The following is a 72,089-nucleotide window of genomic DNA, read 5'->3' on the forward strand; positions in this document are numbered from 1 at the left end:
AGAGCGGGGCTGAACCCGCTTCCAATGAGAGGCGCCCGCGCGCTCATTGCGTCATGGCCCGCCAGAATGGGCGTGGCTATGGTGTATATAACAGTCTCTCCCAGGCTTATATGTTGATTCATTTCATCTTCAGCAAGCTGCACGCTTCTGCTGTCCTGAGAAAAGTCGTCGCCGTCGAGAAGGCGTCACTCTAGCGAGCTCCCGGACCCTGAAGAAGCTGGCCGTCTTCGCCACCTTCAGCCGCCCTGCAAGCTAGCGCCATCCGACGACTGTATCCTTCTCTTTTCTCTATATATATCTAAAAGAGCCGAGCGTCTTTTTAAAGATGTCTCGTTTTTCCTGCGGCTCTTGCCGCGCTCCTCTCGAGGACGGAGACCGCCATGTCATCTGCGCTCTCTGCCTGGGACTCGAGCACGCAGAACTCGCCCTCGCGGATGGAGGATGCGACTTCTGTGAGAGCCTGCCGTTGTCGTCCCTGCGGGCACGACTTCTGGCAGCAAAATCCGCTCCCGCGCCGCCTCCCTCTTCGCCGCGTAAGAAGAAACGCCGCTCCCAGAGGCCGCCGGAGCCCCCTGCGGAACCATGCGGGCCGCCGCCGCTTCCCGCTTCCCGCTCTCCCTCCCCGCCCCTGCCGGACATACAGTTGCCGCCGAGTGGCCGCTCTGTCGCTTCCGATGACGCCGCGGAGGAGAAGGATTCCTGTTCACTGCTCGCATCAGACAGTGAAGAATGGTCATCTCTCGGATCCACGAGAGAGTCGGCGGGGATCCGCGCCGGGATAGAGGAGGAACTAATGCGCCTCCTCTCACAGGCCGTCGAACGCCTCAGTCTCGAGTGGTCTCCTCCACCCGAGCAGGCCCCGAACCGGATGGACGGCAGCTTTTTCATCGGCGCTCGACCCCCGCGTGCAACCGGGCCGCCCCATTCCTGCCTGAACTTCACACAGAGCTGACGAAGTCCTGGAATGCCCCGCTCTCGGCTAGAAACCGCTCCGATATATACGCCTCGCTGCGCTCGGTGGACGGAGCCGCCGAAAAAGGTTACTCAGCCATGCCGCCCGTTGAGGACTTGGTCGCCGCACACCTCTGCCCGCCCTCTGCTAGATGGCGCTCTTCCCCCACGCTTCCTTCGAAAGCTTGCAGAGCGACCTCGAGCTTTCATGCTCGCGCCTACGCCGCCGCCGGTCAGGCCGCCGCAGCGCTGCATTCTATGTCTGTCCTCTAAGTATTACAGAGCGATATTCTCCGTGAGTGGGCCGAAAGCGGTAGAAACCCCTCCCCCGCTGTCACGGATCTGAGAAGTGCTACGGACCTCGCCCTTCGCGCCACTAAAGCCGCCGCACAAGCTCTGGGGAGATGCATGGCCAGCCTTTGTGTAGCCGAGAGACACTTATGGCTCACGCTCGCCGACATGGGAGATTCTGAGCGCGCCGCGTTTCTTAACGCGCCCCTCTCCCCGACGGGCCTTTTTGGATCTGCTGTCACGGGAATCGTCGATCGCTTTTCCGAGGTCCAGAAAGCTACTCAGGCGATGAATTTGTTTCTGCCCCGCCCGCCGCGCTAGCTCTTCCGCGGGCTGCTCTCGCGAGCCTCCTGCCAGAGCTCCACCACAGCGCCCCCTCCGCAGACTCAAACAGCCCAGCGCAGACTCGCTCTCGCTCTGACAGCCGCCGCAGACCGCCGCCCCCACGGGGCCCGCGACCTAAGATCACACTGAAGCCTGATCATCAGAAGTCTGCCTAGCAAAGTTAAGAAAACGACGGTGCTCTCCCGCTGCGGCCGGACCGCCGTCAAAGCTTCGCCCTCTGCCAGTCCCCGTTGTTTCGCCGACTGCTGTAGTGTTGGCCGCCACAAACAAGCCGGTGTCCCAGCCCGCTTGCGAGCGACAAAAAGCCTTTTTACGGCTACCCAGAGAAATCTCTAAAAGAGAAAATTTGCCAGTTGTGTAGAAAATGTGCCCACAATCATGTGCTCACCCATACACACAAGCATAACAAATCCCGTGTCTCTATCAGAGCCCCATCACATGAAACGGGCACAGCCCGCTCTAATATCAGAGAACATAAACACGCCCACGAGCTCGTGCGCGTGTCCCCTCTCTGCTCGCTCTGTTTCACGGCCCATAGACTCCTCTCTGAGTGCAAATCCCGTTGCCACACACATTCAAAGCGCGCCCACACACTGTGTCCAGCCCGCTATGTGCAGCAATCAGGGCGATATAGCCATTCGGCCACTAGCCGCATGCTCCAAAGCGTGGGAAGCCATTCCAGGCATTTCCCCGTGGGTGCTAAGCATTATAAAGAACGGCTATCTGCTACAGTTTCGCCGCCGCCCGCCTCGTGCGCGCGCGCGGCTCGAATCTACTGTCAGCCCGCTGGCCGCCGGCACGCTCCGCTCAGAAATTGCGACGCTGTTGCAAAAGGGCGCCATAGAGAGAGTCCCACCATCTATGACCGAGTCGGGGTTTTACGGCCGTTATTTTCTGGTTCCCAAGAAAGACGGCGGCCTCAGACCGATTTTAGATCTCAGGTCTTTGAACAAAGTGCTCATGAAGAGACCGTTCAAGATGCTCACTACCAGGAAACTCCTCGCGCAGGTGCGCCAAGGGGACTTGTTCATCTCTCTAGACCTGAAAGACGCCTATTTTCAGATCCAGATAAATCCCCGTCACAGGCCATTCTTACGTTTCGCCTTCGAGGGTCATGTTTATCAATACGCCGTTCTCCCGTTCGGCTTATCCCTGGCGCCCCGCACATTCACGAAGTGCATGGATACGGCGCTCGCCCCCCTGCGGAGCCAGGGGCTGCGCATATTGAATTATCTGGACGACTGGCTGATTTTGGCCCAATCACAGACGGAGCTTCTGTCGCACCGCGCAGTTCTCCTCGACCATCTGAAAACGCTGGGCCTCTCTGTCAACTGGACAAAGAGCTCCCTTCAACCCAGTCAATCGATTTCCTTTCTAGGAATAGATTTGAACTCGGTCACGATGACGGCTCGCCTGTCTACACAGCGCGCGCGCAGTGTACAGCGACTGGCCGCCTCGTTTCAGATGGGCACCCGCACACCTCTGAAAACTTTTCAGAGGATGCTGGGTTACATGGCCTCAGCCTCCGCTGTGCTTCAGCTGGGCCTTCTGCACATGCGTCCGCTTCAGCTTTGGTTAAACAGCCGTGTACCCCACCGCGCGTGGAACACGGGCCGCCAGCTGATCAGAGTTACGCAGACATGTCTCACGGCGCTGCAGCCATGGACAGTAGCAGAATGGTTTCGACAGGGCGTCACGATGGGGACCTTTTCCCGCCGAAAAGTCATCTCGACAGATGCATCCAACACGGGTTGGGGTGCAGTCTGCGAGGGCTCACCGGCCTTCGGCCATTGGTCGACACAGGAAAGCCCCTTACACATAAACTGTCTGGAAATGCTTGCGGTCGAGAACGCGCTTTCGCGCTTCCTCCCGCTCATTCGGGGACACCACGTCCTGATCCGTTTGGACAACATGGCTGTGGTCTCCTATCTCAACCGTCAGGGCGGTGTCAGGTCCAGGAATCTCTTCCTACTGACACACCGCATTTTAGTTTGGTCTCAGAGCCGCCTGCTCTCGCTCAGAGCGACGCATGTGCCGGGCCATCTGAACGACGGTCCAGACATACTGTCCAGGAACCTCATCTCCTCAGGAGAATGGTCCCTGAACACACAAACGGTCCAAATACTGTGGCGGCTATTCGGCAGAGCAGAGGTGGACCTCTTCGCGTCAGAAGAGAACGCTCACTGCCCAATATTTTTCTCAAGGAGCGAGGACGCGCTAGCCCAGGAATGGCCTCGCCGCCCGCTCTATGCATTCCCTCCGATCGCTCTGCTACCACAGGTAATTCAGAGGATCAGGGACACACGCCACTCGGTGCTCCTCATAGCCCCGCGTTGGGAGAGTCAGAATTGGGTTCCGGAGCTCACTCAGCTGTCACAGACAGCCCCGTGGCCCATCCCAGTCAGAGCAGATCTCCTCTCTCAAGCTCGCGGCACGATCTGGCAATATGGCGGGCTCTGTAGCGTTTCCCCACTGCGTATAGCTACGCAATACGAAGTGACCGTTCGAAAGGGAACTTCAGTTTACTGCAGCCTTGTAGAATTATTATTTTTTTCAAATTAAATTTAAAACTTTTGAAAGTTTAATAAAAAAAACCATATCCTTTTTTAATAAAAAAAACCATATCCTTTTTCTAAAAGCAATTCTAGTGTGTTCACCGTCGTGTCACACTCCTCTAAAAGAGCATATTTCCTAAGGCATTGTTTCAAAAGCCTCGCTCTTCGTGTGCACTGTGCCGAGGCCCTCTGTTCGGAGGAGATCGTCACATCCTTTGCACTTTCGGTCTAGGCCTTGACCAACACGGAAGCGGCACTCGCTAAGGGCGGCTGCCTTGAGTGTGAGGAATTGGATCTCCCCACCCTGCGGCCTCGACTGACTGTTTTCGCCGAGGACGACCCCGTGTTTCACGCCACCCCCCACACCCCCCACCACCCCCCCTGCTGGAGCCACGCAAAAAGAAGCACCGTGCACAAAGGGTGCCAGAGCGGGTGGACACGAGCGAGCACACGCCAGATCATTCCCCGCGTGCCTCGCTCTCTCCAAGAGAAACCCCCTCGCCGGTCCTGTTTACATAGACGGACCAGCGCCCCTCTATGCGAACGGCCGGTCTCATCTCCTTTGGGGCATCGGACGAGGATGACGAATAAGATCGCCAGGGTGGCCTCAGGTCCAACAACCTGTACACCATGGCCAGGAGCCTCATTGTATGGGCTCAGCGCAGCCTGCGCTCACAGTCTCCGTGCGGCCAGAACGTGCTTTTAGCGTACCGGTACGCTCATTTGCACATCTGTTTTAACTCTTTGGCTGCGCTGCCGCTTTTCAGAGCGCCCTTCACAATGCACGCTTCCTAATTCGTCCTACCGAGAGCAGAGAGAGAATCCATTGCCCATACACTCTTGAGTTTTACAAGTGAAAAGCGCATGTGTCGCTTTTGCCGCTGTCAGTGTCAGCCATAGACTGTAAAGGTGTCAACTCAACATGGTCCGGAGAGGGTGTGTGAAATGCGCAACCATATCTGCTGCTTTTAAAATCGTTAAAATACAAATACAATGAACACTTAATATGCTCTCCTGGCTTCAGACTCTGAGTAGTAAAAGAACAAGGTCAGAATCAGTAAAGAAATGAACCATCTTCTAGACTCATGTTTATGTTCTACTGTTCTATGGTTATATGTTATTATGTTTTATAATTTACTTTATGCACATTTTGTTAAAAAAAATTTCAATACCCTTTTGCACATTTTATTTATGTTCAGTAGCTCTTTCTAGCTCAAGAAAATCCACAAACTAATAAAAGGATTTATTATTTTTTATAAGGTCGTCTGTTGACTGCTGTATATAAAACCCCTTCAATATAGTTGTTACCTCAGGGGAGGAGGGGAGTCAGCAAAAAAAATAAAATAATAATAATAATAATAATAGAGTACCGGCACCTCTTTTGGGCCACTTAAAGCACTGACCTCAGGTGATGTGAGATCCTCACTTCACTTAATAAATAAATTCTTGCTGTTTAAACAATTAATTTTAAGATAATACGTAGCTATCACTGCAGAGTTACAAGAGAAAGAGAAAATGTAAATGAACAATTTCTCCTGCAAAGTCTAAACAAGCCTAAGGCACATTATGACGTCGATAACAGCGGGCTCATTTAGAGTAGGCTATCTATTATCTGGATTTGTTTTACAATAGCCACGAATGTAAATGTGACATTTACTATAATTTGTTTGTTATAAGTTTAAATTAAAAGTTGCTAAAAGACTGGCAATGATCTGTGATTGCTATTGATAAATGCAATAACAAAAATGTGATAATTAATTACTATGTTAAAATTACGTCTTTCAAATAGCCTATCATGTTAAATGGTTACCTGTGTCATTCCCAGATTTCCAACAAACTTTCCATTCAAAAGAGATAGGACTATCGGTGGGATCTGTCAATACTGGCCTTGGCTACCTATCCGATAAAACAGGTAAGTGCAGTATCTTCCTTAATCTTATACACTACACGTCATCCACCCCACGCCCCAATTTAAAGAAAGGGTTTAAATTTAATGAAATTGTGTTTGGCAACTTGCTGTAGGCCTATAATACACAGTCGATGCTACATTGTGCCCAGTTCAATATGAATTAGCCTAAATAATAAAGTAAGATTGCTCAGCACTGCAACTGTACCTAAAATGTATAGCCTACTAATTCTGTGCTTTGTGATTCTGTAGCCTACTGTCTTTGTCCAGTATTTGCTATATCACCAAATAAAGATGGTTAAAAAAAAAAACTAAAAAACTTTTGAACATGTAATCAAAATGAATGCCTATATTGCCAATTCAATCCATTTGTCTTGACCCATGTTTATAAGTCAATGATTCACTGATAATCTCATCTTCATCAGTGGTGAAACATCACCCCCTTTCTGAAAACTAACCATCTTCATTGGTTCAAAACGCCAACTTTACGTTTTGTCAGCAACCAAGAGTGATGTAGCCTAGTTTAATAAACAGCATACATTAAAAAAAATCCAGCGATAATCAGTGTTCATAAGCATTTATTTACATTAGTATTCAAAAACATATGCCTAACAACATTCAACAAATGAAAATATACATGTCATGATTTACTAAAAATTTAAATTATATTTTTGCATATCAGATTAAGCTAAAACTGATATGAATAAAGCCATTGTGATCAAGTAACAGTTGTTCTTTGAGTTTTTATAGGAATTAAAGGTATTGAATATTAATAGCTGAATATCATGCTTTTGCTGGCTGCAATAATTATTTGAGGTTTTGTTCTCTCTGTATTCCAGCTTGCAGAACAGTAAGGAACAGAGGTTCTTATTTTAAAACACTTTTTTTTATCAAAATAAGTCTGACATTCAACATTTATTTAGTCCTTAAAGGTGCAGTAAGCGATTTCTGAGAAACACTGTTGACATTTGAAATCAACCCAAACAAACACACCCCTCCCTTCATTGCTCTGCCCCCAAAATGCACAAACACACAATGCAAGAGTGGATGTGTCTTTATCAAAGCTAAGGCTGAAGATGACAAACAAACGAACGACAGTAACAAAAATGAACATACAGTACACAAGAGTATATACAAGCAAGTTTGTTGTTAGACAAACAATGACACTCAAAACTGTCCTGTTACTGTAGCTAATATTACAACACCAGCATATCTTGGTTCTGTGAAACCAAAACCAATGTTACTCATATGGAGCAGAAACAACACAACCTCTGCATCCGTATTCAGGCCTTCCCTCTTCGGTCTCTCCAGCGCTGGAAAGCTTTTCTAATATTAACGCAGATCCTAAATCTCTTTTCTGATCATAACCCTTCTTTGGATATTCTTCTGACATTTTCTCTTTTGTAACATCTCTCAGCTATCTCTCTTTCTACTGTCTTTCTTCAAATTAGTGATGGGTAGATCATGAACAATTTGTTTATTTTGAACAAATCCTTAAAAAGACTGAGTGATTCGTTCATTTTGTGTTGACCGCGCATGGGCAACATCCAATGTTCTCTACAGGAAACAGAAATGATCAGTTCAGCTCCCGAGTCTTCGGCTCTGTTCATTGTTAAGTGACAGCTATATTGGATACAATTCCCAACCTTCCTTACAAACAAGCGCTTTTTAAAAAAGTTTATTCTTACAGTTATGTGATGCGTTTCTGATCTCAAATTGTAGCTTTTTTATTTCTTACCATTTATAAATTTGTGAATTTCTGTCATGGTGGTTCTTTTCCATAACATTGAATGTGGTAATAAATGCTTTAAAATGTATCCGTATGATTGGGAAAATCCTTTTGATAAAGCAAAGATACCTAAATAAAATACAACATATAGTCAATAATACTAATGTAATGTTATATTTGTTGTAAGATACTGAGCCGGGAAGCGGTGACACGACACCAGAATACACCAGAAAACACAATAACAATTCCGAAAACATGAGGTGAATTAACAGACTGCACAGCCTGAAGACCCAGCTAAGCAATTTATTAATAATTTCTGCTTGTCACAATTTGCCTTGGCTGTTTTCTCTCATTCGAAATGTGATTAACGTTGAGTAAGTAGATGTGTTGGGGAATTTGGCTATGAACATGTAACATTTTAATTATACTCTGCTGAAACGAGCGAAATAACTTGAAAAAAGATTAGAACGAGATTAAAAGATCAGAGACAAGATAAAATAGGTCTAATTCAAATCTTCCTCTTGCTCTCTCTCTCTCCTCTCCATCATGAGTGGACACGCGTGGACACTGCTGATTGGCTACAAGTGTGTTGTGGCGCTTGGTCCGATACACTTTCAACAGCGTTTCTCAGATATCGCGTACTGCACCTTTAAAATAAAAAGCTGTTTACATTCATTGCACAGAGAAAAAAAAAATCGTTGACTCCAAAAGTCAGTTAAATTGTTGAAGTTAATGAGTAAGATTAAGTCACTTCCTGTATTAATTTGATGTATGATGGTTTTAAAGGTTTGTTCTTTTGACAATTTCGCCGTATAGATTATTTTTTCAATTCACAAAAGGCTTTATTCTTGAATTCAATACACCCAACCACATAAACCAATATTTCTGCAAGTTTCGATTTGCTACACTCTGAACAGATCCTAATAGGCTAAATGTGATAAAGGCGAATCTTTTTAACTGACTAATTACTTGACATTACAACTTAGATCATCAAAAGAGATGATTTCAATAAATGGTGAACAATGAGGTAAAATATTACTTAATATTTCTAAAGATAATATGACTGCATTTTTCACCTGTATCACTTGTCGATCTGCATGCCAGCTCTGAAGATTGTATTTTTTGAATGTTGTTGCAGCCACATCATGCATGCCATCAGCGGTTGCATACAGAGATATGAAAGGCTCTCAAAGGTACAGTATATATCGTTATGGAGGAGTGATTTAGGTTGTTACATGTGACAAGTGCAACTCTTTTACGCAGTCCTTGCACCATACTTTCGGAAGAAATGCTCTGATTCAGCAGGGCTGAGGAATTGTTATATATAACATATAACAATTCTAATATAGTACAACAGAAAAATGTCAGGGCCTTCCTAGAATCTATGTAAAACAACACAGATGCATGATGTTCTTATTTTACTATGAACCTGATAATTCCATATTACGTTTGCTTCCCAGACCTCTCTTGTTACAAAACCCACTAATTGTATTGCCCAGAAAAATGTCCAACTGCCAAAGGAGGGGTTGCTGCTGAGCAGACGTGCCTCAATAACTGTGTCCACAACAGCACTCAAAGGCTCAGATCAATGATGATATGCTCATAGATCTGTGTGTTGCCCTTAAAACTGGAGGCAAATACGAAGTCCCTCCGGTCAGTGGAGACCACGGTGAAGGAACGTGGAGCCTGGATGTAGACTTCCTTGAAACGCTCAAAAACCTTCTTCTCAGCATCCCACAGGTAGATCCGCGAGAAGGTGTAGTCGCTTCCCAGAGCCAGGTAGTTCCTCTCTTTGAAGGAAAAAGGCTGCAGGATCATGGAGCCTCTCGAAGGAAGGGCCTGAACCTCAGAAAACTCTTTAGCAGTCCAACGCAAGACTTTGGAGTCACCGATGTACCGGGTCATGGCCAGATAAAGCTCCTCTTTGATCCAAAAGGCCTTGACAGCAACTACATCTTCCATGTTAGGGATCTCACCCTGCAAAGCAAATTTCTGAGTGCTCCTGCTCCACTGATAGATGACCGGAACTTGGGAACGACTTGCAAGGATAAGATGGGCCTTACCATCTAAATTGACAAACTCTGCATCTGTATCACGAAACCATTCATGAAGGGACTGGTAGGAGTAGAAGCCCTTGTCGTTCCATTTGTAGAGAGTGGACAGACCAGCCTTAGAGCTGTCAGCGATGATGAAGAACCAGTCGTTACCAATCTGAAAGGCCTCAATGTCATTCGGTTTGGAAATCTTAGATACCTCAATGTCCTGAAACTTTGTGAACTTGCTTTGGTCTTCATCAAACTTATAGATGTGGGAACCACCAAAGAGTTGAGCAACAATGACAAAGACCTGGTTCTGGATAATCACAGACTTGCAACCAACAATGGACTGACCTGAGATGAAAGAAAACACACTGCATGAGTTTTGTTGCATCATTAACAATCCTTATTATCATGACTTTACCATGAATGCACCTGTGATGTTGTCATAACTCCTGAAGTTCATCTCGATGTGGTCCCATTGGAGCATCATGCAGCTCTCTGCGTTAGGAGCAGCGATGGCCACGTACACGTCGTTCTTGTGGGAGAAGGTGTCCACAGACAAAGACTCCGTAGGCACAGAGTGGAGAGGAATGAAATCTGTCCAACATATGGTAAAATGACATCTCAGGCTATGTCCACATTAATCCGGATATATTTGAAAATACCATTTTCATTTCAAAACACTCTTCGTCCACACTAGCGTTTTGAAGTGTTTTCCAAAAGTGGCTTAAATCACCATGCTGAGCATGTGTTAAATAATAAAGCTCCCTGAGGTGATACCAAGAGACCAGACATAATACAGTTCTCACGCTATTCTTCTAAAATATCCAACTACTTACTGGTGCTTCCCGGTCCCACTGGATCGCCATTTCATGTATGGTCTAAAAGGGCAATTGCCCTTGTGTTTTGCAGCAGGACAGCAATTGTGAGTACATTTTATGTTATCTTTGCAGGAATGTGAAGTAACACTTATCTTTAGCAACACTATGAAAGTGAATAGCAGGCATAACAATGCAGTTATAACCATAGATCTATAAATAAATACAGTATATGGTGCAATATGCGTCACATGACTAAACATGCATCATCGTTTTCAGTCCACACTACAATGCAAAAAATGGCATTTTCAAATGTATCCACTTGGGAGAGCATCTTCAAAAAGCTCAGTTTTCATTGGGAAAAAAACATCATCTCAGTGTGGATGAAAGGCCAAAACATGGAGGTAAAGCATTTTCAAAAATGATTTTATCCGGATTAATCTGGACGTAGCCTTAGTAACTTTACTACTTAGTAGTAGGTTTTGTATCTCATGATTAGCTACTCGAAACCCCTGAAGACATACCCAAGGAAAGTATTAGTTGTAAGACATGAAACCTGTCAATGAAATACGACCCCATTTCCTGAAATGTTGGGCCATTTTGTAAAATGCAATACAATTCAGAAACTATCATTTGTTAATTTTCTTAAACCTTCATTTAACAGACAAAAGTATAAAGAAAAGATTTACAATGTTTTCACAGACCAACTTAATTTTATTTAGTAAATGTAAACAAATTTTGGCTAAATAAAAGAAAAGTGAAAAAAATGAAAGAATATCCAAGTTAAAGTGTTTTGAAACAGTCCACAATCAGCAGGTGAATTGATGAGGGTATCATTATTGGGTATAAAGCAAACCCATTTTGTGCCAAATATCATGAGAGAATTGTCAAACAATTCAAAAATCATTTTTCTCAATGCAAGATGGCAAAGAATTTAGGTCTTTCAGGATACATAATATTGTGAAAACGTTCAGGGAATCTAGAGAAATCTGTCTGTGTAGGGCTAGGGAGGAGACCTCCCTTGTATGTGCGTGACCTTTGAGCCCTCAGATGTCACTGCATGAGAAACCATCATGCTACTCTGTTAAATACAGCCACATGTGCTCAGGAGTACTTTAAAAGACCATTGTCACTTAACAGTCTCTCGCTGCATCAAGAAAAAAATCTACTTGAAACTCATACAGAGAAAGCTATACATCGATTCTATGTGGAGATGCCGCCGAGTTCTCTGTGCCCGAGCTCATCTCAGATGCTCCGAAAGACAGTGGAAATATGTGCTGTGGTCAAATGAGTCCATGTTTCAGTTTGTTTTTGGAAAAAATGGACATTGAGTTTCTAAACCACCCATTCTCAAAGACGAAAGGGACTATCCAGACTTTCATCAGCGACAGGTGCAAAATGGTATGGGTGACTTGCATGTGTGAAGGTACCATTGATGTGGAGGCATATATTGGGATTGGACAGAGACATACTGCCATCAAGATGATATCTTTCCTGGGACACAAGACAATGCCAGTTCTCTTTGTGCATGTGCTAAAACAGAGTGGTTTCTTAGAAACTCTACACCATAGAGTGCATGTGCCTGTCTCCAGAAGAAAATTAACAAATCACAGATTCTTGATTTTATTCCATTTTACAAAATGACAAAACAATTCTGGATTTCCGTGCTGTAAATGCTCGTGAGGTTAGTATAAAAGTAACTTCTTATTGAATAAATGTAAATGTTTACCAATCCATTGGCTTTTAAAGTCGATGAAATGGAAGTAGCAACAGATCTTTTCTTCTGTATTGTGATGTGCACCTGAGTGTAATGGATTATCGAAAAAGCAAAAATGTGTTGCAGAAGTCCTGCATACTTTACATAAACTGATAGAAGTATGTCGTTAAACTGATAGAAGTATGTCGTTTAACCAGAAAGTCCAGTTATGACATTTTGCCTAAACAATACCAGGTCAAAAATCCATATATCTATAACAAGCATTTAGAAATGTTACCGAATTGTTTCTACTGGTGAATAGCTATAAACAACAAACTAAAGGCACTGGATTGGATTTATAGTCTGAAAAGGCTTACACACACAATACCAAGCATGCACACACACACAAGCGCTCATTCACATACCTGTAGAGATACACTCGTTATGTAAGCTCGCCATGTCATTGAGCCTTTTGCCCTTCATCTCCTCAGGGCCGGCGCAGAGGACGTCTGATACAGTGGCATTCGTGCTCTTTAGCCACATCATCAACCATTTCGCTCGGCAGTCACACTCAAAAACATTGCCCCTCAGGTCTCTGCAAGGAAATGCATAGGAACAAAATCAATCAACAAGCATGAATAGATGAATATATGGTGTCACTCTCCGTAGGTTTAAATATAGAGACTTTCCCCCAGTTACACAGACGAGGCTTAAGCTAGTCTCAGACTGAAATGCATGTCTGAGCTTTTTTAACTGAAAGCAACTTGAACTGTCATATCTTAAAATATGTCAGTGCCATTGTTTTGTCTCAACAGTAATGTTTTGTCAAAGGCACGGTTATAAAAGCTACTTAAATGTCCTAATTGTACTAAAGCCTAATCCTGGCTTAATCGAAGCCCTGTCTGTGAAACGAGTAACATATCATATTCAGTAAAGTCTACTACAATGCTAAGTAAGCATTTGCAGAAGTTCAGACTCACAACTCTATCAATGATTCCAGATCAATGAATAGCTCTCTGGGCAAAGCTTTAATGTTGTTGTTCGCCAAAGACCTGTGAGGGAGACAGCAACACTTTAGAGTAAAGTACAATACAAATAATTGGCAGCGGTACATTAATTGATTGTAATAAAACATACAGATGAGTCAAATCCCTAAGTCCCCTGAAAGAGTATTTTGATGTTGTCTCAATCTTGTTGTTTTCTATAAACCTAAAGAATGGAGAGAGAAATAAGAGTAAAAGATAATGGTCAGTTTACATTAAATGGAACCAGGATGATCAACTGAACCAGAGAAACATGCTATACAATTAAGTTAAAAAAATAAAATAAAATGCATTTTAATGAAATATATATAGAATATATTTAGGATTATTATACATTCAGATGTTCAAAGAATGTGTGCATATCTTCAATATGTAAACAAACACACATATTCAGAACTTCAGACATCACGTGCAGCTTCCCAACATATCTTGCTCTTGCATAAATGGTTTACTTAAAATACTTTAGACCTTCCATTCAGTATAGCAGCAGTATTGCAATAGACATCTATATCCATAAATAATCCTTAAAAGAAAACTTACAGGTACTCAAGGTGCGGAAGGCCAGAGAATGCATCATCCCTTACTGTAGTGAGGGCATTGGAGTTCAGCAACCTGTCAGAGTTTACAGTCACAACCATTACCAACGATCATTATCAGGCTGAGGGTTTACATTGCAGTGCTATTTAAATGGAGTGTTGCTACAGAGTTTTTCGATACACAAATAAAACTTGCCAGGGCAGGCACATATCTCTCTATATCCCTAAGTCAGTGTTTCAAATCGCTGACATCCTACATTACGCCAATGACAGAATGGAAAAGACACTATGTTCTCAGTGTCAAAAAGGAAACGGGAGGAATTTTCTGTGAGCAAATGTCCCCTGACTTTTTAAATAGCTATAAAGGGCAAAAAGGCATTCCAAATGTCACCTTCATGTGTTTAGTTGAGGAGCATTGGATTCCAGTGCTAAATAGCTAAAGGCAAAATGTGTTTAACAAAGTGTTCAATATGCATCTAAAGCAACTACACTTACTCAAAGGGCTGAATGCATTTTTACAGGTCAAAATATTCGCCGTCATTAAATTAAGACAGCTATTTTAAATTCAGAAAGCAGTCCATTTCCAGTTTATCCAACCCAAGTAGGGTCGACTCAATATTTTTGGTTTTGCATAATTTGGTGAAGCACTGATTAAAACTTAAATTTTTCTTTTGCTATACTACAACCATGTATCAAAACAATCTTTAATACAAATTAAACTGTATTTCAGCTAAAGTGGAAAAGATAATCAGCAAAAGGAGACAGTGGATTTAGTTTAGCCTATAGCAAATATGTCTGTACAAAAATTGGAGTGATATTGTAGCTAAAATCTAGAAATTCTTCTACAATGTAAGTTAATGAGAAGCACAGTTTACAAGAGAATTATAGACATTTGCTTAATCAGATGGGCTTCACTTACAGTAACTGTAAGGACGGCATGTGTGAGAACATCGCCTCCTTGACCTCAGAGAAGGTCCCATTCACAATACTCCTGCAAAACACCGGCCATATGAGACAGTCAGTGCAATTCTGACACAAAAAAAGCCTATTATAAAGACAATATGACTGAATAGCGAATGCTATTTTCCAACTAAGCTCTGAATTCAAGCACAAGAATATATGAGATGATCTAATACATAAAAATGATGGACTTACAGTGAACTGACATCGTTGGGAATGAATCGCGGGACATTCGAGGACCCGACGCAAATGATAGACTCCTTGGAGCAGCTACATGAGGACGGACATTTAAAAACCCTTTTCCCCGTGTTCCCTAACGGGGCCAGGTATAATACTAGCGCCGATATTATCACGACAGTCCGCATGTTGTTTGTCAGGCTCGCATGTGTGAATCCAGAGAAGATCGCGGTCGTCATCCACCCTGCAGTATGAAATGCAGCACTGAAGAGCCTGACATCAGCAGTTCGGCTGCAGATCCTCTCGCGACTTATTTATTTATTAGGGCGCCCAATAACGGTGGATGATGGTTAAACAGCCTCGATGATGATTACTTTTATAGCTGCGTGCATATCGTTCACGGCCAATATTCATTCAGGAATTCTAAAATGCAATTCCTTCTAAAAATAAATAAAAATAAACACATTTTCTCTTCCATTTTAGAGAACCGAAAGACTTTTCCTCTTTCAAAAACCACCAAAGCCCCCATGAAATCCCTCACAGTTCAGTTTTCTTTCTGTGGTGATGTATTTCCTAATAAAACCGAATGTTTGAGCAGAATAGGCTATAGCTATAGCCCAAACAAAGTATCATTTTAGCCATGAACCATGATTTGCTACTTGCTGTAGGCCAGTCATTTTCAGAAATGTTGCAAATAGGCTAGCTACAAATACATAATAGCTAATTAATGACAATTTGTTATCCCTTTAAGCAATTTCTTTAACGATTAGTGAGTATAAGAAACAAATTCTGCATTAGGAGAACTTCTGTGGCATCAATAAAACTGCTTTGCTATGCCTATTTTTAGTTTGTTTCCTTTCTTTTAAAAAAGGGACAGTACAAAAATCGTGACATTATTTTAAATAGGCTATCAGCATTAGTTTCTATTACTAAAATATGTGCTGCTTTAGAATGAGTTAAAAGTTAATTTTGTTAACTTACACAATTAAAGCCAGAAATCGACACTCTAATGGACAGTTTGGCAGTCTCGCTGTTATAAAATCGTCAGCATTCTAACATCTATTTAACGGTCAAAACAATGCATTACATTAACGCAAAAAAACACATGCTATTGTCAGCAGCCTGTTCTATTACCGCTTTTAAAGCACTTGAAGTTAAAGTAGGTGATAAGTCAATGAGACACGTCCTTCAGATATTGATGAATGAGAGTAAACACTAAACATCTGGAGTGGGCTTCTTTTAAAATTATCTGTAATTTTGGAGATAAACAATAGATTTAGAGGTCTACAGTGACTGCACACCTCATGGCTGCCTATATTTTTCATTAATTTACTCAAATTAATTACCAATTAATTTACTGGAAGCCATCTGCTGCGGAATTAAAAAAAAGGTATTTGCAATTTTTAATCTCACAATTCAGACTTTTTTCCTCACAATTTCAAGTTTATATCGCTCAATTCTGACTTTATAACTCGCAATACTAACTATTTTAAAATTCTGAGTTTATAACTTAAAATTCTGACTTTTTTTGACTTGGAATGTAATCTTCATAGGAACCAAACCAACTATGATGAACACAATATGTTCATTTAGTCTCAGTGAATCAAAGAAAAAATCTGAAAAAATAAATGAATATGACAAAACCGGCAACGATGTATAAAATACAATTAGCCTATTTGAAATTTCATTCAAAATAATATTTGTATGTTCTATATATGTAAATCAGATATAGATTATAGATTATCAGATATAGATTATTTATAGATAAATTTCAGAGAGGCTAACATTAGCAAGCTAGCTTTTAAAGCACAAGATCCCACCCACCCTTCAGAGCGTCAAAGCAGATTCTGCAAAGCGTCACGAGAGATGGCGTTATACCTCATGTCTCAAAGCACATAACATTACAATAATAACGAATGTAAACAACTTACAGGGCTTACTTGTACCACCTGACTGCTGCAGATTCATTTCGGCATTGATTGTGCAGCCAGAGAAACGCATAAATCTGATTCCGAGGACCTGAACAACTCGTCACAGGTTGCCATCTCGTAATTACGGTTACGACATGACGTGAATGCAGCATAAGCTCGTTGTTTTGGTTCAGGAGGACCTGTAAAAAGGAGATTGCTGTTTGTTTGTGGTGCTTGGTGACTGTCTACAACTCTGCATAGCCTTACTTAACGCCCTGATGACGTTTGATGTCTGCGCGAGCAGATGCCCGAATTAGGAAATACATATGTTGACATGCAGGTAGGACATCCTATCATTGCATTCGGACCGAATGCAATGATTGGATGAACATTTTTTGGTCCAGAGACTTCTACAGAAGATACATACACATTTGAAAATATTTAGACCACTTCTATTATTGATTCCCATCAGGATTTTCAACCAGTATAACAAAAAGGGTTTATGAAAGAAAATGCCTACCATACCTTTAAGAGCAGTCATAAACACTGATGATGGGAGGAAAAGGATAAGTGTAGCCTAAGTGGGAGGAAAAATCTGTATCAGCAAAACAGTAAGATAAACAATAAGAGGAGAGTTTCTTACTAAGAGACATAGCTTGTTGAATAGATGGAATATGGAGTGTAGCTGAGGGATCGGTGGATGAAGACGACAGTCTAAGAGAACAGCAGATGATGATCCGACATAAATCATTAACAGAAATGCTGCTGGACTGCACATAAAATGCATTACAGCGTAGCATGAGAAGCTGATTCAACACCTCTGACGTGAAAACAGATACTGTGCACCTTCCTCTGGCACGTCACTGAACAGATGCTATTAAACATGCTGGACTATTGTGTGGAGTTAAGACTTTAAACACTGCATCGTGCAACCACTTTGTGAATTTGAATGTCCATTCTTTAAAAAAAATAATACTCCAAATCTTTTTTATAGGTGTTTTGTGTGGCAATACCGAATGGTACATTGATGAGAGGGTAAACAGTAAGACATTGTCCATTATTAAACCTTCAAATGGACAAGAAACAAGCAAACAAATCGAAAAGGTTAAATAAAAATAAAAGAAAATAAGAAAAAAAATCCTTCTAATTGCTGGCAAATATTATTCGTTGTCAGTTACTGGTGAGCAAGATAGGCCTTTAATTTGATTCTAAATCCCAAGATGATCCCAAGTCTTATAAAAGGATTTAAGTGAGCCAGAGAGTGAGCTTCTTAACTTCAAGTCTAATACAGTAAAAAATGTCCTTTATCCAGCTGTCATGGGTCAGGGGAGAAGAATTCTTCCACTCAAGAAGGATAGCCCATCAGGCCGAGAGTGAAGTAAAAGCAACAACCTTGCGATGTCAAAGCAGGCCTAAAGGAATCCCCAAAGAGGACTTGAGAGGGATCAGGGTCTATATTAGAGATGAGAGCTTTTTAAGTGCGTCAAATACATTGGGCCAAAAAGTTTCTGTGGACACCTCCAAAATATCTGCAGGTGAATATTTGCAACGGGTGCAGACTGCATTCCAGTTCTGGAAAAATTTGACCAATTGGGCATTGGTCAAGTGGGCTCTGAATATTATTTTACACTAGTATTAAACCATGCCTGGCACATATGGGAGAGGATTGTACCTGGTTTAAGATGTTACGCCAAAGATCACTGGCTTCCGGTAACGTCAGGTCAGAGGTCTCTCTTCCGCCGGAACCAGAACCGTGTACGGCCATTAACGAAAGCCACTGATTATAGTTTATAAAGTTATAATTATGGATATGTTTCTTACAAAAACACATCGCTTTGCTTCAGAAGGCCTTTATTAACCCACTGGAGCCGTATGGATTACTTTTATGATGGATGGATGCACTTTTTTGGGCTTCAAAAACAAGCTCCCATTCACTCCCATTATATATATTTTTTTATATAACTCTGATTTTGTGTTTGGCTGAAAGAAGAAAGTCATATACAACTAGAATGGCTTGAGGGTGAGTAAATCATGGGATAATCTTTTTAGGTTGAACCATCCCTTTAAGTGCAGTCATTACCAGCACTGTCTATTATATCAGTACAAAAGAATACATTGCAGATAATAATTGTAGGGTTTGGTACATCAAGAGACTACATCTTTGTGAAATTTACATTACATTTCAGTGAATTTTCTTTCAATCTTTCTTTCAGTGTGTTATGATTTCAGTTATGATATTGTTTGGAACAGATAATTCCCTCTACATTTGTATATTCAACCACAATGATGTTCTAAAAAAACAACAACAGCGCCAGATGATTTAAAATTATGAAATAATCTGTATTTATTGTCAGTCAGGATACACAGCTTTCAAACACAAGTCTAAACACACAGAGGAAACAAACAGATGCATGTGTGGCCATACGGTGATATATCAACATTCACACACAAGGCTATTGCCACAATATCAAGTTATGAAAAAATGAATCCTATGTAAACAACCGGAGCATTAAGGGACGGTTTGGTCTTTCAAATCTTCAGCAGGAGATACTGACTCGCTCTTCTCTGCAGAGGCTTCTTTCCTAAGGCTCTTGAGGCATTTTTCGAGTCTCTTGATGCACAATGTTATATCTTCTTTGGTTATTCCAATAGCGGAGGCTGCATTAAGGTACGGGCACGGATAGGAATCCGTGTGTGACATGAAGCCATTGAACGTGTGTCCGCTCACGGTCTGTTCCACACCCAGTGGGACCACCCTGCAACAAGATTTTGCATGAATGAACAAGCCATCTGATTCATTTCCGCATTGCTTCTCCTACAGAAACATCACTGTTTTGTTCAGTACTTCTTCTGTGCAAGAGAAAGCAAACAACACTGCAAGAGACAAATCTTATATGCTTTACATCAGTACAAGTGACTGAAGTTGACTGAAATGATCAATTCTCAGATTTTGTTTAAGTTATCTGCACTTGCAGATAATATCATATTAATTAAATAAGATGCCATGTGAATGTATTTAAAGAGAGTACACCTTCATAACTTTATTTACTGTAGAAACTATAAAATATGCATACTAATGTGCAACTAACCCTAAACCAAACCTTAATCCTAACCTTAGTAAGTACATGTATTTAATTATTACTCAGTCAGTACTTAAATGTATAATTACACTGTAACAAAGCACCTTCAAATAAAGTGGAAGTTCTTATCACGCTTAAGTACAGTACACTAACAAGTGCACTTTGTAATAATGTTAAATGAACAGTTTTACTTTAAAGAACATGTTAACTCATTGTTTTAATACCGTAATTATTTGTCGTGTTTTAAAGAAGTACACTTGTTTTGATGTGTTGACTAACATACTAAAGTAAAGTACTTGATTATAATAAACTATTGTTTTATTCAAAATAATATATAGTTAATATATTTAACATACTAAATTGCAACTTTACAACAAATGTGTAATTATCAATATTTAAATACATGACATTCAACATTTTTATGTCCTTGTGCTATGGTTTTCTGCATGCATGACTAGCTACACTAAGAATCATTCTACAAAAAAGTTCCACTACATATATATACAGGTCCTTCTAAAAAAATTAGCATATTGTGATAAAGTTAATTATTTTCCATAATGTAATGATAAAAATTAAACTTTCATATATTTTAGATTCATTGCACACCAACTGAAATATTTCAGGTCTTTTATTGTTTTAATACTGATGATTTTGGCATACAGCTCATGAAAACCCAAAATTCCTGTCTAAAAAAATTAGCATATTTCATCCGACCAATAAAATAAGTGTTTTTAATACAAAAAAAAAAGTCAACCTTCAAATAATTATGTTCAGTTATGCACTCAATAGTCAATACTTGGTCGGGAATCCTTTTGCAGAAATGACTGCTTCAATGCGGCGTGGCATGGAGGCAATCAGCCTGTGGCACTGCTGAGGTGTTATGGAGGCCCAGGATGCTTCGATAGCGGCCTTAAGCTCATCCAGAGTGTTGGGTCTTGCGTCTCTCAACTTTCTCTTCACAATATCCCACAGATTCTCTATGGGGTTCAGGTCAGGAGAGTTGGCAGGCCAATTGAATACAGTAATACCATGGTCAGTAAACCATTTGCCAGTGGTTTTGGCACTGTGAGCAGGTGCCAGGTCGTGCTGAAAAAATGAAATCTTCATCTCCATAAAGCTTTTCAGCAGATGGAAGCATGAAGTGCTCCAAAATCTCCTGATAGCTAGCTGCATTGACCCTGCCCTTGATAAAACACAGTGCACCAACACCAGCAGCTGACATGGCACCCCAGACCATCACTGACTGTGGGTACTTGACACTGGACTTCAGGCATTTTGGCATTTCCTTCTCCCCAGTCTTCCTCCAGACTCTGGCACCTTGATTTCCGAATGACATGCAAAACTGAGCAACAGTCCAGTGCTGCTTCTCTGTAGCCCAGGTCAGGCGCTTCTGCCGCTGTTTCTGGTTCAAAAGTGGCTTGACCTGGGGAATGCGGCACCTGTAGCCCATTTCCTGCACACGCCTGTGCACGGTGGCTCTGGATGTTTCTACTCCAGACTCAGTCCACTGCTTCCGCAGGTCCCCCAAGCTCTGGAATCGGTCCTTCTCCACAATCTTCCTCAGGGTCCGGTCACCTCTTCTCGTTGTGCAGCGTTTTTTGCCACACTTTTTCCTTCCCACAGACTTCCCACTGAGGTGCCTTGATACAGCACTCTGGGAACAGCCTATTTGTTCAGAAATTTCTTTCTGTCTTACCCTCTTGCTTGAGGGTGTCAATGATGGCCTTCTGGACAGCAGTCAGGTCGGCAGTCCTACCCATGATTGCGGTTTTGAGTAATGAAACAGGCTGGGAGTTTTAAAAAAAAAGCATCAGGAATCTTTTGCATGTGTTTAGAGTTAATTAGTTAATTCAGATGATTAGGTTAATAGCTCGTTTAGAGACATGATATGCTAATTGTTTGAGACAGGAATTTTGGGTTTTCATGAGCTGTATGCCAAAATCATCAGTATTAAAACAATAAAAGACCTGAAATATTTCAGTTGGTGTGCAATGAATCAAATATATGAAAGTTTAATTTTTATCATTACATTATGGAAAATAATGAACTTTATCACAATATGCTATTTTTTTTAGAAGGACCTGTATATAAAAATATGTCATCCGAGCAAGTAGAATAAGAATAGAATTTTTTTGTTTGATGTAAACGGGCAAGGACGGATGACAGAAAACTGAAATTTCCAGTAGTATTGATATGGTAGTGGCACCATCATTTATTTCTACTGAAACATTAAACATTATTCTACTACTGTGATTTCTACTACATTAATCACTACTGTGATTTCCTAAGTATCAAACATACTTTACAGTAAGCTATTGATGAACGCACAAACCGAACCAAGATGTACCTTATCTAATGTTATGCAATTTGGACAATGAAAACAAAAGTTCTCAATACTTGTTACAAATAGTTGTGTCATCCTAATTATTACCACAATGATTAATTTCTTACTAAAAATGATAAATTAAACTGGTCGTCTAAAAGATTAATGAGGACAAATAGTTTCTCTTTCAAGGCAAAAGAGTTTTTAAAACAAAACATGAGCCAATTCAGAGTTTTACATGGCTCTTTCCAAATTCACTGACATTCAGTTCAATCTTAAATTATGGTGTCATATTTATTCATTGCACATCTATCACTGCAGATATAGTGCACAGTCTGTGACAGACTAAAAGGAGGTGGAGAGGATAATGCAACAAGATAAACCCTTGAGAATGAGAATGACTCCCATTTAAATAATGAAAGTGGACAGCAGAAAGAAAGTTTCATCAATATTTCAGCAGATCATCTAGTGTCCAGTAGAAAATATGCTAACACTTTATTTTACAGTGTCCTTGTTACACGTTGCATGTAGTTATTATAGTAATAACTATAAATTATGCATGATTACATGTAATGTAACTACCCCTAAACCAAACCCTAATGCTAACCTTATAGCAAGTACATGTAGTTAATTATTATTACTCTGTATTAAATGTGCAATTACACTGTAACAAGGACACCTTACAATAAAAAGTAAATATAATATAATATAAAGAGAAGAAAAATAATGTAGCTTTGGGATGGGAAAATATTAAATTAGTCACCTTTGTAAGCTACAGTGACCCCAGAAAATATTTTGAGACTTAAGCCATACTTTAAGTGGCATAAGGATAACAAGCACACTTCTGAATCACAACATTTCATGAAAAAAGCTAAGTTATTTAGTTAGTTAATTGTTAGGTTATAGATTATATAACAATAGACACATTGTTAAAAAGTAATTAGACACTTTCTGTTTGTCAAACAGTGGGGCATGCAGTTCATCACAGTTAGTTCTCATCTGTGTGAACTTGAGGAGACTGACTTCACATCCACTATACTTTTTCAAATGTTTGCTTTGAAGTGAAATTACAGGACAACATATATGTATATATGCTCACCTGGCCCCAGACACCTGTCTGGTGAAGAGCATGGAGCCCAGCTGAGTGACTGCTGCGTTACTGTGCGTCTGGAGACGGTTCAGTGACATAGCTGGAGTGCATAGGAACAACATTAGACAACTTTTCATACATTTGCACTTTTGTACATTTGTTTTAGTTTAAAAAAGACGCTTAATTGCTTAACTGAAATTTAACTAAAAATTATTTGTTTAAATTTAAATTAAATATAAATAGCTGAACTTTGCAGTGCTTTTCTAACCCACTTAAAGGAATAGTTCACTTAAATATAAATTCTGTCATCATTTACTCACCCTCAAGTTGTTTGAAACCTGTATGAATTCTTTTCTTCTGCTGAACACAAAAGAAGATATTTTGAAGAATGTCGGTAACCAGACAGTTGGTGTACCCCATTGACTTCCATAGTAGGAAAAAAAAATACTATGGAAGTCACTGATGTACATCAACTGTTTGGTTACCGACATTCTTCAAAATATCTTTCTTTGTGTTCAGCAGAAGAAAGAAATTCATACAGGTTTGAAACAACTTGAGGGTGAGTAAATGATGACAGAATTTATTTTTAAGTGAACTATTCCTTTAAGTAGGACTTAAGTACATCTTACAATTACTTCTTTGAAATGTGGTTAAAGTGTACTGCTGAATATACTGACGAGCATTTATATAACTAAAATACAAGTTTCAATAGAAATTACATTAAAGTATATGTCATGTATTTAAATATATTTTTAAGTACACATTTGTAATGAAGTTCCAATTTAGTACATTTAATATATATATATAACATTTAATGTTTTTTAGTATGTTAGTCAACACATCAAACTAAGTGTACATTAAAGCATGGCAAAAGATTATTAAACATACAGATTTAAAATCTACTTAAAGTAAAACTATTAATTTGATGATTTCAAAGTGCACTTTTTAAAAGTTTTTTTTAATTATTATTAATCATATTATATTTATATTAATACAACTAGGTTTCACAAAAGGGTGATTGACTGATAGCACCTCAAGAACGCTTAACGAGCCATATTACCATGTGTTGCGCGGCCTTGTGGGGACATTTATTTGGTCCCCATGAGGAAAATAGCTTATACATATTAATGATGGTTTCTGAAAAGGTAAAAATATTCAAATCTGTTATAGTAGGTTTAGGGGATAGAATATACAGTTTGTAGTATAAAAATCATTATGTCTATGGAAATTCCCAAAGGAAACCCAACGTGTCTATGTGTGTGTGTGTGTGTGTGTGTGTGTGTGTGTGTGTGTGTGTGTGTATGTGTGTTTGTTTTTGTGATATATGAGGACACAAATGTGTATAATGACATGCATATTACACTGGTATTACAACTTACACGTGATATATGAGGACATTGCATGTGTCCTCATATTTCAAATAGCTTAAAAAACATAAAAAACAATGGGTTTTTTTTTATGTAAAAATGCAGCATGTCTCCTGTGATGGGCAGGTTTAGGGATAGGGGCAGTGTAGGGGGAGAGAATATACAGTTTGTCCAGTATAAAAGTCATTACGCCTATGGAATGTCCTCATATATCACAAAAACAAAGCTGTGTGTGTGTGTGCGTGTGTGTGAAATGTTGCTTCCAAAAGAAAAAGAAAAATTCTGTCAAAATACATGATCACATTTGAACAGTTGTAAATAGATAAAAATGCCGAGATGCTCTTTGCAGTCAGATGGTGTAGTTACAGCATCTACCAGCAGGGGCTAACAGGTTTATGCTAACCAACCAAACCTTGTGCAACATGCAAAAACTTTTGGAACTATTTTCATTTACAATCAAACAATACTTGTTCATTAAACTGTTAACATAAAAGCAGCAGCAGCCCTCTTGCTCATATGACACGGCACTATATGTATTATTTCTCACCCAGTGATATTGGATTGTGTGGCGTATGCAGCAGTCTCTCCCCGTGGCTCTCAGCTAGAGCTTTCAGCTCCTGTGCCAGGTGGCTGTACAGCTCCTGTGGGCCATACAAAACTCGTTATAAATAGCTTTCCACACTCCACTTTACACACCTTTTTCTGTCGCACATTCTGTTTTCTGCTCATGTAGCATTTCTGTGTCTGCTGGCCTTCAGTACACCCACCACCTGCATCATTCTCCAGCCCCCTAGCTCTCCTTTCCAGGCAAACACACCGCCTGCTTTCCCATCTGAAGCTGTAATCTAATTGCGTCAACAGAATCAGCTGTGTTGGCAGAGTTGTGGGTCCACCACTGGGATCAATTATAAATGAACAGTAAGAGGTTACGGCCCCCCATTATGATGCTGTTAGTAAGACAGTACGAAAACGCAGAGACAATAACCTGCTATCTTTGACAGTTCATATTATGCAGCAGCCCACATTATGCAAACGAAATTCATCCTAGCAAGCAGATGGAAAACCCTAGCAACCAAACACCACTGCCCTAGCAATCACCCACAAGACTATAGAATTTTTGCACAGGCAAAAATGTCGAAATGTAAAGAATTCAAAAATACGGACAAATCACCCTAGTGAAAATGCTTTAAATGTGCACTTTAAATATTTTAAATAAAGGTAAATATGAAATTTACACTTTAAATAAAAAAAAGTTAATATTGAAAAAAAAACTGTACTTGCAGATATCAATGAAATATCAATGAAATAAAAGGCCACTGAAGTGTACTTAAGGAGAGTACACCTTCATGACCGTCTTAACAGACTTAAGTACACTTAAAATTTGTACTTTGTACTTGTCAGGGTTCTGATACGCGTTATCTGTATTTGTGTTACTATGAGTTGGTTTGCCCTGTCATTTGTCTCCTTGGTTACTGATTGATTAGCGTGCACCTGGTGTTGTTTTGCTTGATTAGTTCACTCTGTTAAGCCCTGTTCTGTTCAGTTCTTTTTCCGATCACGTCTTTGTTATCTGTTATTAAACACCGGACTGCTGCACTAGAATCCTGTTTATTTTGGCATCTTTGCCTCAACCATACGTGACAGAAGATCGGACCGACTATGGATTTAGCAGCAGTCAGAATCCTCCTGGTCTCACAGGGGAACCAATCCCTGGAGGCGCACACACAGGCGTTCTTGGAGCTACAACATCTGGTTCATTATGATGACGCAAGCCTGCGTGTGTTTTTCCAGGCAGGCCTCAATGAAAGAGACGAGACGAGCCTCCAGCGAGCTTTAAAGACTAAGTGGAATGGGTCCTTTTCCACAATGGTTTCCCATTTACGATCTGCGAGAGCAGGGAGGAAATCAGCGCTCCAGCCACCACCAACAGCCCAGCACCAGCGATACCTGTGCCCCCCGCAGATGATGAGCCAGAGCCAAAGCCAAAGCCAGTGCTAAAGATCGCCCCAGAGCCCGAGCCAGCCCCGTCTAACAAGGGGTGTGAGCCGACATCTTCACCGGTGCCTGTGGACCTATTGGTGGAGTATGAGGGGAAGAACCGGAGCCCTACTCCCTCTACTATGGCAGAGGAGGATTTAATGGACTTGTAGTGAGTGTATCTTTCCTGTCCCATCACCAAGCCCTGTGTTATTGATATCAGTGTTGCCACCAAGCCTACTTCTCCCATCTCTTCTGAAAGTTTTAAGTCTGCCTAGTAAAAACTGTATGCCTGTTCCCTGTCAGCCAAGCGGATGGTTCAAGAGATGTCCACCTGTTCCGTGTCAACCAAGAGTGTCATTCAAGAGGGAGTTGTCTGTCCTGCGTATTTGTGAATTCATGTTTGCGCTACCCAGTCCCTGTCTGCACTGTCTTCTCTCAGCCCTTCAGCTCCTTCCACGCTGGCTCCACCTCCCCTCCAGGATGTGCTATGGTCCTCGAGTTTGACAGTCCAGCTCAGGAGTGTCAACCCACTAGCTCCACCTAGAACTTCCTTGCCGGTCACTCGATCTCTGCCTGTCGACCCTGGCTCCTCGCCCATTCGACTCGACCGGGCTCGTCCCTCCGGCTCCGCCTTGGTCGGTCTTCACACTGCCTGCCCAATGAACTTCCGGGGCATCAGCTGCACTTCGTCCCTTCACCCCTTTGGCTCCATCGGGCTCCTCCTTCCCTTCAGCTCCGCCTTGGTCCTCGATCGCTCCGCCTTCGCCTCAGTCCTCAGTCCTGAGCTGTGTTCGAAATCATCCCCTATACACTCATTCACTATTCTCTACATTACTCCAGTAATATAGTCCACTTAAAGGAGTGAATGAAAGCAAGTGAGAGAATTCGGACACTGAGTGCACCGGAAGGGCTGCCGCTTTTGCATAGCAAACTGGCAGCTCCTGTAGTAAGATGAAAAGATTTAGAACTCTGTCATGGAAACTATGTTTAAACCTTAATTGAACAATTCACCTGTATGATATTACACTGTAGCCACATTGGACCAGCGGTTTGGAAAATGTATGGATGATTCAGCTACGGACTGCATCTTCCGGTCGCAGGAATTAACGCAGGAAGTAATTCGGCGCGCGACTCGCATTGTGCATTATCGGTATTCTCTAGCCGTTCAGCATAGATAGGTTGTGCACTCGTTATTGTGGTGCATTTTGGGATTGAATGAGTGCATTTAAAATAAATTTCAACTAGAATACTTTTTGATTTAATTGCAATTAACATCTAAATAAGTGTTGGAAAATTACATTCAGCTTGCATTTAAGTATGTTCTTTTATAGTATATTATTTCTGTAACAAGTACTCTTTTTGAAAAGTATGCTAAAGTGCACTTCCTTTTTCTCATGGGGACAGTCCAAATATTCTTTCTCTTTTGGCTAAAACATGTTAGACCACCAAATCTGACCATAGAGAACATCTTATATGATCAACAAAGGTGGTAAATTATTAATAATCCGGATGCATTAGCAGTAAATCAATATCCCCTTAAGTTCCTTATCACATAATGGCTAGTGGTATTTTGCTCCATGTACCCAAGTCTCATTGGGATAATATGCCCACCTGCCAGTGGTTCTCAACCAGGGGGCCTCAGTAAACTTCCAAGGGGGCCACAGAATGACTATGTTGGTTAAAGGTGCGGAAAGCGATTTCTGGATGTCTCTTTTATCATAGTTGAAGCAAAGCAAAATAATGCTTTGCGAAAAATAAAGCAAATATGATGAACGAACAACAAGGAAGAAAAAAAAATTACATACAGTACACAAGAGAATATACAAGCAAGAGTTTGTTGTTAGACACCAGCAGCACACGAGCTCCAGATGAACAATGACACTCAAAACTGTCCTGTTACTATAGCTAACATCACAACACCAGCATATCTTGGTTCTGTGAAACATAGCAAAACCAATGTTCAATGTTCAACCAATGTACTCGCATATGGGGCAGAAACAACGCAACCTCTGCATCCGTTTTCCATTTCCTGCTTCAGCCTCTCTAGACCTGGAAAGCTTTTCTAATATTAATGCGAATCCTAAAGCTCTTGCCTGATCATAACCCCTATTTTTCCAGTGATATTCCTCTGACCTTTTCTCTTTTGTAATCTCTCTCAGCCATCTCTCTTTCTACAGTCTTTCTTCAAATCTTCCTCTTGCTCACTCTCTCGCCCCCTACTGCTAATTGGCTACAAATGTGTTGTGGCACTTGGTCCAATCCACTTTCAACAGCGTTTCTCAGAAATCGCTTACTGCAAGCTGCTGCAGATGAACTGACAGGAAATCTTCAAGATCGAAGAATTTAATTTGGAGTACAATTTGAACTTGTAAACCTCTGATGATCTGTGTGTTATTATACTAATACTAATATCCTAATATCCTAAGTTTCTCATGTTGCGGTCTGTATCTGTGTTTTGTATTCCTGTATCTATTTTTTTTTAAGTAATTTGTTTTTATTGCAATTTTATTAAAGGGCACCTATTATGCCCCTTTTTACAAGATGTAAAATTGGTCTCGGGTGTCCCCAGAATGTATTTGTGAAGTTTCAGCACAAAATACCCCACAGTTAATTAATTATAACCATTTGAAAATGTCATTTTTGGGGGCCGTTTTAAAAAGAGCTGTTTTGGTGTGTACCACCTTAAATGTAAATGAGCTGCATATCCCCGCCCTGCCTTTGGATGAGGGCGTAACTTGCAGTCGGTCTAAGCAGAATGAGAGAGACCCGCTGTTTTGTATGTCATTCAGCCGTAACGTTACATGTTTGAATCAGAATCAGACCCAGATGACGAAGAGACTCCGGCAGAATAAACACAAACGAGAATGGACCAGGACGTCTCGGAATGGTTCTTTGATACATGTATGTACTTATAGAGTTGTAATCGCGTCCCCTTTGCAATTATGGATGTGCTACACAGACACACACAAACTGTGATAACGTTGGCGCAATTTTTTGAAACTACAAACACATACTGTGATAAAGTTTGCTACGTACAAGCGAAATTACATTTATGCGAGGGACCTGTTGCGTGCGTCATGTTTACATTACTTGTCATACAGGCGCTTATGTGGCAAATGTGAGAAGATGGCTACAGAACAAGAAAATATATGCAGTTTTTAATACAATATCTTAAATATATATATATTTATAAACGTGTGGTTACACACTATACAAACCAGGCTTAAATTATATAGGCCTACACAGACATCCTACGACGACGACGACAACAACTTTAGACGCATTTGTTGTTGAATTGGCTGACATCGACTGAAATGACTATTTGCTCAAAAATCATAAAATACACTTAACGTTACTGGAGGTGACGTTGGATCGCAAACAGTAGACGACGATCCACACTTGAGGATTAACTTTGAAGCAAGACCTGCTTTGAATTGACCCTCGTTCACAAAACAGTCAGTCAGAAAATGATTCTCTCAAACATAAACTTATTTACGAAGGAAAGGTGTCCTCTTAAACTTCCAAAATACAATACATCCACTGTGTTTTCAGTGGAAAACTACTATGTATGTCATTATTACATCCCATCCCACAACGGAACACTTATGTTTCTAGGAGACATCACCGGCTGTCGTTAAAACAATGGAGGATGGTGTACAGATCACAGAGGGAGGGGTCTGCCTCAACCACACTGTCAATCAAACCCCTTTCCCATGTTCTACGTCACAAAAAGCTGAATCTTAGAACAGCTCGTTCTGAGACCGTGCTTATGATTTATTGAGATTGTAAAAAAACCACTGGGTGGATTTTTATCATTCTAGGGTGGTTTTGCTCACACACTGCCAACACACATTTATGTTCAAACACCATGTAAAAGTGAATTTTGCATAATAGGTGCCCTTTAACAGGATCAGTGGTTTGGACCTGGGGGACCGCTGGAGGGTTCAGAGGGTAAATTTTTGTTCTGTTTATTGTGAAGAAACTTTTGGGTAATTGTATGTGATCCTATATAAAGAATCAATAAAAAATGAATTACTCCTCCCCAAAAAAAGAAATCACTTACACTTACACCTTTAAACTAATTGCCTCCAACTAAACTAAAAGTAAAAGTACTAAAATTACAAACTGAAATAAAACTAAAATTGAATTAAAAAGAAAATATATGAAAAATATTTAGAAATGTATTTTAAAAACAAAAACTAATAAAAATGACAAAAGTATAAATCTAATTTTTTATATATAAATGTGTTTAATATTAATAAAAACTAATATATACATAATACTAAATTAAGAAATAAAAGTGAAAATAAAAATAAATTATTTATAAATATAAAAAACAAAACAAAAATAATTCACATAAAATTTCAAAAAAAATTATTAAAATGAAAATATACAGTATTTAAATAATGTCAGTATATAAATAATACTAAATTAACAGTCAAACTGCCCAGCTACAATTGAAGAGTTCAGATGCAAAAGCCTCTAAAAGCCATCTGAAATTTTCTTCTAAAATGATCATTTTTATCAAGCTCGTATATTTAAGTTCAATCATTTCACTTGAATGGCAATAAAAATTACCCATTAATTGTCATTTAAGTGAAATTACTGAATTTAAATATACGAGCTTGATAAAAATGATCATTATAGAAGAAAATTTTATATGGCATTTAGAGGCTTTTGCATCTGAACTCTTCAATTGGAAGTTATGAGCCCAGCTGCTTTTTTTTTTTTTTTTTTTTTTACCTTTCTCTCAGACAGAAGTTTCTTGTAGCCGCTGGCCCCCAGTGTGAGCAGCGTAATGAGGACGTCTAAAGACGGGGAAGCAGAAGCTCGACCTGGACAAGAGCAGGTAATCTCAATGACTTTAACATCAACAGCTTGCAATAGTACTTGTTGTAATGCATTAAAGAAATGCTTCTCATTGCAACACTTTATTGCAGTTCATAGAGAATGTCAAGTACAAACATAAGAAGGATGCATGTATCAGTACCAGTTATCAGTACCATAACAGTTATCAGATTTTTTAAGAATTTAGCACTATTGACTGATATTGGATGTTTAATTATAAATGTGTTTTCCCTATTTCTGTATTTAGACTGGGATCTAATGGTAATCTTTAAAAACAAAAATAATTTAAAGAGTATCTATTATGGACTTTTACAAAGTCTTGGTTTTGGTTTCTACTAGAATAGTTTTTCATGCTTGAATGTTCAAAAACACATTATTCTTCACATATTTTTACATTGTTGCAGCACCTCCTTTCCCAGTCTGTCAGTAACACTTTGTTCCTGTATCTATGAAACCCCTCCTTCCGAAAAGCCACGTCCCTTACCATAACTGCGCATTTTAACACACTACAACCGCAACTCAACCGCGCCTCATTCCTTTTATTTTGCATACGCCTTGGGAGGAAATTATTTAAATGAGGAATATTACTGTCACATGTATGCTCTTTTTTGTTTAGTTTCTGTGTTCCCGCTTTCCTTAGTTCCTTGTTAATCTCCTTGTTTCCTAATTAGTAAACACCTGTTCTGTTTCAGTCATCCTCTGTGTATTTCATTTCCTGTGTTCCATTGTCCGGTCTCGTCCATGTTATATGGTTGTGTTACATTATTCTGCAGCGATTTCAAAGTATTTCTTTGTTACTGAAATAAAGTCTAAAATATAGCTTGACTAAGTGATCCAACTCTGCCATGTCCTCTATCAGTAGGCTATGCAATGAACACTGATCGAATGCGTTATTCTCTACATTTCATTTCGACTTTTTTTCTCGAAACACAACGACTATTCTCGGAATTTAATGAGTTTATTCTCACGATTATTTCTACTTTTTTTTCTCGAAATTTAACGAGTTTTTTTCTCGAAACACGACTTTATTCTCGAAATTTAATGAGTTTATTCTCAAGATTGTATTTCGAGTTTTTTTCTCGAAATTTAACGAGTTTTTTCTCGAAACACAACGACTTTATTCTCAATATTTAATGAGTTTATTCTCAAGATTGTATTTCGAGTTTTTTCTCGAAATTTAACGAGTTTAATTTCGCATTATAATGACTTTAATCTCGAGATGGTTTTATTTTTTTATTATTGCTTGGCCCTAATCCTCTTCCGTAATGTTGTGATGCCTAAATTTCGCTTGCAGCATTTAAAACAACCGATTTTAGTTTTAAGTATTTATTTTTTAGTTGTTTAGAGAAAACATTATAGAATGATAGTTATTGGTAATAACATGAACATTATTATCTGCTTGCTGTATCAGCCTGAATTTTAATACTGGTTCATTCCCTTATAGTGGTGCAAATCCTTTGGATTTGATAACCTCTGCAGTAAAATGCATAAGCAGTCACTCGTTTGACAATGGACCAAATTACAAGCGTTTTCCACTGTCTAACTCACTCTAGCACACTCAGTGAATCAATAATATTAGGAGTGTTTGGGATTTCCTCTGCAGTGCAGAAAAAAGTGGGAGGGATATGTGGGAGCCAGCAGAGAGCCGTTCTAATGTGGCACACTGCACAAACAAAAACTCTTTCTAGATTTCTAGAGATAGTGTACATGCAAGAGGAAATAAATGGAGTATGAAAAATACACATTCAGACAGACCACTTTTACAGTAAATATTCAGTATGTTTAAAGGGATGGCAGTATTTTAGTCTTGTATTTCAGACTCTTCAATTGCAACTGCAAATGTCTGACTTCAGACATTAAGTTTGTAACAGATCACTCATCTACAACATGTTTGCTGTTTAAAGAAAATATGCATACCAGGGTACATCTTACTGATCTCCTTAATGAAGCTCTCATCAAACCCTGCGACGATGGCACCACCAACTGGGACCATGAAGTTTTTATCAAGACTTTGGACAAAGGCATCGATTCTCCCAACACGAGCCCCCTATAAAAACACCTCATAAGCCAATTTGGTTTCATTGAAATAGAGTAAATGATTGCAGTAAATTTACACAAAAAAAGTATGTTACCTGCTGAATAAGGTGCATACATTTGGATGATTGCATTCCATAGGCATTATTGACTATGTGAGGAATATCGTGTTTGGCACACAGAACAGCAAGTTCCTCTAGCCTGTAAAAAGAAACAAAATAAAGTGACTATGCAATATATGTATATATATACCCCCATTAGTGTTTCACAAAAGAAAGAAAATAATATGGGGTCGGATTGTTAGTGAGTAAATGATGACAGATTTTTCTTTTTTTGTTGAACTGTTCCTTTAAACTTTATGTCTACATGCTTACGGAAACTTTGCAGGCTAAAGATTTGTTTTAGTAAAGAAACTGACCTGTCAGGGACACGTGGCGCAAAACAGGATGTTGTGGAATGGACACAGAGGATGTTTTTAGCACCCAACTCCTCAATCTTCCTCTCCACTTCCTCCATGTTTGTTCTCAGCTCATCTCCTTCCAAGACATTCTCTATCACCACAGGTTCAAACCCTTTCAAAAGTTGGAAAACATTTGATGTACTTTTGTGAAAAGAGTCTATTTTACAATTATTTTCTACACTAATATAAAGGAAAGCGCCATGAGGGTCAACTGTGACATATTCAGGTCCCACTTTATATTAGGTGTCTTTAACTACAATGTACTTATTCTGATCATGTTGTACTGAAAAACTGTTGTACTGTTGTACTTGATGCTACAGAGAGGGATACGGGTAAGGTTAAGGCCTAAGGGAAGGGTCAAAAGTGTAATTGTAGATGCAATTCCAGAAATTATTGAATTGCATCTACAGTACTGTAATTACCTACATGTAGCTGTAGGTTTTTTTTTTTTTTTTATATGTGCAAAGTAAAAACATGTATGTACACAATAAGTGCATTGTATCAAATGATTAATTTAAATTTTAGTACACAGTAGGTAAAGACCCTTCATATAAAGTGGGTCCTAAAGGGTTACACTTTATTTTAAGGTGTCCTTGTTACAGTGCAATTATACATTTAAGTACTGAGTAAAATTAATTAAATACATGTACTTACTATAGGGTTAAGGTTAGGATTTGGGTTTGGTTTAGTTGCATGTAATTATGCATAATTTATAGTTATTATTATAGTAACTACATGTAAGACGTGTAACAAGGACACTGTAAAATAAAGTGTTACCTAGAAATATATATTTTTCAATAACAAAAATGACAAACGCATATAACAAAATAACTGAAACTAAACTAAAAAATAAATTTAAAAGCTATTAACACAGGTGTTCTCTGTGGTGGGCTGTATTGAAAACTGGCCCTCAGGGAATCTTACCAGCAGTCACCATGGATTTGAAACAGGACTTCTGGTCAATGCGAGGCCAGAGGATGTATCGCGCTCCTGGCCTCCTGTGTCTCAGGGTGAGGAAACACAACGTGAGACTCATTCCTGTCGCCATGGGGACCACAAAGCACGAGGACACACTCCTAACACCTGTGAAAACAGTACCAAATATGCACAAAAACACTGGATTACAAGCGAAGGCTTGCTGTTTGCTTGTTTGTTCTGCTTAGTGATGTGTCCCATTACCAAGCATGTTGTTTAATAAAACATCACAGAAAGTACCTGTAAACTTCAGCACATCCAGAACTACTGAATTAGTGATTTTATTCAAGAGGCTGGAACCAGCAGCCTTAGGCTGAACAGCAGCAATGTCACCCGATCGGCCGATTCCATGGATCAGTCTGAGGGGAAAACACCAAAGCCTTATAGTAAAAGGCAGATTATTGTAGAAAATTCTGTTTTTTCCCCATAAAATATATATTTTTTAATAAATTGCCCATATTATGCTATTTTAAAGGTTCCTAGTTTTGTTTTGGAGGGCTCCTACAATAGGTTTACATGCATCCAAGTTCAAAAAACACTTTAGTTTTCTCATAAGATACATTGCAGCATCACTTCTTTTTCTCACAGTGTCTGAAAGGGTTTGATCAAGGATACGGTCTCTCTAAACCCCTCCTTTACGAGAGCCTACTCTGCTCTGATTGGTCAGATGGATCAGTTTGTTATGATTGTTCTATTCTGCTCTGGGTTTCATTTCCCACAGCCAACTATGGTCGCGAGTTCCATCATTATCAATAGAATTCAATGGAACTTTTGCGACCATAGTTTGCTAATAATTGTTTTGGGATACACACCCCAGATTGGTCAGATGGCCCAGTCTGTTGTGATTGGTCAGATGGCCCAGTCTGTTGCGATTGGTCAGATGGCCCCGTCTGTTGTGAATGGTCTGATGGCCCAGTCTGTTGTGATTGGTCAGATGGCCCAGTCTGTTGTGATTGGTCAGATGGCCCAGTCTGTTGCGATTGGTCAGATGGCCCAGTCTGTTGTGATTGGTCAGATGGCCCAGTCTGTTGCGATTGGTCAGATGGCCCCGTCTGTTGTGAATGGTCTGATGGCCCAGTCTGTTGTGATTGGTCTGACGGCCCAGTCTGTTGTGATTGGTCAGATGGCCCAGTCTGTTGTGATTGGTCAGATAGTCCAGTCTGTTGTGATTGGTCTGATGGCCCAGTCTGTTGTGATTGGTCTGATGGCCCAGTCTGTTGTGATTGGTCAGATGGTCCAGTCTGTTGTGATTGGTCAGATGGCCCAGTCTGTTGTGATTGGTCAGATGGCCCAGTCTGTTGCGATTGGTCAGATGGCCCAGTCTGTTGTGATTGGTCTGACGGCCCAGTCTGTTGTGATTGGTCAGATGGCCCAGTCTGTTGTGATTGGTCAGATGGTCCAGTCTATTGTGATTGGTCTGATGGCCCAGTCTGTTGTAATTGGTCTGATGGCCCAGTCTGTTGTGATTGGTCAGATGGTCCAGTCTGTTGTGATTGGTCTGATGGCCCAGTCTGTTGTGATCGGTCTGATGGCCCAGTCTGTTGTGATTGGTCAGATGGTCCAGTCTGTTGTGATTGGTCAGATGGCCCAGTCTGTTGCGATTGGTCAGATGGCCCAGTCTGTTGTGATTGGTCAGATGGCCCAGTCTGTTGCGATTGGTCAGATGGGCCAGTCTGTTGTGATTGGTCTGATGGCCCAGTCTGTTGCGATTGGTCAGATGGCCCAGTCTGTTGTGATTGGTCTGACGGCCCAGTCTGTTGTGATTGGTCTGACGGCCCAGTCTGTTGTGATTGGTCAGACGGCCCAGTCTGTTGTGATTGGTCAGATGGCCCAGTCTGTTGTGATTGGTCAGATGGTCCAGTCTGTTGTAATTGGTCTGATGGGCCAGTCTGTTGTAATTGGTCTGATGGCCCAGTCTGTTGTGATTGGTCTACCGCTTACAGCGAGTGTCGGAAACCAAACGCCCATAACTATATCTGAATTTCAGCTATGGAGGCTTCCTCAGCACTTGATGCAGTGATACGAAAAGTAACGATGGCGTTGGTTTTACTGTATCAATTCAACCCCGAGTCCTCATCATGCAAAGTGTATGCAAAGTGGATTTGCTTTTGCTGCACAGAAAACAGCATCTTCTCAACACGTTGAAAACACGAACCAAACTCTTCCAGTCTCGGCAACAACTACAGTGTTTGAGGGCGGGGCAAAATAGATGCTGTTTGCAGGCAGCCAATGAAGACCATACAGTACACTGGCATTATGCAAATGTACTACAAACCTATGTAGGTTTTTGCAGGAAGTAAACAATAACTCCATTTATCTGCACTTTGCAGACCTTTTACATTCGCAAACAACTATATTACACACTAGATGAAAAGTAATATCTGAAAAAGCATAATAGGGGCACAATAATTAACAATACACTCATGTCACGATTTGGTTTGATACACAATACTAATCTCACAATCCGATACTTTAAACAAATCCAAATTTAAAATGGTACGTTTTTTAATTATTACTTCTAAGACCTATGATAAACAAATGACAAAAAGTACTGTTCATAAAAATGCTACATTTGGTATGAAATCAGGACTTGGGTAGTTTTGGACTCAGTACTTCTTCCCCATGTACAGGGAAATGGAGACACCAGAATAGAAATAGCAAGTGCAAATGTGTGACCCTCTGGGTTTACCATATTTGATGCTTAATTAAACCTACATGATGCATATTGTTGCAGTTTTGTATTGTGATATCTTGTGACACGATATATTGTTACTTACACCCATTAAGTAATGAATTCACATGAATTTCTTAAATGTGTCCAACCTGTAATGTCTCCTGGCCACCAGGCTGGAGGCGACTCTGCCCTCTCTCTCTCCCACACCACAGTTCCCTAAGAAGTTGTTGCTGTCCATGACGGCCAGCTCATTTAGAAAGAGCTCTATGGTGCTTTCACTCCATCCCTCCTCTGGACATTTGCCCTACAAGGAAAGAGAAACCTGATAGTCAAAAGCACCCATTTATGTGTCCACCATGATAAAAAATCTTTTGAAAATCTAGTTTAAAGTCGGCATGAAACGGAAGTTGCGATAGTCTTTTCTTCCGTATTGTGACGTATATCCAAGTGAAACGGCTTCTGGAACAAGAAAAAAACGTAGAGCGGGACTTAATTGTTAATTGGGACTAAAAAGTTGGGTGTTGTTAACTAAATGGAGGAAGATATGAATGCTAGTTGTGGAGGGTATTTAGTCCCACTCTCCGCCGAGACATGAAGAGAACAGACGTCGTTTGGAGGGGAGATTAACGTTTTTGATTAAAGATTTGAGTGCACATAAATAAATAAAAAATAATAATGAAATGTTAAATAATTTATAATAAACACTGCAACATGCTGTAAAAAAAAAAATAAGAACTGAAATTTTGATTTCATGGCGACTTTAAAAACACATGTGCAACTCGTGTTGGTTTCATAAGGATCTAAAAAATTGTATAACATAACTTTGCACACATGTGAGCGTACACATCTTAATCTTTATTTTAAAAAAGGTAAAGGTTAAGAGTTTTTTTATTATTATCAATTCCTACATATAAAATTTGGAGGCATGCACATGACATATTACAACCTGAACTAACCATTTCTTGTAATAAAAAATTCAAACTATCTGATATTTTTAAGAGACTTATTGCCCCTTCCTTGTGAAGAAGTGCGCTTAATTTTATTGAATGTGCACTTGTAGTGTACATCAAATCTTAAAAGTATATTTTTAATAAACTGTGCTTGCAGATAATATAATATTGATGAAATAAAAGGCCACTTAAGTGTACTTAAAGAGAGTACACTAACATGACTGTTTCTTAACACACTTAAATACACTTTTTTAAAAGTGCACTTTGTAATTATGTCAAATTTAAAGTTTTATTTTAAAGTACATTTTAACAATATTTTGTCGTGTTTTAATGAAGTACACTTATTTTGATGTGTCGACAAACACATGTAAAGTACTTGATTATAATGTTATGTCTTGACATTAACATCATATGCGTTATTCAATATTGAAAGTTATATATTTTAGGTTATCCCCCGGTTTCACAGACAAGGCTTAAACTTAGTCCTAGACTAAAATGCATGTTTAACTGAAAGCAACTTTCACTGACATATCTTAAAATATATACAATGCCATTGTTTTGTCTCAAGATGCACACCAGTAATGTTTTTTTAAAGCACGTTTATAAAAGCTATTTGTCCTAATTGAACTAAGGCCTAATCCTGGCTTAATCTAAACCCTGTCTGTGAAACCAGGCCTGTATGTATGTACTAACTTGCAACTTACGTAATCATTATAAATGTTTAATTACAATGTACTGTACTTAATCATACAAACACGTTTCAACCGAATGACATTTTAGATTGCCATAAATGCTTGTCAATACATTCAGCAATACATTTAAAAGACAATAGAATTATGAAAATAAAGATGTACTTAAGTTCTACTTAAGTGGGTCAATAAAACACTATTAAATTCAGCTAACTGCCTTTAATTTAACATGGAATTGAGTGTCCTAAAACATTACATTCAGTTTGCACTTATATATAGCCGTATTCGTACTCTTATTGTACTCTTGTATCTAAACTGTAATGCAACTGTCTAACAACAAAATGGTTAGACAGTCAGGAGGGTCAGCAAGGCTCATGTTTTTTTCTGCATCACATGACTGATTTCTGATGACGGATGAGTTTTTTTGTTTTATTAAGCAGAGAAGTTTTGTTATAAATATTGACTTTTTGCATCAAATTAAGATTCATTTAAATTCAGAAATAAAAAATGTGCTCAACATAGAATGCATTTTAAATGTTATAAAATATGTTATATAATATCATTTTAAAGGTCCAGACAAAAAAGAGCGTCATGGCATTAACCCATGTCTCCTTCTGTCAAACGAGCACATGGACATGTAAGTTAAGTCAGTCAGCAGTTGTCAATCTATTAATCATACAATGATTACCTGCTGTAAAAGGACTCGGATGAGCTGTTCATGACCGCGACGAGCCTGCAGACCCTGTCGCACATATGAGGACGAGACCAATTTTTCGCTCAGGATGAAATTTTCGTTGTTCATGTCCTTTCAGTCTTTACAAAGCGCTGCTGGTGAATATGACAGTGGCAAGCGCGTGCTGAGTGACGTGCAGACACGACCAGCTGCTGCGGGACACTGAAGTTTGTCGCTGAGTGTCTAAACAGTGGTTTCAGTGATGTGCTTGCGTGACTGTTACGCTACGGATAAGCAAATGTTAGGTTAAACATTTTCTAATATCTCTGAGTCAGCATGAGTTTCAAATCGATCAGCTTAAAGTGTACTGTTTACTTCCAGGTCGAAACTCCACCCATTTAATGACGTCTGTATTTCAAAGTAAAAGCCCTTTGACATCAGCGAATTCATGCACCGTTGCAATCCTTACATAGGAAAAACTTTATATAATTATTAGTGCTGTCAATCGATAAAAAAAAAAAACGAATTCATCGCACATTTTTCTATAATTAATCATGATTAATCGCATCTAACATTAAAGCTTTTTATATTTTTTTATTGTAATAATTTATTGTCATTTAATCTCCAAATTAATGTAAAACAACAAAGTCAGAAACCTATATTTTAAATAGCATCTTTTTATGAAAGAAGATCAGTATCACCGATACAAAACTGCTACTGATGTCTCTATAAAAGTGATTTCTTCGTAATTTTTGCCATTAATTATAGGCATTCAGCATTACTTGAAAGCTATACATTTTTGACATTTATTAGGCTTTAAAAAATAGAACAACTTTTAATTTAAGTGAACTTAAGTGAAAAATCTTCACATAGACCCATTATAATAAATGTTACATTTTATCACAAATACTAAAAAATTGTATTGCCCTGTTAAACATAAAAAGTTATTGTTTACATTGTTGTTGATGTAACCTTGTAAACAGTGCTTTTAGATATTCAGATAGGTCTAGCAGTATAGGATATATACAGAAATTGAATAAGTTATCAAACACTTCAGTCTTCACTGCATAAATTATAAATGAAAGCTACAAAAGTTATTCACTCAAGAGCAGTGAGGGATTTTGTTCTTTGATTATCCTTGATGACAGACAGCAGCAGGTTTATTAGGCTGGTGTTACTTTAACTGCGGATTACTTAAACTGCTGTTACTGCGGATCTGAAACACATTTTCTCACAACTCCTTACGTTCATTTAAGACTTAATTTAACTGTGCTTGCGAGGATACTCTCCAAAACTGGCATTTTGGTATAACATTGTGTTTTTGTCCATTCTAGGCTATATCTGAAGCAGCTTGTGCGAACGAGTCGTATGTGTCACACAGACAGGTTTCACAGACGTGCATGCCAGTACTGCACTGTGTTCTTTTTTGTGTCTCATCGTGCCTGAATGGTTTAAAGCATTTGCATTTATATGAGCGTCAATTGTGTTAAATATTTATAATGCAGCTTTAACCTGAAATTGATTAATTTTGACAGCCCTAATAATAACAATTATTATTGTTATTAATATAAGTTTATTTGGCCTATACATTTTCTTATCTCTCATTTCGAAGGATGCATTCTCCAGAGGGCGCATGTCTTATTTCAGAACAGTAACCATTATAAAATTGACAATTATTCCTAGTGAAGCATAAATTATTGTAATTTCTTAATGACTTTGGAATGTATTGGTCAGTTTACTGAAATGAAGCAGTATATTGGCCGACAAATGCGACCTCCGTATGATGCAGCTTTCAAAATTAAACAAGGCATCAGCATATCGATTTTCGATAAATTCAAGGTAATTGGTAAAAGTTAGTCATTCCAAAAACAAAATCATGAGACCCATAGCAATGTCAGAAATAGAGATCTTAATGTTGCACATTCTGTAAAGGAACACAGATGAATTTTAAGTATTCCATTAATGGTTTATTTTCATAAAGCCAGTTTCTACAAAAACTACATGTAAATGTTCTGTTATTAAAATAAAGGTCAATCAATTTGACTGCTGAAGTATTAGAGCAAAACTGTGGCAGTCTGGGCTTGAAACTACAAAACCTCTATTATAGAGGACTTTTTTCTGAAGCCTACTAAATATTCGAATAGTATTTTGCCCTAAAGCAGGGTTCAGGTTTGCCGGGTTTTACCCTCTCTGTGCTTTAACAAACAGTTTAGTAAAGATTTCACAATTCAACAGAGAGAATTTGTTGAGTAGACGAGACCTTTTTCACAGCGCCATCTTTGATTTTTAACGGTTAAAGCGAGGCTGTGAGGGATAGACGTAGCCTACATCTCTTCAGTGGATTGTTCTGCTGATGAAACACTACAGAACATCTTTCCATGACATTTCAGTTGACAAAAAACTCAGACAATGTGAGCTGTGGAAAAGTATAAGTGTAGTGAGCTTTATATACAGCTTTTTATAGCGGATGCCATTGAAAACACGACAAGTGCCTCGCTTTCATACCTGTCATGGCGCTTATCTGAATAAGGTCTGTCTCTCATTTCGCAAACCCGCATCTGATTCCAAGCACCACGTCATTACACTTTACAGACGAGCAGCAATAAAGTTGTTTTTAGTAACTTTGCACCGGAATGCACGACACAAGAAATAAAGACCGGAATAATAGCCGCACAAGTGATTATTATACACTCAATCTGAAAAAATAGGCACTTTCAAATGTAGAGTATGATAGGCGATCGATATTCAACAGTTGTTAAATTAATTTATCTGATGCAATATTTGTTTGCAGAGAGCAACAAATTTAAAGCCTCATATTATGCATTATAAAAGCATTTTAATGAATTAATTATGCCTTGTGATGTACGAGTAATTGTAATCAGTTATAATACTTATCGATTCATTGTTACACCTTCAGAAAGTATAATGCATTAAAACATGACAATAAACCAATTTCAGATGTAACAAGGAATCTTTAAATATTATAATGCATTTTAAGTTTGCTAACAATGATTTCTGAAAAGATAATGCATTATAAATGTACATTTTAAATACCTTTATAATGTATTATACATATGGGCTTTAAGTCCAAATTTTCGACAGTATGTCAGTCTAAAGGTAATGTATAGGTAATGCATAACCATTATGTGACTTCTGAAAGAAAAATATTCAACAACGAAACGGAATCATTGGTAATCATAATTTTTAACTATTATAATTAACAAAAAGCACACATAAGCATATAACCTGTAAATAAATTGTGTCAAAGTTCAGTTTGAGCACAGTAATTAATAAGATTATAAGATATTAATTTAAACTTTGATTTCATCTAAACAGGAAAGTGAGAATACGACTTCAGTTTGGCAGTGCCGAGATAGGGTTAGAATGGAGAAAGTTCAACTTGTCATTGACAACATCTAATGCTTTCATACTTCCCCTTCAATCCCACTGAGCCTCCACCAAACCAATATAATCATCATCTGCACAACATCAGAATCAAAAACAGCACCTTTCAGAGATACTGAAGAGAAGTAAACGTGCATCACACAACATTATGCAAACTATTTTGATGTTGACAGCAAACATTACTGTACACTTAAAAGTAAACAACAAATGAATTGGTTCTTAAGGAAAGAAACAGAAACACTGTCAGGACAAAACATGTAGATGGTGGATATGTGCGTTTAGAGTGGAATGTCCTGAAGAGGGCGTCCTCTCCATCTTAATTTTCAGACATCTTGCGAATCATGTAGTTGAGGATGCCACCATGATGGAAGTAAGTGAGCTCCACATCCGTGTCAAACCTCATCTTAGCATGAAATGTTTTCCCTGTGTCCAGCTGCAGAGATCAACGAAACACACCACATTTAATCATAAGGAACAGGGAGAAAAACATATTTAAGGCAGTTAGTTTAGCATTGCTTACATAATTCTAGTATATAGCGTATATTTTTATATTTTCAGTTTTAAATTAGTTTAAGTACTTTTGTTTTGTCCTTTTTATTCTATTTTATATTTTTATAGCTTTATTTTTTATTTATTTTTTCAGTTTTAGTTTTAGTAATTTCAGTTATTTGCCAAGGCAACATTTACATTTTTTCAACTAATATTTATATTTTATTTCAGATTTATTTCAAGAAAGAAAATAAATTTCAATAATGATATGTTTAATTGTTTTTCTGGTCTCTAAACCCCTCCTTTCCAGGAGCCTACTCTCCTCTGATTGGTCAGATGGCCCAGTCTGTTCAGAGCCATAGAGAGAAAGAGTTGCGACACACTTTGATGTCGCCGCGACGGCTGTCACGTGGTTCATGTAAGCCCCAATAGTTCCAAAACATACGCGGACTGTCATGTTCTTCTATGGACAGACAGCAGCGATTGCATTATTTAACAGTAGATATAAAATAAAACACACACCCAAGTACTTTTTAAGCTGTTATTGCATTTTGTTAATGTCAGTTTTGCATTTGGAGAGGCAGGGTGACAACTTAGATAAGTTTTAGGCTATATTTTTGGAGGGAAATCTTAGTGTTCATGTTCGCATGGGTAGTAGCACTGGGTTTAGCGGCTCTAACTTAACTTTTCCGTGTCATTCATCTGATGATGGACGTCTCATGATATTTATTTTAGCACAACTGGGCTGTATTAGGCTATTGATTCCCGTGATCTTGCTTATAAATTCCGATTCAGCCATTAGCCTATACCTTCGTGATCACGCAAAAAGGTCTGCAGTGGCGGTCCGTTCAGTATTCCAACCAACATAAAATATAAATAATTACGCTGTGCATGTACAAATGAATGATTTAGGAGGGAAATAGACTGCTCCCATAACGTAGAAAGCAACGACTATATACAGCAATGTTCGGTAAATATTCAACCGAAAAATATTCTTCATGAAATTAAACCGGAGAGATAGTTAATGAGTGAATTAACTATGTTCCTAAATACATATAAGCACATAAATGCATAACCCTAACCCATTTAAATAAATGAATTGTGTGTGTGTGTGTGTGTGTGTGTGTGTGTGTGTGTGTGTGTGTGTGTGTGTGTGTGTGTGTGTGTGTGTGTGTGTGTGTGTGTGTGTATATATAATATTATATATAGGCTATATATATATATATACATACATATAAAATATTATAAAAAATATTATATATTATATACATCAGTTACCGTAAGTTAGCTAACGTTAGTGAAGTGTTGGTCACGTAAGCTAACTTATAGCTGCAATTAACCTATTATCTTCCAATAAACATTTACTAAAACTGGCTACATAAAATATAACTACAGACTAGATTCACGAGAGGTCGGCTAATGTGTGTAAAAGTAAAAAAAAAATACTTTTTTTACTTTTTCATTAATTTACCAAAAATTTCATTAATTTACCAGCGGGCGTACTTCGGAAGCACTGAAAATGAATGGGGTTCAATGCTGGAACTATCAGTGTTTGGAACTATTGGCTGCTCCACGACACGCGTTACTTCCGCATTCCAAAGTTCCTATGGCGGTCTATGGGAGTGTCGCAACTCTTTCTCTCTATGGCTCTGAGTCTGTTGTGATTGGTCTACTCTGCTCTGATTGGTCAGATGGCCCAGGCTGTTGTGATTGGTCTACTCTATTCTGATTGGTCAGACGGCTCAGTCTGTTGTGATTGGTCTACTCTGCTCTGATTGGTCAGATGGCCCAGTCTGTTGTGATCAAGGGGGTAATCCATCAGCCGGAAGTTGAAGCTGCCTCCAGGGGCCGCCATTATAGCTGGCTATCACCTGCTGTTAGCATCCCATTGACTCCCATTCATTTTGGCGTCACTTTGACAGCGAATAACTTTACATCTGAGGCGTCCAAAGACTCCATTTGTCCATTATTTATTTCTCAAGAAACGGGACAATGGATAAAAGGCTCCATTACTTTGTATCTTACGTTATGGCCCCGTAGAAGCCATTCTTGTAAAAATAGGCTAACGATTGCGTCATAACCACGGGACGCTCTGTCGCACAGTAGAGAAATTACCGTATAGACAGAAGGAGAAGCTCGTAGGCAATCGTTTACTGTCTATGAGGCAATCGGGTGGACATGGAGGCATAAAGTCAAGGGAGAAGCCCATAGATAGATAGTTCATAAAAGCAATGGGACAAAATATTTCAACAACAGATTTGTTTCAGATTTCAATTCAGATTTGTCCCGGCACAGCTACTAGAAGGTCAGAACGGTTGCTCACGTGACAACTACGTCGTCAAGCTCAGTTTGAGCCTGCGCAGAACGGTTGGCTATCAGGAAGTGAGTGCCCATGTTGGGCTTCAACTCTCTCCGTTGAAATCAACGGGGTCGCTGTGTCCATTTCTTTTACTGTCTATGGTTGTGATTTGCCTACTCTATTCTGATTGGTCAGACGTCTCAGTCTGTTGTGATTGGTCTACTCTGCTCTGATTGGTCAGACGTCTCAGTCTGTTGTGATTTGTCTACTCTGCTCTGATTGGTCAGAAGGTCCAGTCTGTTGTGATTGGTCTACCACTTGCAGTGTGCGCCGAAAACAAACCGCTCATTACCATATCTGAATTTCAGCTCCGGAGGCTTCCACAACATTTGATACACAGTGATACAAACAGTAATGATGGTGTCGGTTTTACAGTATCAATGTCATCCTTTGGATGAGTGGATTTGCTTTTGCAGCACTGAAAACAGCACCTTCTCAACATGTCGACAACACGAAAACTCTTCCAGTCTCAGCGAAAACTACAGTGTTTGAGGGCGGGTAAAAGTAGACATGGTTCACAGACAGCCAATACAGACCATAGATGGGCATTATGCACATTTGTTACAAACCTACGTAGGTCTGTGCAGGAAGTAGGACGAATTTCTGACGACTCATTTCAGGTAGTTAAAAATTTGTTCTTTCTTTTTGGGACTTTGATCTTTGAAACTTTGCAGACCTTTTACATTAAAAACTACATGAAATATAATATCCAAAAAAGCATAATAGGGGCACTTGATTTTAAGGACATTTTTGTTTACTGCTGTATACTTTTGGTACTGTGTTGTGTGGCCACATGTTGTAAAATGTGAGCTCCTGAAGAGAAAGCAGTTGAGAGCTGCTGATTTAAGGCAGGGTTTGTGGTGGAATCATAAGCTCTACCTTGATGTCCACAGTCATTCTGGGAGTGAGCTGTGGGGGAATCATCACAGTGTATCGTTCGCGGCCAGTGAGCCCGAGGCTTTCAGCGGTGTCACCCGGCAGGTACTCAAGAGGAATGATGCCCATGCCCACCAGATTACTGCGATGAATCCGCTCGTAACTCTCTGCTAGTACAGCTTTGATGCCCTAAGGGAGAAAATCAATAGCAGTAGCAGTTTCACTGAGAGGGTTGCACACTACACTCTTTTTTTGTTTTATCCAGAAACTGGCTGTTTAACTATCAAAGGCCCTGTTTACACCTGGTATTAAGATGCGTTTTAGTCGATCGGATCCCAAGTAGACAAGTGAGACACATTCCTGTTTACACCTGGTATTTTAATCTATCTCTTTTGTCCACTTTCAACCACTTCCGTCCTGATTTCTTCGATGGTAGGGTCTATGGGCGGTTAATGGGCTTTTTCAGAACTTTCGATCTAATGGACAAAATAAGCTTGCGCAAAAAGACGACAGAAAAACACATGGAGAGCAGCAGCTTTCGTTTCTGTTCTGATAGCAGCAAGACCACAGCAAATGCTGTCAGTGTGTGTTAGAAATCAGGAATGGTGAGAGAACATTGTGCTTGGAACGGTTTGTCTTTAAACCAAACTCTTAAGTCGACAAAGTTTTAATCCCATCTGGCTAGTGCACTTCAAATAATGTTTACACATTAATTCAGTAGGCGGAGAGTAGGCGGTGTTTTGTGGCTGTTCAAACACATTCGATCAGATGAGCATCTACACTACGAAAGCAATCCGGTCAAATACTACTTCTGGAAGTGGGCGAAAGTGAACAAGCTCGTGCTGACGCCGTTTACAACTGTATTTAGCTTCGTCCACTTGTGATCCGATCGACCAAAACGCATCTTAATAACAGGTGTTAACAGAGCAGAGTAAAGAAGTAAAGAAGACGCATTCAAAATATACATACAAAAAATAATAATGGGTGAGCAACCACTTATGAAAAAAAGAAGTACACTTAATTTTACAATTAGTAATCATAATATACTTTAAAAACACACACTACACACTGAATATAATGTTAATTGGACACTTAACTTACTCACTTAAGTAGGACTTAAATACAACTTTATATGTAATTTTATAATTACTTCTATTGTCTTTAAAGTATGGTTAAAGTGTGTACTGTACTGACAAGCATTTATGTTAAAATGAAATGCATTTCATTTCTATTGAAACTTATATGGCATATATTTAAATATATTTGTGATTTGTAATAGAACAGTAATAGAACAGAACAGTCATGTAAGTGTACTCTCTTTAAGTACACTTAAGTGGCCTTTTATTTTATTAATATAATATAATCTGCAAGTAGTTTAAAAAAAAAAAAACTTAATATTTGAAATACACTACAAGTGCACATTCAATTCAACTAAGTCCACTTCTTTTTGACATCACATGCAGACAATATTCAAATTGATTTAAATGAGACTGCAATAAATAAAACTGCGTTGGCAAAAGATGTACTGGAAAAATATTTTATCCCATACATGTAGTTTCCAGACAGACATTGATCATCGTGTCCAAGTCACCATCAATCTATTTCTGTACAAACCTGAATGTGGATTCTTCAAGATATGCAAGTAAATAATTCATCCAAGTTAAATGTCTGTTTATGATTTTGTTGAAACACTAGATGAACTATAAACCTTACCAGGAGGAAGGGCCCTTTAGCAGCCCAATCTCTAGAGCTTCCTGATCCATACTCTTTGCCTGCCAGAATCAAGAGAGGATGACCAGCCTGCTGATATTTTTCTGCAGCATCAAACACATCCATCTGTAAAAAAAAAAAAAAAAACATTTTATTACAATTGGCAAATGTGAATATTGCTCTGGTATGGAAAAACATGTTAAAAAATAACATGGATTTATGGTATCATAATCTAATGGATTAGTATAATAATCTAATCGATTATTAGTATAATAATTAACTTGACATTAAGTTTTTGCTATATGAAAGAAAACTTTCATATAGATATGTTTAATATTATCTAATAATTTGGCAGCTGGTATATTAGGCTGCTGTCACTTTAAGACCAGATGCACAGACGCCCTTATACTGGTTTATATAGCCAATACACTTGGCTTTATGTGCGCGCACTTTAGGTGTGAGCACAATATCTGTGGGAATGAAAAAAAATATGCACAATACACGCAATTCCACACCTAAATTCAAGCCCTGTAACACCAACAATATACATTCAGATCAAATTAAACGAGTGAGGTATCCTGTATCTATTTAGCAGAAAATGAGTATTGAAGCGTTTCAGATATTTCAGTATCGATATGTATAAAAAAAATCTAGATTTTTGACAACACTACATTGCACTTAGTTTATCATTTCAGATGCCTTTTTAAAAGACTACAATTGAAAAATGTATATTATATAAAATTCAACCCACCAAAGTGGCTAATAGGAGTGATTGCAATACACACCACTGCTGAAATCCACCCACATTTGGCGGGTATTAATGTCAAGCCCTGTGTGTGTGTGTGTGTGTGTGTGTGTGTGTGTGTGTGTGTGTGTGTGTGTGTGTGTGTGTGTGTGTGTATATGTGAATGTATATGTATATGTGCGTGTGTGTATATATATATATGTGCATGTGTGCGTGTGTGTGTGTGTGTGTGTGTATATATATATATATATACACATATATGAAACAAATACAGTATCCTACCGTCTCTTCTGTAGGAAGATAAGTGGTGCTTGGAGCTTGCTTGTTTATAAACTTGTTAAAAAGGCGGATGTTGGCAAATGTGCCTCGAGCCATGACTGCGTCGTTGCCTCGACGAGAACCGTATGAGTTAAACTCTCTTGCAGTAAGTCTAGCAAAGGAAAGGAATATATCATTACCCACAGTGTTTCGAGTCATATCTCAATTTTAAAGACAATGTAAGCCTACAACTTTTTTCGCAAAAACAATGTATACCAGAGTAGAGAGAGATAGTCTTGTAACAGCTTGAATTCTCGAGTATGCTAAAAGTCTTACCCATGTTTAGTCAGGTAGCGTGCAGCAGGGCTGTTGCGTGCAATGTTACCAGCAGGCGAGATATGGTCTGTGGTCACAGAATCTCCCAAATTGAGCAGTACATATGCATCTGTTATGGGCTTTGGTGTCTGGAGATCCCGGGTCTAAAATTGTAATAGCAGCAAACCAATATATGTTTACAGCTCTTGCCTAACCTTGTGAAGGTTTCATTGTTTTGAATAAACACTAGTGGTATATAAAAAAAAAAATATATATATATATATATATATAATATTAATAAAAATAAATGGTTACTTAAGTGTACTTAGAGTAGACTTTCATACAGTACCTATGTTTCTTAACACAATAATGCCAAATTAATGCCAAATTAAACCTTATGGCTGATTTTCACAAAAATTGGTACACATTCATTTCACAAGATGTACAAATATGTCAATTTTTTTGTTGTCTGCTGAAATGTGATATTTCAAGATACTGCTCTTTTAAGGGGGTCTAAAAAAAGTAGCTTAAGTTTAGCTAATTGTATTTTAATATTAATAAACATTTTAATATTAATTATAATATAAATTATAATACATTTTCATTTAATTGCAATTACCATGCTGACATTAACATTAAATGTCTGAAAAAATTACATTGAGTTTGCACTCAAGTATATTAATTTAAAGTATATTATTTAAATAAGAACTCTTTTTAAAAGTAGTCTAAAGTGCACTTCTTTTTCATAATGGTACAGTTATGACACTGAACACATATAAAAAAACAGTATACAATACCAGTCCATCAAAGAAAGGTGGGGATTTTATGTAAGTGGAACTGGAATCCCAGGTATACAGTTTGTCAGAGGAGGCTTTCAAGGAGTTCCAGCGTTCATTCACTTTCTGAATATGAGAATAGACAAACACTACAGTTCAATTTATTACATTTACTTTTTGTATCTGGACATTGTTTTGATTTATGACAGACGAGTTAATCATTTAAAAGTACCTCGATTTTCTCATAGACCTCTTTAAACATGGCAGGAATGACAAACTGTCTCTCCACCACCTGGATTTCCTCTCGTGTGGGCCAGATGTCCCTTAGGAAAATCTCTTTTCCCTTAGAGTTCACAGCTGGAATAAGACAGGCCAAGAAACATTGTTGCTTTTGATGCTCTTTAGGGAGAACCAAGCATTGTAATGTAAAATAATGAGATTAATACCTGGTAAATATTACTTACCTAAAGGTTCTTTTTCGAAATCTATCCTCACTGTGCCTGCAATAGCATAGGCAATGACCAACGGAGGAGAGGCTAAATAATTGGCACGTGTGTTGGGATGGACACGACCCTCAAAGTTTCTGTTTCCAGACAGGACACCAGCAGCCACCAAATCACCCTGTGACATAAAAAAAAACATTAAAACAATGTTATACATACACTCACCGGCCACTTTATTAGGTACCCCATGCTAGTAACGGGTTGGACCCCCTTTTGCCTTCAGAACTGCCTCAATTCTTCGTGGCATAGATTCAACAAGGTGCTGGAAGCATTCCTCAGGGAGTTTGGTCCATATTGACATGATGGCATCACACAGTTGCCGCAGATTTGTCGGCTGCACATCCATGATGCGAATCTCCCGTTCCACCACATCCCAAAGATGCTCTATTGGGTTGAGATCTGGTGACTGTGGAGGCCATTTTAGTACAGTGAACTCATTGTCATGTTCAAGAAACCAATTTGAAATGATTAGAGCTTTGTGACATGGTGGAAGTAGCCATCAGAGGATGGGTACATGGTGGCCATAAAGGGATGGACATGGTCAGAAAAAATGCTCAGGTAGACCGTGGCATTTAAACGATGCCCAATTGGCACTAAGGGGCCTAAAGTGTGCCAGGAAAACATCCCCCACACCATTACACCACCACCACCAGCCTGCACAGTGGTAACAAGGCATGATGGTTCCATGTTCTCATTCTGTTTACGCCAAATTCTGACTCTAACATCTAAATGTCTCAACAGAAATCGAGACTCATCAGACCAGGCAACATTTTTCCAGTCTTCAACTGTTCAATTTTGGTGAGCTCTTGCAAATTGTAGCCTCTTTTTCCTATTTGTAGTGGAGATGAGTGGTACCCGGTGGAGTCTTCTGCTGTTGTAGCCCATCCGCCTCAAGGTTGTGCGTGTTGTGGCTTCACAAATGCTTTGCTGCATACCTCGGTTGTAACGAGTGGTTATTTCAGTCACTGTTGCCCTTCTATCAGCTCGAACCAGTCTGGCCATTCTCCTCTGACCTCTGGCATCAACAAGGCATTTCCGCCCACAGAACTGCCGCTCACTGGATGTTTTTTCTTTTTCGGACCATTCTCTGTAAACCCTAGAGATGGTTGTGCGTGAAAATCCCAGTAGATTAGCAGTTTCTGAAATACTCAGACCAGCCCTTCTGGCACCAACAATCATGCCACGTTCAAAGTCACTCAAATCACCTTTCTTCCCCATACTGATGCTCGGTTTGAATTGCAGGAGATTGTCTTGACCATGTCTACATGCCTAAATGCACTGAGTTGCCGCCATGTGATTGGCTGCTTAGAAATTAAGTGTTAACGAGCAGTTGGACAGGTGTACCTAATAAAGTGGCCGGTGAGTGTATGTTAACATTATCCAAAAACATTAAAAGCTTGTTTACCTGAGTAATCGCCTCTACAACCGTCTCTGGAAGGGGTCCACTGTTTCCAATGCAGGTCATGCAGCCATAACCAACAACCTCAAAACTAAACAAAGACAGATCAATATTATAAAAAATGTGTTAAAGATTTTGTAAGCATATTGTGTAGTTATGCCGTCCTCATATTTTGATGGTTTTAACTTTGAGTTCCTCACCCTAACTGAGTGAGGAAGTCCATGACTCCACTCTCTTTAAGGTAGTAGGTGACCACTCCACTCCCTGGAGACAGGCTGGTCTTGATGTACGGCTTGACACTGAGACCACACCGTACAGCCTTCTGAGCCAAGAGACCTGACGGAAATAAAGAATATTTTTGTCTATGGTAATGTAATGCTGCTATCTAACTATAAAGTGACAAAAATACATTGAGTATATTTATAAAGTCAGTGGTTCTCAACATAGATATGTATAGACGTTCGACCGCTCCAGACACGTCGACGCGCGCGCCATCTTGGAACGGTCAGCGTGTCGTCACTCATAGTAAGATACCACAACATTATGCAGCTTCTGGTTGTGAATCTGCCAACATTTAAATTCCCAAAGAAATGGGATAACCTTTGGTTTGTGTTTTTATATCTATTAACTCAGTCAGGTTTTTACAATGGTAATTTTTAATTTATTTATTTTTACTATGGTAACTTTTTAACGCTAGCGCCTTCATCTTTTTGTATTGTGTTAGTTTAGCAGATACACCAGCTGAAGTCTATTGCAGATATAGATATTCATAAATGCGTCGAACTACGGCTGCAGACGCTCAGTCCACTTGCTTTGACCGTTCCAATTACTTCTATGATGACTTTTTCTGGGGCTTAAAAGTGGAAGTTGCGCAGCTGTCAATGGAGTGTCAGAAAGCTTTCAAATTTCATTAAAAAAGATCTCCATTTGTGTTCCGAAGATGAATGAAAGTCTTACGGGTTTGGAATGACATGAGGCTGAGAAATAAATGACAGAATTTTCATTTCTGGGTGAACTAACCCTTTAAAATCTGTCCTTAAAGGGACAGTTCAAACAAACATTAAAATTATATCATTAGAACGATTCTAGAGAGTCATGTGGACTACTTTTATGGTGTTTTTTCAATGCATTTTCAGATTTTTAAAATATGGAAAAGAGCAGCCTGCTAACCATTCTTTAGTGTTAAAAAGGAGGGGGAAAACTCGCTTGAAGTGACTTGAGGATGAGTGGATGAATTACACTTTGGGTGTAAATGATCCCTGTGTGCAGACATGTACCTGCTCCCAGCATGACTGAGGGGTTACTGGTGTTGGTACAGCTGGTAATGGCTGCGATGACCACAGATCCGTGAGAGAGTGAATACTCTGCACCGTTAAACTGGAATGGTACTTGAACATCATGGCGCTCGGGAGCCACCTGGAATCCTTTAAAGCCTTGCTGTAGACAACAGACAATAATGGATGATAAAGGTGTGCAGGAATATTTCTCTAGACATGAATGGTTGCTTCAGCACTGCTTTAAGGAAATCAAAATCTGATGTTTATGGATTTTATGACTGTCATGTCCATATATTAGCTTTGATATCATCTTTAGGGTAAGGAAATATGTCAATACAGGAATGTATAAAGCTCACATCCACCACATGAGGATTTTTTTTTCATTATTAAATCTAAATTATTTAAATAAAGGAAATATCAAATTAAATTAATTAAAAATGATATACTCTCATAATTATGGGGAAAAAATTACATACTACATTATATAAGTATATTATGTAGTTATGTAATAAAGTCACAATTGACAAAGTTGAAATTGTGGTTATCTCATAATTTACAATTGATGTCAACTGTTTTTTGTCAAATTTGTGTAATAATTACTTGTGTAATAATTTTCAACTTTTTGCAATAAAGTTTCAACTATTCAACTATAGGTGCAATAATTATGAGTGATAATTTCAACTATTTATGTCAATTCCGACTCATGTCAAAATATTATGTCAGTTTAAACTTAAAAAGAAATTATGACAAAAAGTCTTAATTATTACTAGGGCTGTCAATCGATTAATCGCATCCAAAATAAAAGTTTGTGTTTACATAATATATGTGTGTGTACTGTGTATAATTATTTTTAATACATAAATACCCACACATGCATGTGTATTTAAGAAATCACAGTACACACACATATATTATGTAAACACAAACTTTTATTTTGGATGCGATTAATCGTGATTAATCGTTTGACAGCCCTAATTATTACATTAGTCGAAAAACTAGCAAAATAAACAATCATGAAGTTATGATATTATTGTTTTTAATGTCAATTATGAATTTATGTAATAATTACTTTTTGGCTATTTCAACTTATGACAATTGCTTTTTATGACAGTTATGGCTTTTTATGTCAATTTAATTTAATGTCAGTTATGCCTTATGTCATAAATGACTTACCAGCGGAAATAGGCTTTCACAGGAATTCAATTCCTGCTCATCATGTAATTTCGTGGGATTGCTAAGCTTTTAGTTTATCACAGTGGTCATTTACTCTTAAAAATTATTAGTTTTTCATACACAATATATTATGATTGAACAAGCCTCACTCTATTTCATTTTCAATTTTGGCTGTGGAGCTGAACTATCTGTTGCTTTTTCACAACAAAAGCACAAAACTGGGAAAGACCTCAAAAAGTGTGAAGAGAGATTACTTTTGGGGGATCCATGAGGAAACCGAATACTGTATTATCTCAAGAATCAAAGGGAATGTGTGTCCTGTGTGTTTTCCAGGAATTACTGTGACATGTACCTTGGCCGCTAAACACGTTTCAAAGTCCTGCTTCATGTCTGATACAGCCACTTTGTCATGTGGCCGTTTAGGACCACTGCAGCAGGGGACAACCGTGCTGAGGTCCAACCCAACAACCTGGATGAGGAAAAATGAGAGACATACATACATTTAGCAGAAAGTAATGCAGACAGCAGTGACTAGGGCGAACATATCCGTGAACAGCACGGTTGTGTTGGGTTTAGATACCTGAGTGAACTGTGGATCTTCAGAAGTGTTGCTGTAGTCTCTGAACATGCCCACCGCTCTCAGATACTTTTCTATGTAACTTAGATTCTCCATGTCCCTCCCTTAAAAACAAATATGTATAAAACACACTTAAACAAAAAGAAGTGTGCTTAATTGTACTGAATATGCACTTCAAATCTTAAAGGTATTTCTAAAAAATTAACTATACTACGGTTTATAATATTAATAAAAAATAAATAAAAGGCCACTTAAGTGTACTTAAAGAGAGTACACTTTCATAACTATTTATCTTAACACACTGTTAAGAAAGTGCACTTTATAATAATAATGTTAAATTAAAAGTTTTACTGTCAAGTACATTTTAAATCATCTTTTAATAATCTTGTCATGCTTTAAAGTACACTTATTTAGCTGTTTTGACTAACATAATAAAGCACATGTAAAATAATTGCAGTGTGTTATTCGATTTAAACATATATTTTAAATGTACTAAATTGCAATTTCATCTCCACAAATGTATAATTGCAAATGTATTTAAATGCGAGATACAAGTTTCAATAGAAATGACAAATAAAATATATAAGTTTTGTTTTTGTTTTTTTAAAGTATGCTTAAGTGTACTTGAAAACTGATCAGGGATAGATTAACGTACCCGTCTGCATCAGATATTGAATGCTGATGTGGTCAACAGGGAAGAAGGCAGCGGTGGCTCCATACTCAGGGCACATGTTGGCGATGGTGGCACGGTCAGCGATAGACAGCTGGGCAACACCAGGGCCAAAGAACTCCACAAATTTTCCCACCACGCCAACTTGCCGCAAATGCTGGGAAGATAAAGAATATAATAAAACAAAGCGACTTAGTTTGTAAACATCCTCCACTTATCCATTAAGTTCTTCTAGTAGGGAGAATATTTTTAACGTTTCCAATACTTTCAGACCAAACCCACCATAAAATCAGATATGGCAAGACTTCCATACCTTGGTGACAGTCAGCACTATGTCAGTGGAGGTGATAAATTTGTTGGGTGTCCCCTGTAGTTTGTAGCCAATGACCTCTGGCAGCACCATGCTGATGGGTTGACCCAACATGACCGCCTCTGCTTCAATCCCTCCCACACCTGCTCCAAAAGAGCAGAGGTTAAATCTCAGCAGAACATTGTGTTTATTACTAAATGTATCATTTACTTCTCTTTAATTACCAGCCCAACACTAATACACAAATTTAACTTTCTTTTTGCCTAAAATAACAAAAATATAACAAAAGTCGGGATTATGAGATGCAAAGTCATAATTATGTTATTTTATTATTATTAATTATGACGTGACAGTAAAAAAGGTGGCATACTTATGACTTAAGCATTACATGTACATACCCTTCTACATAAAATGTAAAAATTGAGATACTAAGTCATAACTATGAGAAAAGAGGTTGAAATTGTGTCACAATTATGACTTGTGTATTGACATACATTAAAAGTCAAATTATATGAAAGTTGAAATTGTCAAAATTATTACTTCTGTACTGACATAAAATGTCAAAATTATAAAATACTAAATCATAATTATGAGATAAGAGGTCGAAATTGTGACAATTATTGTATATTATGACTTATACATAACATGAAAATTATGAGTTACTAAGTCAGAATTATAAGATAAAAAGCTGAAATAGTATCTCATAATTTTGACATTTTCTGAATGTCATAATATACAAGTAATAATTCTGACACAATTTCAGCTTTTTATCTCATAATTATGACTTAGTATCTTAGAATTTTGACATTTTATTACATGAAAGTTGAAATTATAATCTTAAGTCATAATTATGAAAACGTTTTATCTAATAATTGTGACTTTTTAATCTCATAATTATGAGTTAAGGCCCATTCATAACAAGAACGATAACTGTAAATGACTTAAAATAATGAAACTACTGGTGATTCTCTATGAGTTTCACTCACCCCATCCCAGCACTCCCAACCCATCGATCATGGTTGTGTGCGAGTCCGTTCCCACCAGACTGTCCGGATAGAAGAAACCATCCTGGTCAAACACAACCCTGGCCAGGTACTCCAGATTGACCTGATGGACTATTCCTGAACCCGGAGGAATGATCCGCATGTTCCGGAATGCTTTAGAACCCCACTGTGAACCAATACAATTAGTTCACAAGCAATCATCATCTTCATATCTTGAAGAGACCAACAATATCAAAACATGTCAAATACAGAAGGGGGAAATTACCTTTAAAAACTCAAATCGTTCCTTGTTCCTTTCAAATTCAAGGTCCTGGTTTTTCTGAACGCTATCAGACCTTAAAATATGGAAAATGTATACTTAAACATAATGAACTGTTGAACTGAGTAGATATGGTGATAGTTCACCCAAAAATGAACATGCTGTCATAATTTACCCACCCTCGTGTCGTTCCAAACCTGTATGACCTTCTTTTAGTCTGCAGAACACAAAAAGAAGATATTTTGAAGAATCCTGGTAACCAAACAGGCATTTCTCAAAAATATCTTCTTTTTGAGAACAACATGAGGGCGATTAAACATGACAGAATATTCATTTTTGGGTGAATTATCCTTTTAAATTATCATTCACTTATCACAGACTGCAAATCCTAAGACAAGAGCTCCAAATGACATTTAGGTTTTCATTTTTAGTTGTGACAGAGCAATTTAGGAGCTCACAAGGACGGAGCCCAAAAAAATAAATAAATAAATGACAGACAGACAGACAGATAGATAGATTTTTTAAATAGTCTTCTGCCATGTTTTAAAGGAGTACACTTATTTTGTTGTGTTGACTAACATACTAAAGCACATGTACAGTAACATACTTGATTATAATTTAACTGTAGAGCAAAATTCAATATTACATTTAAGTTAATATATTTAAAATGTACTAAATTGCAACTTTATCATTACAAATGTGTAATTACAAATATATTTAAATAAATTACAGTAAAATAATAATAAATAAACAAAATAAAGCATATTTTAGTTTACCATAAATGCTTGCCAGTACATTTAGCAGCACACTTTAACCATATTTCAAAGACAATAGAAGTAATTATGAAATAACATATAAAGATGTATTTAAGTCCTACTTAAGTGGGTTAAAATAAGCTCAGCCAGGTCCATTAAATATAAATCTAACCTATAATTTAATATACTTTAACAAGCAATTAAGTGTCTGAAAACAAAACAAACGAAAGCATATTGCTTTAAAGTACCCGTGAATATCCTTTTTACGTTTTTTTCACAAGGGTTTACAGTGGCATTTTCTCATGCACGCCGTCTATAATTAAGCATACTCTGTGCTCTATATTAAATAAATACTCAGTTGGCGAAGGTAAATACTTTTAAATAAACCCTGTAATACAACATGAACCTATTTACCTCATGTTTATGCACTCCGTACATGAAAACAGACATTAAACAGAAGCTGTTCTGAAATATCGACAGATAGACAGAGACGTAAAAAGCAATTTTACATTTCTGTCAAATGAACCTACTTCCTGTTGAAGTCAACCTGAATGGAATGATCTATGACAAGGTCTGCCGGGCAAACTGGATTAATCTTCTCAGGGTCGCCCTGTAATTTTTTCACTGCGTCACGCATGGCTGCAAAGTCGACCACTGCGGGAACCCCCCTGTGCACAGTGGATAAACAATGAGACAAATATGTAACAGACAGACAGAAAGCTGCGAAAATATGAAACAGTTTATGGAACCTTTAGACAAATTTAATTTGCATATGTGTTTTTTGTTGAGCATATTTGTTACAACAGGTGTTTATTACTGATATAGTGAGAATATGAAGCTCACTTTACTGTGTATGATTGCATAATATGCAATTTGGTGCTGTTGCTGATATTTACATGGCCAAATATTACGAAGAAATTCCAGGCATACATGTGATCAGCTAAATACAAAAAACAAGGAAAACCTATTTCAAACACAGTGGCGACTACTGGTCTTTCAAAGAGGGGAAGCTCATTTTCGGCCTACATCATAAAAATGTTCGATTTATTTATAGCCTAGCTAACCTAGCCTACTGTATGAATGAATGAATGAACAAACGATCTAAAAAAAAGATATTAAACTCGACGGAGGAAAGGTGGGAATTAGGTTAAACTGAAACAAGGAATGTGGTGTATAATTGTGTGAAATGTATGATGAAAATTGGCAAGAAATTTCACCAAGCAAATACCAAGAAATAGGTTGCAGCAGTTTGTCTTTCGACTACACTTGCAAAATCCGTGATGGGACTGAGCTCAAACAGCTTCAGCAACTTTTTATAGTACAAAATCACTGTCAATCAAAAGGAGATGCAGTCTTTCGACAGACCCTCCAATCATCACGCAGAAGCCCGGAGTCCAGGCCAGCCCCTTCCTCCATTCACCCCAGAGACGCGGAGCGTCCGTGGGCGGGACATAATCGCAGCATTTATCCAATGACCGTCTAGTTTCGAAGCACTGAAAAAAACTGTTCAAAGCAGCCCCATTGAAGTCAATGGACGCTAGGCTTCAACAGGGAAACGCACTGTGACGCTACAGGAATGTATGAGAAGGAAATGGAGTCAGCCGACCTGCTATATGTAGCTGATTCTGAACGAACTCGTCTTTGAGATGAACGTGTTCTAACGCACTTTTAGTCAATAAAATGTTAACACAAGTACATATTTGACCATTAATTTTTTTACATTATAGGGGAAGCCGAGCTTCCCTTGCAGTCTTAAAGAAATCCCCACTGTTCAAACAATAAACCATCAAGCTTTTATTTTGGCGGGAAACCGTGGGGAGACACTTCTCTTTGTTGACAACAGATTTATAAACAATTCTCATTTCGAATTTGGGAGAATGGTTGGCGCACATTGCAATCCAAAATTCAAATTATAAGCGACTCAAACACAGTTTTACTTTTGAATCAAAACTGAAAATGAACACAGTGCTTTACTCTGAAACATGCTGCGCGTCAGACAAAATATTTATTTAATACATCACAACCATTGCGATTTGTTGATCGCACTAAGCCATATCACATTCTTATTTAAAAAAAAGTTACCGGGCAACTGGCGAGTAACACCGTTTTCAAGTTTTACTCGCATTTGCCACTTTGAACCCTGGCTAATAAAGGGATACTCCACTTTTTTTTGGAAATAGGCTCATTTTACAACTCGAGTTAAACTGTCGAGTTTTACCGTTTTTGAATCCATTCAGCCGATCTCCGGTTCTGATGGTACCACTTTTAGCATAGCTTAGCATACATCATTGAAGTGGACAAGACCATTAGCATTTCTCAAAAAAAAATGACCAAAGAGTTTCGATATTTTTCCTATTTAAAACTTGACTCTTCTGTAGTTACATCGTGCATTAAGACCGACGGAAAATGTAAAGTTGCGATTTTCTAGGCTGATATGGCTAGGAACTATACTCTCATTCCTGCGTAATAATCAAGAAACTTTACTGCCGTACCATGAGTGCAGCAGGCGTAATGATATAACGCAGCGCCTGAAAATAGTTCCGTTGTGTTGACGGAAGGTAGCCTATTTTCAGGCGCTGCGTCATATCATTACGCCTGCTGCTCTCATGGTACGGCAGTAAAGTTTCTTGAAATCGCAACTTTACATTTTCCGTCGGTCTTAGTGCACGATGTAACTACAGAAGAGTCAAGTTTTAAATAGGAAAAATATCAAAACTCTTTGGTCATTTTTTTTTGAGAAATGCTAATGGTCTTGTCCACTTCAATGATGTATGCTAAGCTATGCTAAAAGTGGTACCGCCAGAACCGGAGATCGGCTGAATGGATTCAAAAACGGTAAAACTCGACAGTTTAACTCTGGGGGAGTTGTAAAATGAGCCTATTTCCAAAAAAAGTGGAGTATCCCTTTAAGAGTGTCCGGCAGTGTCTTACAAATTTACGTATCAAATATGACACAGTAGGCTATATAGGGTTAAAACCTACGTGAAGTCTTGCAAGATGACGCGGGCCGGTCTGAAAGGCACCTCCACAGTCTGACTCTGCGTCACCTTCCAGTTGAGGATTTTCTCCACATCCTCCTTCTTCACCAGGAACCCATCACAGTTCCTCACTGCTGACTCCAACAGCACACGGATGGAGAAGGGAAGTTGGCCTTCAAAGAAAGGTACAGAGAAGGACACAGTCATGTCTCCAGTCATCCCAAAATTCATAATAACCCTGAATGCAGGACAGCTGATGTAACTTTCATTACTTGAATGGTTAGACCAGGGGTGTCCAACCCAGCTCCTGGAGGGCCACTGTCCTGCAGAGTTTAGCTCCAAATCTTATTAAGCACACCTGAACCAGATGATCAAGCTCTTCAGACTCACTAGATACTTCCAGGCAAGTGTGTTGGAGCTGGTTGGGGGCAAAGTTGGCAGGACGTTGGCCCTCCAGGAGCAGGATTGGACAACCCTGGGTTAGACAACTCAACAAGGCAAACATAAAATGTCTTACCATATCTGGGGTCTTTAAGTTTTTTAAGGTTGAAAAACTTGTGGTCAGGCTTCTGGGGGTCCAGAGGCTCAATAGTGTGTGCATAAGGGTTCGTCATAACTAAAAACACGCTTCCTTACTGCACACTCGTGAACCCTAATATTGAGAGAAAGAAAACAATGTAGGTAACTCATTTACTAATTAAAACATTTTTAGAAATGATACAATGGTAATAACATCAAAGTATGGTATTATGCATGCATACATTCCCTTGTGAAAAGAAGTCCACTTAACTGTATGCAAATTTGTAGAGAACTTTTTCTAAACTAGACGCAGATAAAATATTAATTAAATAAAAGGCCACTTAAGTGTACTAAAAGGGAGCACACTTTCATTACTGTTTCTTAACACACTTAAGTGCACTGTCATAATGTGAAAATTGTTAAAGTACATTTCAAATAATTCTGTTTTAATAATCTTTTGTCGTGTTTTAAAGTAGTACACTTATTTTGATGTGTTGACTAACAACATACTAAAGCATATGTAACATACTTGATTATACATTTAATTGTAGCATTTTTCAATATTTCAAGTTAATATATTTCAAATGTACTCAATTATAACATCATTACCATGTGTACTTGTACAAATATATGACAAAAGTTAAATAGATATGACATTAAAGTATATTTTAGTTTACCACAAATGCTTGTCACTACAATCGGCAGTTTTTCAAAGACAATAGAAGTAATTATGAAATTACATATAAAGATGTACTTAAGCCCTAGTGTGTCAAAAAAGCACTCTAAGGATCAGTTAATTGGATTAAATATACATTTCAATATAATATAACATATTATAATTTAATTGCAATTAATATGCGATTAAGCGTTTGAAAACCACATTCAGCTCACACTGGCGAACATTATTTTAAAGTATTTTTTTAAGTTATAAGTAGCCTACTCTTTTTAAAAGAATGCTAAAGTGTACTTTGTCGCAAGGGTTTAAGAGAGTTTAAGTGACCAGCACTTGCAGTTCACTAAATGAAAAACAATTTTAACTACACCTTTAGTCCTGTGCTGAATGGCAATATAATTTCAGTAAAATCTCCAAAACGGAAAATCCAGTCAAATCTCCAAAACAGTAAATCTCCAGTTCAGTTCAAGCTTTGCAAATGGAAGATCTGGCACTTTATCCGCCTCTATTCAACACCAAAGGCTTGAGAGCTTCCCAGAATTAAGAGGTTGGTACGTGACAGCCGGGACAACAACCAGCACACAGCATGAGAGATCAAGGAGGCAACACTTTATCACTGCCTTCACACAGACTAGTTTATACAGAAGCTGCGTGTTGACAAATCTACAGTTTACATCACAGCCTTGATATCTGCTTGATCTTACAGAGATAAGTGAGATCAGTTTTATGCAATGAGATAAACATGGCCCTCTCCAAAACTGTCACAGATAATGAACTGCATGGTATTTGTCTTGGATTCCACCTAACAGTCAAAAGACACTTATAAATGTTTTGGGCTGGTTGTGGAGTGATGCATCAGGTGAGTGATCAGACCATGACATTAAACCAGCCTTCACAAAAGTCCAAAGTAAAGCCAACTCTCTTTCCTCATAGTGATTTCCTAATGTTTCAATCAATCCATTTTTATCCAAGTCATCATGAATCACGATTCATGTGTGGCAGTCTAACCTAACTGTGCATCTAATGACTAGATTTAACCTCTGAACGGGATAGTTTAATTATTTGATGTGCTCTATAGTAATGTTTATATGTGAATAAAGTCTAAATTAAATTAGTTCATCAAATACAGAAATGCGATCATGTCTAAGACTTGGATTAAACCACTTGACTCATGATGAATACGTTTACAATGTCTTTATGAACATTTTGAAGCATCAAAGTTTTGGTTGTGTGGACTTTCAAAGGAGGTAGAGAAATCTATCAAATTTTATTAAAATGGTCTTCATGTTTTTTCGAAGATGAACAAAGCTCTTATGGGTTTAGAACAGCATGAGGCGGAGTTTTTGATGACGTTATTATGTGAAGATGCAATATCATAAAAAATGTGATAAAAAAATGAGACTCTACTCTGTCCTCAGACTCATATTAGAGATGAGCTGACTGATACAAACAATGAAATGCACCAGACTAGTGTTATACAAATTATGAGCATGTATTCATTCTGAACTAAAACTAAATGATAAAAATTATTTTCATCAATTGAAATGAAGCTGAAATAAAATATAAATATTAGATGCAAAAAAACTACTAAAAGTAAAATGAGTAAACTAAATGACTCAAACTAAAGATAAATAGAAATATTTCAACAAAATTAAGAAAAGCACAAATTACTAAAACGTAAACTGAATATTAAAAATAATAACTGTATACGAATAAAATGTAATTCAAAATCTTAATAAATACTATAAAAGTATTTAATGTTATTTTAGTACGTATTAAATAATTCTTTAAGTTGAGAAATTAGAAAATGCTGGGCAGTCTGGTTGAGGAACAAGCACTCCCTGAGAAGACAAAGGACCTTTCTGGAAATTAACATTTGAACTCTGACTCTCTCTTGTGAAATTAGCATCATCCTAAGCATTTTACCTAAGCAATTATCTAAGCGTCATCCTAATCTCTTTCCCTCTTCCCCCGTTCCTTCTCTCCCTCAGGCTGAGATTACCAAAATTCACCCAAAAATCTATATGGTTTAATGTGAACAATTATCATACAACACTATACATGTTTGGTATCATGTGGAATGTCTCAGTGCGACTGGTACAAAGGTCTCATCCCCAAAGAAGTAAAACAGGTAATAAAGTTTTTAAGAGTTTAGAGATAACTTGTACACAGAGGAGGGTGTGTCTTCCAGGCAAATGGCATTCTGCTCCCAAAAGGTGTAAACTCTGAATGCAAATTCCCTTTGTTAGCGAATGTTTCCATGTGAAAGAAGTATCTGTCTCGGTCTGGGTACTCGAGGCGATTTGTAATGAGACCGGCCCATTATGCTGAGACACTCAGCATCATGTATTTCTTGGGTCAGGTACATCTTTTACTCTTTATCTCCAAGAATTTGATGTTATTGTATTGATTATCTTTGAACTGATTACGAAATTGGCATGATACATTTACCTGACATAATAAATTGTTACATTTGATTTTATTCTGAATTACTCTGAAATTATTTTCTCAAGTAAATTAATTGAAGTCTTAGGTTCCCGCAAATCTGCGTTCAGGGTTAAGTACAAACTAGATCCCAGATCCTACAGTGACTGTAGGGGGCTACATTGGTACTTTTTAACAATAGCAAGTGTGTTGCGGCATTGTAAAACTGCTTTAGCCATAACCTCTGTTATCGGTCAGACTGGCGAGTTTGTGATCGTGAGATCCGCGTAATATTAACGGCCGGCGCGAGACTCTCTGAGCGACATAGATTCCTAATGAATGAGTAAAATATAAAATAAAGACTTAAATAGAATAATCAAATGTATTGCTAAACTATTAGGCTATTTACACTCACCTAAAGGATTAGGAACACCTGTTCAATTTCTCATTAATGCAACTATCTAATCAACCAATCACATGGCAGTTGCTTCAATGCATTTAGGGGTGTGGTCCTGGTCAAGACAATCTCCTGAACTCCAACCTGAATGTCAGAATGGGAAAGAAAGGTGATTTAAGCAATTTTGAGCGTGGCATGGTTGTTGGTGCCAGACCGGCCGGTCTGAGTATTTCACAATCTGCTCAGTTACTGGGATTTTCACGCACAACCATTTCTAGGGTTTACAAAGAATGGTGTGAAAAGGGAAAAACATCCAGTATGCGGCAGTTCTGTGGAAGAAAATGCCTTGTTGATGCTAGAGGTCAGAGGAGAATGGGCCGACTGATTCAAGCTGATAGAAGAGCAACTTTGACTGAAATAACCACTCGTTACAACCGAGGTATGCAGCAAAGCATTTGTGAAGCCACAACACACACAACCTTGAGGCGGATGGGCTACAACAGAAGAAGACCCCACCGGGTACCACTCATCTCCACTACAAATAGGAAAAAGAGGCAACAATTTGCAAGAGCTCACCAAAATTGGACAGTTGAAGACTGGAAAAATGTTGCCTGGTCTGATGAGTCTCGATTTCTGTTGAGACATTCAGATGCTAGAGTCAGAATTTGGCGTAAACAGAATGAGAACATGGATCCATCATGCCTTGTTACCACTGTGCAGGCTGGTGGTGGTGGTGTAATGGTGTGGGGGATGTTTTCTTGGCACACTTTAGGCCCCTTAGTGCCAATTGGGCATCGTTTAAATGCCACGGCCTACCTGAGCATTGTTTCTGACCATGTCCATTCCTTTATGGCCACCATGTACCCATCCTCTGATGGCTACTTCCAGCAGGATAATGCACCATGTCACAAAGCTCGAATCATTTCAAATTGGTTTCTTGAACATGACAATGAGTTCACTGTACTAAAATGGCCCCCACAGTCACCAGATCTCAGCCCAATAGAGCATCTTTGGGATGTGGTGGAACGGAAGCTTCGTGCCCTATGGGATTAAAATCCTGCCATGATTCAAAACTGAAAATAAAGTTCTGAAAGGTTGAAACTAAGTGTTCGAAAACTCAAAATCTTACAAAAAAATGTTTTGCAAGATCGAAAAATAAGATTTGCAAGCTTGCAAAATGTAAAAAAAATTAAAATATCTCTGCAAACATTATGTTGTTTTTGAGATTTCCTTCTTCAGAACTGCAACATTTTTTTTACGGTGTTGTGCAATCATTTTTTCAGAGTTTCGAATTTGTCACTGTTCTCCCAGTGTATAGTTTGTTTTCCAGATTTGAAACCTTGTAAATGGTGATCTGAAAACTGGTGTGCGAATAGGTGAAAAAAAGTTTTGAAACTCTGAAAACTGAGGTTCGAAAGGGCGAAACTTATTACATTACATTACATGTGGACTCCTATTGCAGACTATTTTTTCAGAGCTGAGTTTACAACACCCAGTTTGCGGAGATACGCCCACACAGTTGCGAGCTTGCGACTCACGTGATTTGTGGCAGCTTTGTCACGCAGTTCTGCTCTGAAACTCTGAAACTCAGACTGAGCGAAAATGAAGCTTCGCAACCTCGCAACTTAAAAAAAAGCCTGGAGGGAGGGCCTTCTGCTCTTGGCCAATGCGTTGCTGTCTGCTGACGTACAGTCCAATCACAAGTCATATTTACTGGAAAGGTGGGATTGACCGACTGCTCCGCCAATGACGAAAGCGTATGGGATGAATATAGTCATACCATACCATACCAACTTTATTTGTTAAGCACTTTACAACAACCAAAGTTGACCAAAGTGCTGTACAGAAAACATAAACATAGTCAGTCTTATTTATTTATAGAGCACATTTAAAAAAAACAGCTGTTGGCCAAAGTGCTGTATCAAAATATAGTATCAAAATGATTAACACGTGCAAGCACAATTATCAATGAACTTGATTAATGTTGCAGAAATGTTTTATTGTCCACAACCAAAGGCCTTTCAACAGGCCTTTTCAGGAGCGGCGCCAGATAATTTTTAACGCAGGTGCTGAGGGGGTGCTAGATCATTGACAGGGGGAGCTGCGCAATTTTATATATATATATATATATATATATATATATATATATATAGCCTATATATAGGCTACATACACACACACACACACACACACTATTATTTAAATGAGCAAAATTTATAATGAGATGCTCCAGCTCATGTGCAATGCAATCGCGCCCGTGCCTCCATGATCATATTGTCAGCTATTTGCTTCTTATTTATTATATATCCAGGCAATTGGTTAATGAAAAATTGATTAAAATTAAGATACAATTTATACAAAACGAAATTCACTTTAAAGAAAGGCTTTCTACAAAACAAAACTGAATTTAGTGGTCAAAATCATGTCTGACCCATCATATCTTCCGATATATTGCGCATCTGTTCAATTTTCATAATCAGCATAGATGTGAAAAAAATTACATTATAATATTTTAACAAGAATGAAACTAAATGCGCTTTTTTAATGGCTACAACACATATACTGGGCCAATACAGACTCTCTAAATATTTACATTAATATTAACAATGCTGTAGAAGTGCAGTTTGTTGATAGTAAATGTTAACTAATCTATAAGTGTTACCGGTGTATTTTTTTATACACCGATTCAGAGGTCTCCTGAGTTCAGTGTTGGACAGGTCAGTTGTTTTAACTATTCATTAAAGTGAATAGTTAAAATGAGTCATTCGTTTGCGTATCGGACGTGTCATTAGTGGACGTCTAGCTACGGCACGCTTGTGTGATTATCTCGGCAGTTTAGGACATCGCACAAGATTTGCAATTTGTACAAATACTGACATTTTTGTGAATAAAAAAGTTTACTTTTGTAATAGTGTTTCATAATTTGCGCATCCAACAAAGAAGACGTGTGGATCAGGTGACACGCCTGCATTCATTGACGTCTTTTCTGAGTCAATCTCATTTGATTCATTTGGATTTTGAGACTTCCTTTTCGCGGGTTTTAAGCATTTCACAACGCACACACAAACAACTACAAATGAATAGGCCTGGTGCTAATTATTAATGTGGGCACAACTACACATCTATTTATTTGACAAATTCATAAATGTGCATTTAAACTAATACAATTCAATGTGTGCGCAAAATCCAGAATCACATGAATGTGCAGCATTTTGTACAACTAGAGCCATATAGTTGTTAATACAAAACCTCGATTTTGTATTAATGTAGCTCAGAACTTGTGCATGCAACAAGATGTGCAATTTTTGATCAGGTGAAACGCGTGCATTCATTGCTCCGTTTCTAGAATGCATGAATATATTATATTCATCCCATACGCTTTCGTCATTGGCGGAGCTGTCGGTCAATCCCACCTTTCCAGTAAATACGACTTGTGATTGGACTGTACGTCAGCAGACAGCAACGCATTGGCCAAGAGCAGAAGGCCCTCCCTCCAGGCTTTTTTTTAAGTTGCGAGGTTGCGAAGCTTCATTTTCGCTCAGTCTGAGTTTCAGAGTTTCAGAGCAGAACTGCGTGACAAAGCTGCCACAAATCACGTGAGTCGCAAGCTCGCAACTGTGTGGGCGTATCTCCGCAAACTGGGTGTTGTAAACTCAGCTCTGAAAAAATAGTCTGCAATAGGAGTCCACATGTAATGTAATGTAATAAGTTTCGCCCTTTCGAACCTCAGTTTTCAGAGTTTCAAAACTTTTTTTCACCTATTCGCACACCAGTTTTCAGATCACCATTTACAAGGTTTCAAATCTGGAAAACAAACTATACACTGGGAGAACAGTGACAAATTCGAAACTCTGAAAAAATGATTGCACAACACCGTAAAAAAGAGCGTTGCACTTCTGAAGAAGGAAAACTCAAAAACAAAATTATGTTTGCAGAGATTTAAAAAAAATTACCCCTTTGCAAGCCTGCAAAAGTCTGTTTTCAGAGTTTCAAAACTTTTTTTCACACATTCGCACACCAGTTTTCAGATCACCATTTACAAGGTTTCAAACCTGGAAAACAAACTAATACAGTGGGAGAACACTGACAAATTTGAAACTCTGAAAAATTGTTTGCGCAACACCGTAAAAAAAATGTTGCAGTTCTGAAGAAGGAAATCTCAAAAACAACATAATGTTTGCAGTGATATTTTTAATTTTTTTACATTTTGCAAGCTTGCAAATCTTATTTTTCGATCTTGCAAAACTTTTTTTTGTACGATTTTGAGTTTTCGAACACTTAGTTTCAACCTTTCAGAACTTTATTTTCAGTTTTGAATCATGGCAGGATATTAATCCCATAGTGCCCTGGATTTGCATCCCACAAATCTCCATCAACTGCAAGATGCTATGCTATCCTTTCAATATGGGCCAATATTTCTAAAGAATGCTTTCAGCACCTCGTTGAATCAATGCCACGTAGAATTAAGGCAGTTCTGAAGGCGAAAGGGGGTCAAACACAGTATTAGTATGGTGTTCCTAATAATCCTTTTAGGTGAGTGTAAATGACCAATAACAAATGGGTGATCTAACCTAAATCGAGGTCGTTATAAAATGGAGTCAGATAAAAGTTGAATTGGAATTAAATTACTTTTCCAGTTAGAAGCAGTAACATTCACCTGCTTATCGGAAACTGACGTTGGACCAATTGGGCAGGCCTTACATACTAAAATAACACCGATTACAAAACAGCACTTTTTCAATCATATTAGTGACCGATGCTGGTCAAAATACAAATTAATAGTAAATGAGACAAACCAAAAAATGTAAGGGATAATCCATGGCTAGCAGTCTATTAAACGATTTTATATAAATGAATTAATTATATTTGAATTAATTATCAAGAGAGAGATGCGTGTGTGAATTACCTGAATCTGTGCAGCATCTTAATATAGTGAAAAATTATGCTGCACAGGTTTAAATGGTTAAACGGATTTAATAAACACCTTCCAGCCAATCAGAATCAAGTACTCAGACAGACCATAGTATAAAATAACATTATTATATTTAAATTAATTATCGAGAGAGATTTAAATTAATTATCGAGAGAGAAAGATGCGTGTGTGAATTACCTGAATCTGTGTGCAGCATCTTAATATAGTGAAAAATTATGCTGCACAGGTTTAAACGGTTAAACGGATTTAATAAAAACACCTTCCAGCCAATCAGAATCAAGTACTCAGACAGACCATAGTATTAAATAATATTATGATATTTAAACAATAATTTAACATCCTAAGTTACCTTGAATGCAATGTAAATGGCTTTGTATAAAATCCAGCAGTCCCACAATAGCCAAATATCAGCTGATTAGTCAGCCCAGCTGATACACCGATGAGCCAAAACATTATGATATGTTGTAGGTCCGACCCGCCAAGGTATGGACTCCATAAGACCCCTGAAGGTGTCCTGTGGTATCTGGCACCAAGATGTTAGCAGCAGATCCTTGTAGAACCGTCGTGGATCAAACATGTTTGTCAAATTTACGTCCATGTGAATGGCCGGACCCAGGGATTCCCATTGTCAGGAGCATCACACTCCCTCGAACCGGTTTGTGTCGTCCCACAGTGCATCCTGGTGCCATCATTTCCCCATCACTTGTAAACGGCTTCCACATACCGGTCGTCCACGTGAATCGTGATGTAAAAGAAAATGGGACCATCTGACCAGGCGACCTTTTTCCACTGCTCCAAGGTCCAGTTCCGAAGCTCGCGTGCCCATTGTAGGTGCTTTCAGTGGTGGACTGGGGTCATCAGACACTCTGATTGGTCTCCTCTATGCAGCCTCACATGCAGCAGAGTTTGATGTACTGTGTGTTGAGACACATTCCTCCCATAACCATCTTTCATTTTGAGTGACTTGTGCCACAGTAGACCTTCTTTTTGCTCGGACCAGACGGGGTAGTCTTCGTTGCCCTCGTGCATCAATGAGCCGTGGGCACCCAACACCCTGTCACCGGTTTGTAGTTTGTCCCTCCTCGGACCACTGATGGTAAATTTTCACCACTGCTGACAGGGAGCAACCCACAAGCCCTGCCGTTTAAGAGATATTCTGACCCAGTCGGCTTGTCAACAATTTGGCCCTTGTCAAAGTCGCTCAGA

The 72,089-nt window shown here is 38.6% G+C and overlaps 3 protein-coding genes across 3 annotated transcripts in view; all 3 read right to left on the minus strand.

Annotated features, from left to right (window-relative positions):
- Window positions 1-8,594: 8,594 nt before the first annotated feature.
- lgi2a (leucine-rich repeat LGI family, member 2a) lies at window positions 8,595-15,411 on the minus strand. The gene is made up of 8 exons (XM_056257835.1): window positions 15,065-15,411; window positions 14,829-14,900; window positions 13,914-13,985; window positions 13,468-13,539; window positions 13,311-13,382; window positions 12,756-12,925; window positions 10,249-10,413; window positions 8,595-10,167 (listed from the first exon to the last, which is right to left on the minus strand). The coding sequence occupies exons 1-8, from the start codon at window positions 15,283-15,285 to the stop codon at window positions 9,350-9,352; spliced, it is 1,662 nt and encodes a 553-aa protein (XP_056113810.1). The 5' UTR covers window positions 15,286-15,411; the 3' UTR covers window positions 8,595-9,349.
- Window positions 15,412-19,275: 3,864 nt separating this feature from the next.
- sepsecs (Sep (O-phosphoserine) tRNA:Sec (selenocysteine) tRNA synthase) lies at window positions 19,276-40,502 on the minus strand. The gene is made up of 11 exons (XM_056257836.1): window positions 40,115-40,502; window positions 37,937-38,091; window positions 35,354-35,472; window positions 35,063-35,221; window positions 34,097-34,250; window positions 33,777-33,879; window positions 33,562-33,691; window positions 31,540-31,631; window positions 25,364-25,457; window positions 23,459-23,549; window positions 19,276-19,712 (listed from the first exon to the last, which is right to left on the minus strand). Exons 1-11 carry the CDS (start codon window positions 40,226-40,228, stop codon window positions 19,466-19,468), a joined length of 1,458 nt encoding a protein of 485 aa, XP_056113811.1. The 5' UTR covers window positions 40,229-40,502; the 3' UTR covers window positions 19,276-19,465.
- A 2,839-nt stretch (window positions 40,503-43,341) lies between these two features.
- The window catches only part of aco1 (aconitase 1, soluble), a 31,253-nt gene continuing 2,505 nt past the window's right edge, over window positions 43,342-72,089 (minus strand). Inside the window, exons 2-21 of the mRNA XM_056257834.1 lie at window positions 62,455-62,589; window positions 61,942-62,110; window positions 59,490-59,627; window positions 58,211-58,280; window positions 57,928-58,111; window positions 56,945-57,084; window positions 56,617-56,788; window positions 55,965-56,065; window positions 55,737-55,853; window positions 54,212-54,371; window positions 53,135-53,270; window positions 52,941-53,025; window positions 51,497-51,653; window positions 51,265-51,389; window positions 51,054-51,158; window positions 50,278-50,420; window positions 49,966-50,113; window positions 48,942-49,064; window positions 47,232-47,417; window positions 43,342-43,937 (exon numbers count right to left, since the gene is read on the minus strand). Coding sequence (XP_056113809.1) covers window positions 43,821-43,937; window positions 47,232-47,417; window positions 48,942-49,064; window positions 49,966-50,113; window positions 50,278-50,420; window positions 51,054-51,158; window positions 51,265-51,389; window positions 51,497-51,653; window positions 52,941-53,025; window positions 53,135-53,270; window positions 54,212-54,371; window positions 55,737-55,853; window positions 55,965-56,065; window positions 56,617-56,788; window positions 56,945-57,084; window positions 57,928-58,111; window positions 58,211-58,280; window positions 59,490-59,627; window positions 61,942-62,110; window positions 62,455-62,551 — 2,673 coding nt within the window. The 5' untranslated portion in view covers window positions 62,552-62,589 and the 3' untranslated portion in view covers window positions 43,342-43,820. The remainder of the gene's footprint in view (window positions 43,938-47,231; window positions 47,418-48,941; window positions 49,065-49,965; window positions 50,114-50,277; window positions 50,421-51,053; window positions 51,159-51,264; window positions 51,390-51,496; window positions 51,654-52,940; window positions 53,026-53,134; window positions 53,271-54,211; window positions 54,372-55,736; window positions 55,854-55,964; window positions 56,066-56,616; window positions 56,789-56,944; window positions 57,085-57,927; window positions 58,112-58,210; window positions 58,281-59,489; window positions 59,628-61,941; window positions 62,111-62,454; window positions 62,590-72,089) is intronic.

Source organism: Rhinichthys klamathensis, unplaced genomic scaffold (assembly GCF_029890125.1).
Source record: "Rhinichthys klamathensis goyatoka isolate OS25496 unplaced genomic scaffold, OSU_Roscu_1.1 h1tg000145l_1, whole genome shotgun sequence".
Classification (NCBI taxonomy): Eukaryota; Metazoa; Chordata; class Actinopteri; order Cypriniformes; family Leuciscidae; genus Rhinichthys; species Rhinichthys klamathensis.

Bases quoted from the DNA above. Each gene is read 5' to 3' on its own strand.
- sepsecs (XM_056257836.1), bottom strand. From the start codon at position 40,228: ATGAACAACGAAAATTTCATCCTGAGCGAAAAATTGGTCTCGTCCTCA. The intron at 25,458-31,539 runs GTAAAAAAAAAA...TATGGCCCACAG, and splicing joins AACTTCTGTCTGAGAGAAAG to GAGCTGTACAGCCACCTGGC. The intron at 23,550-25,363 runs GTGAGAAATAAT...TATGCACTCCAG, and splicing joins ACACAATCCAATATCACTGG to CTATGTCACTGAACCGTCTC.
- lgi2a (XM_056257835.1), bottom strand. From the start codon at position 15,285: ATGACGACCGCGATCTTCTCTGGATTCACACATGCGAGCCTGACAAAC. The intron at 13,986-14,828 runs GTAAGTGAAGCC...AAACTCTGACAG, and splicing joins ATGCCGTCCTTACAGTTACT to GTTGCTGAACTCCAATGCCC. The intron at 10,168-10,248 runs GTGCATTCATGG...CTTTCATCTCAG, and splicing joins GAGTTATGACAACATCACAG to GTCAGTCCATTGTTGGTTGC.